The sequence below is a fragment of the Trichomycterus rosablanca genome, chromosome 13 (assembly GCF_030014385.1).
Source record: "Trichomycterus rosablanca isolate fTriRos1 chromosome 13, fTriRos1.hap1, whole genome shotgun sequence".
Lineage (NCBI taxonomy): Eukaryota > Metazoa > Chordata > Actinopteri > Siluriformes > Trichomycteridae > Trichomycterus > Trichomycterus rosablanca.
Window position 1 is genome coordinate 35,200,078 of NC_086000.1, and position 72,089 is coordinate 35,272,166.

At 38.9% G+C, this 72,089-nt stretch overlaps 2 protein-coding genes across 2 annotated transcripts; one reads left to right on the forward strand and one right to left on the reverse strand.

Annotated features, from left to right (window-relative positions):
- Positions 1–11,851: 11,851 nt before the first annotated feature.
- Positions 11,852–29,760, reverse strand: ak7b (adenylate kinase 7b). Its single transcript, XM_063006983.1, has 18 exons — positions 29,673–29,760; positions 27,634–27,822; positions 27,240–27,348; positions 27,064–27,158; positions 26,872–26,982; positions 24,655–24,738; positions 22,478–22,566; positions 21,346–21,436; positions 21,195–21,272; positions 20,583–20,732; positions 20,371–20,499; positions 19,786–19,891; positions 18,163–18,291; positions 17,490–17,555; positions 17,211–17,408; positions 14,572–14,792; positions 12,594–12,752; positions 11,852–12,494 (listed from the first exon to the last, which is right to left on the reverse strand). Exons 1-18 carry the CDS (start codon positions 29,745–29,747, stop codon positions 12,456–12,458), a joined length of 2,118 nt encoding a protein of 705 aa, XP_062863053.1. The 5' UTR covers positions 29,748–29,760; the 3' UTR covers positions 11,852–12,455.
- A 6,549-nt stretch (positions 29,761–36,309) lies between these two features.
- On the forward strand, positions 36,310–55,475 carry galcb (galactosylceramidase b). The gene is made up of 17 exons (XM_063007171.1): positions 36,310–36,402; positions 38,837–38,905; positions 40,553–40,616; positions 40,700–40,813; positions 42,090–42,229; positions 43,248–43,286; positions 44,787–44,917; positions 45,227–45,382; positions 46,510–46,634; positions 46,721–46,848; positions 46,922–47,011; positions 47,098–47,187; positions 48,048–48,192; positions 50,310–50,490; positions 52,492–52,655; positions 54,390–54,466; positions 55,079–55,475. Exons 4-17 carry the CDS (start codon positions 40,720–40,722, stop codon positions 55,220–55,222), a joined length of 1,704 nt encoding a protein of 567 aa, XP_062863241.1. The 5' UTR covers positions 36,310–36,402; positions 38,837–38,905; positions 40,553–40,616; positions 40,700–40,719; the 3' UTR covers positions 55,223–55,475.
- The last annotated feature ends 16,614 nt before the right edge of the window (positions 55,476–72,089 follow it).

Sequence of the window (72,089 nt, forward strand, 5' to 3'; positions counted from 1 at the left end):
ACTGGACTAGTAATCAGAGATTTGCTGGTTCAAACCCCTCCACTGCCAGGTTGCCACTGTTGGGCCCTTGAGCAAGACCCTTAACCCTCAGTTGCTTAGACTGTATACTGTAAGTCACTTTTAAGTAAGTTTGTTTATTAGGATTTTAACGTCATGTTTTACAGAATCAGAATCAGAAATACTTTATTGATCCCAGAGGGAAATTGCAGTTCTTACAGTGGTACCCATTTATGTAGAAGAATAAACACTCTAATAATTTAAAACAAGAAAAAAGAAGAAGAAAATTTGCAAATAGAAAGTTAAAAAGTTATTTTACACATAATTAAAATACTTATATTATTATTATTATTATTATTGCACATATGAAAACGAATATTGCACAGATGATCCATAGTGTCACACATTAAGGGAGGAATTAGAGAGTTTGATGGCCACAGGTAGAAAAGACTTCCTGTGGTGCTCTGTGGTGCATTTTGCTAGAAAATGTAGAACACAGTCATGGACAATTTAGTATCTCCAATTCACCTTACTTGCATGTCTTTGGACTGTGGGAGGAAACCCACACGGAGACGCGGAGAACACGCAAGCTCCACACAAAACGGACCCGGACTGCCCTACCTGGGGATCGAACCCAGGACCTTCTTGCTGTGAGGCGACAGTGCTACCCACTTAGCCACCGTGCCGCCCACTTAAAATGTAAATGTAAACAACTGTAATGACTGAATACAAGGCAAGCATTAAGGAAGGGTTAAGGGAATTGGTCAAAGTAAACAATTTGGTGGGGCTTAAACCAGCACCCTTCTGATCACTGGTCCAGTAAGCATTTTGAAGCACATGTAATTAAATTAATTACAGAAACATGATGGTTTTAATGCTGTGCTCTTTGCAGAATAGGTCACAGGCTTTCAATATTGACTGTAGCCCTGACCATTATGCACAGGCATTTCTCTTGTTTTTTTTAAATAATTTAATAATGTTGTGGACTGTAGGTGGTGAAATACAAACAATTATTGCAGTTATGAGTGGGGAAACATTCCTAAATTGCTGGACTATTAACTTATGCATTTTTCTTATGTGGTGAATCATTAATTATTTATAAAATATATAGAAATAAATCCAAATTCTGAATTTTTTTTAAGTCATGGGTATTTATTATTTTTCTGGTTCTGGGTATTGAAGGCATAAGGTCTATTAACCAAAATCTTACATTTTCACTTTATTCCGGCTTAAAATCCAGACTCCGTGAATCCTCCGACATGGTTTGATTGACAGGTGAGAAGGGTGAAGTGTGTTTAGATGATCCCCCTCCCGATCCCCCCTCCACTTTCTGATGTGATTTGCGTTTTACACAGTAGTACCCCCTCTTGGTTTGTGCCCCTCGGCACAGGGCAGGGGCAGATTGACAGAGCAGCATGGTGCCAGACACCGCTGTGCCAACGTTCCCCACTGCACGAACGCCCACACCCACATTCAAGACGTACCTGATGTTTTTTAACAAAGGCTTCCACGTCTCCGGCTTTAATTCAGCTGCCTTCGAAAGAACAAGAATCAGTAATGCAGACATGGGGGCAACATTAAATATGAGAGAAATAACATTTCAAACATTATTATTTAGACCAGGGAGATGAAACTCTGAATCTCCTCAGCACTGAAGAGACCATGCAATATTCAATACTCCCAGAAGGGAGGATTGAATGCAGAACACCAGGACTCTGTAAAACGTCGATGTTATACCACATAACAAACACAAGTCTTAAGCAAGTCTTAAGATTGCACCTGTATGTTCCACAATAATTATTTTGTGATATAAATTATAAAACAAGCACTAAACCTCACACCCAAACTGTGAAGCATGGTGAAGGGAGCATCATATGGCTGCTCTGTAGCATTGACATTTACATTTTTTGGCATTTAGCAGACACATTTATCCAAGCCGACTTACAGTACAGTGACAGTATACAGTTTGAGCAATTGAGGCAGTCTGAGCAACTGTGCTCAACAGTGACAACCTGGAAGTGGTGGGGATTGAACCAGTGACCTTCTGATTACTACTCCAGTATCTTAACCACTAGGCCATGGCCTGTGCACATTATATTTTTTTTTAGAAAACAGTTGATTAAAATGATGCTTGTATATCAGGGCAGGAATCAGAAATTGGAAACATTGATGTTGCACAACAAAACCAAAAATATGTGGCCTTCAAAATATTTGGTTCATGGCTGTTAGCCACACTTATTGCTCACAGGTTTATAAATATACTAAATTAACTAAAAAATAAAGTATACAAATTATGTATTTCCAGATTTGTGGTAACAATTTGGGGAATGTCCTTTCCTGCTTCATCATGGCAATGGTTTAATGGTCCTACACACACACACACACACACACACACACACACACACCTGAGAAGAGAAGAGAAGAGAAGAGAAGAGAAGAGAAGAGAAGAGAAGAGAAGAGAAGAGAAGAGAAGAGAAGATCCTTTATTAGTCCCACAGTGGGGAAACAAGGAGGTGGTTTAGCCATAACCTTCAAAACACTTAGAAATAAAACACAATTTAACAAAAGCAGTTGGTCAGGATTGAACCATAATTCTGCAAAAACTGTAAATGATCTTGAGCTTGAAAAGCAAACCCCGGACGTGCAACAAAGTACTGATCTTATTAATTTTGTGGTTTCCAGTCAAAATATATTAAATACTTTATTTTAATGCACAGATTCCTCTTTTCCATCTGCTATTAGAGCTACTGATGTCATTATTATGTCTAACTAAAGGTTATTTAAATTGTTATAATTAATTTTGTTGTCATTTGGCTGCATTTAATTTCTTTTTACAAATAAAGTCTAGAACTGAGTTCCTTCCTTTTAACTGCTCTATTTTTAATTACTTCACCATCATGCTGAATGAAGGCCAGGACTTCGAGTTGTGAGTCCTCTACAAATACACAGTTCCAAAAGTGAGAACCAGATGACAATAACAAAGGAAGCCAGGGGTGCCGTAAAGGGGATGAGGATGATTTCGGGGGCCCCGAGTAGACAGGAGGCCGAAACAGCTTCTGGAGCCCAATATGTCCAGGATGAAGTGGAAGTCAGTGGCTTAACCTGTCAGAGAGCCCAACATTTCTCCTGCCGGCCCTGTTCGGGTGTCTGCTCACGACTGATCATGCGCACCATCGTGTTGACAGGAGGAAGGAGGAGAGGCGGGCATGCAGCAGGACTGCTGGGAGCGAATGCCGGAAATTCATCAAACCGGGGAAAACCTCCAAAAAGCCTGCGTCACGCGCACTGTGCTTCTCACGCTGAGTGTTTGGAGAGTAGCTGAGATTTAGCCGTGATTGATGATGGTGTGTAAACAGGTCAGTCCCAACATTACTCATGATTAACTCACCGCACCGGCCTGCCTAATTACTCAACCTCAATGTCAAAATAATAATCATAATAATCATAATAATAAATAATAATAATAATAATAACAACAATAATAATAATAATAAAAGCAGAAATTAAAATATTATAAAAAAGAGAAAATATAAAAAACAACAATAATAACAATATTATTTATAATTTTTTTTTATTATTGTTGTTGTTTTGTTATAATTATTATTATATTATATTATTATGTTGTTTATATATATATATATATATATATATATATATATATGACTATAATTATAATATTATATTTATATATATATATTATGTTGTTTTGTAATTATTATCATAATTATAATAATAGTAATAATAATTATTATTATTATTATATTTATTGTTATTGTTATTATACTTATTATTATTATTATATTTATTATTATTATTGTTATTATGTTTATTCTTATTATTATATTTTTATTATTATTACTTTAATTGTTATACATATTACTTATTATTATTATTATTGTATTTGCTATTATTATTATATTTATTATTGTTGTTGTTGTTGTAATAAATAATACATTTCACAAAAACATAATAGATTGCAAATAAAAAAATCGCAAAATCATTTTTAATTTAATTATTTACTTTATTTACTTTAATTATTTTTCATTTATGTAAACATGTATGAAATGTATTTATCATTGTAATAAATATAATCAACTAACAGTGCAGGACAGTAAGGTTTTGTCCCAAACTCATTTTTTTAAATAAAAACAAATAACAGTTATTATTATTATTATTATTATTGTTATTATTATTATTATTATAATTAATATTTTATTATTATTATTATTATTATTATTATCTTTTTATTATCATTATTATTATTATCATTATTATGATTATGATCTTTTTATTATTATTATTATTATCATTATTAATATTATTATTATTATGAATTACTATTACTCATTATTATATTATTATTATTATTATCTTTTTATTATCATTATTATTATTATTAATTAATATTACTCATTATTATTATTATTATTACTGTAATTGTTATACATATTACTCATTATTATCATTATCATTATTATTATTATTATTATAATTAATATTTTATTATTATTATTATTATTATGATCTTTTTATTATCATTATTATTATTATCATTATTATTATTATGATATTTTTATTATTATTATTATCATTATTAATATTATTAATATTATTAATTACTATTACTCATTATTATTATATTATTATTATTATTATCTTTTTATTATCATTATTATTATTATTACTGTAATTGTTATACATATTACTCATTATTATCATTATTATTATTATTATTATTACATAAGAGATTAAAATCACTGCTCTTTTGCTGCTGTGTTGTGAGTTTGTAGAAAGAATTACGTTCTTCACAAAGATAAATAACAGACCCTTAACAGACAATATTGAAAATGTAATTTTACCCTTTCAGAAGTTTTATTTTGTTTGTTCAGAGGTTTTTCTTTATAAAACTGAGCGATTATTTCGATGTTTTGATACAGTCATCATCATGTGTGCCAGTCTGCGACCTCTGATCAACCAGAGTGTTTTCAGTCCAGCACAGACGGAGCAGCCGATGATAAATATTGGCAGTGTAGGAAAATGTGCTTTCTGTCGATTGAAGACAACATAATGGTATTCACACAAAGACTTCATGCTGAGCAACACACACACACACACACACACTTCTGTTCCTAAGCAACTAAACACACTGTTTCTCTGATGTTTGTTGATTGTTAATGGACAGTAAAGTTCATGTGTAACAAAAGTGCGAAAAGTACAGCGAAATTATGACTTAAGTCACACACACACACACACACACACACACACAATATCTTGCAATACAGTAATCATTTTTAAAATAAAACATTAATACATTTAATGTAATAATACACTGGCATAATACAGGTTGCCAGACCATCACAGGGCAAACACACACACATGTTAACAATATCTTGCAATACAGTAATAATTTGTAATTGTTAATTATTACTAATCATTTTTTATTACTTTACAATAAAACATAATGATAAATTTATGTTTACACATTTTGTCTTCTATTGCTTAAGCCACATTCAGTGCTAATAGGTTTATAAAATCGATTATATAAATTACATTACATGCATCAAACCTCATGACAAGTTTACAAAAGGCAATTTTTTTAATCTGCAAGAAATTTTGGGCCCATGAAAGGATATCACATTGGGCCCCAGCACTCCACGGCATGGCAATGCTCAAACACGTGTAGCAAACCGTGACTCTTAAACCTCGGCCACTCTATACCCATAAAGTTAGCAATAACAAAGCGCACCCATTTAGGAGGACAATACAATTAATCAATTATACTGCCATTTGAAATTCGTCTCAGTCAAATTTCTATTGTTTGCCCCTCTGAAAATCTATAGCTGGATCACCAATCACAACACAACATTCATTCTTGCAACAGCAGAGGGCAACTTCTATTACATAACTCTTCACAGTCCAACTCAGATTGAATAGGCAGGAATGAAGGGTTTATTTGCTTAAATGTGTATTTGTTTAAATGTTTATTGTTAACTTATGAGAACATAAAAATAAAATTACAACAGAGCACTTTATTATTGTACTACATTATTTTTAGAATATCTTAGAAAGCCCTGTTGGCTCTGCTCTGCCTGAAATACAGATGTGGTTTAAGTAGCTTTTTACAAACAGAATGGAGGTCTAAATGATACTATAATATTATTCAGGGATGCTCATTTTTTATTCACTTATTTACATTCTGCATTCTGTAAAATTTGCAGTTATACAGTAGATTACTGCACTAGTAAACATAATGCTGGGGTTGTGTTAAGGTCTCATTAGCTGTTAAAATGGGGTCACTGGCCAAAAAGGTTGAACATTCCTGGTTTAGGGGCTGCTGTGCAAATAATGGCCCTTAAAATGTTGAATAAAGTTTGCGCCTGTTCCAAAAGCTGCCCTATGTTCCCTGCATGTTCTCCCTTTGTCCATGTGGGTTTAATCCGGGTGCTCTGGTTTCCTCCCACAAGTCCAATGACATTCATTGTCTTTCGCCCAGTGAATCAGACCCACCATGATCCTGAGCAGTATAAAGCAGAATGAATGAATGTATAAATTAATGAAGCATTACTTTATGAACACCTGTAATGTTTTTTACAAATCATTTCCACAAATTAGTAATGTCCAACGATTATCTGTCCAAGGATTCGTCTATTAAATCAAGAAGAACTCTAGAAATGTAGGACATAATGTAAAATTTATATTGTGCAGTTATACAGTATTACTTTATTAGAAAAAAGGATGCTGGGGTTGTGTTTAGGTCCCATTAGTTTTTAGCTTTTAAAATGCTGGGCACACTGACCAAAAAGGTTGAAAATCTCTGGTTTAGAGGCTGCTGTGCAAATAATAAAGTGCCTGTTCCAAAAGCTGCTTTTTGTTGACTGCATGTTCTCTTTTTGTCTGTCTGGGTTTTCACCGGGTGCTCCGATTTCCTCCCATAAGTCCAACGACATCCATTGCCTTATACCCAATGAACCAAACACACTGCAATCCTGACCAGGATAAAGCGGTGGTAAAAACAACAATGAATGAATAAATAAATGACTATAATTTACTACTTCTTCTCTGTGACTGTAGATTGAGCTGAAAGCATTCAGACCCATCATGATCCTGACCAGGATAATGCGGTGGTAAAACTGACAATTAATTAATGAATGAATATAATTGACTACTGCCAGTGACTTCTCTGTGCCTGTAGATTGAGCTGAAAGCATTACAATACGAACGCCTATAATATTTTTACATAATTTTTTACAAATCAGTAATGTCCAAAGATTATCTGTCCAAGGAATTCATCTATTGATGCAAAAAGGACAGTACAAATGCAGGAAATGTGCAGTTACACAATAGGTTATGGCACTAGAACTAAAGGGACGTTGGGGTTGAATTATTATCATATTAGTTTTAAGTTGTTAAAATGGGGTTACTAGCCAAAAAAAGGCTGACAATCCCTGGTTTAAAAGCTGCTGTGTAAAGAATAAAACAACTGCTTCAAAATCTGCACTTTGTTGACTGCATGTTCTTCCGTTGTCCGTGTGGGTTTCCACCAGGTGCTCCGGTTTCCTCCCATACGTCCAACAACATTCATTGTCTTTCACAGAATGAATCAGACCCACTAGGACCTGACCAGGATAAAGCGGTGCTAAAACAGACAATAATAAATAAATGATTATAATTTACTAAAATCAGTGACTTCTCTGTGCCTATATGTTGAGCTAAAAACATTACTTTATGAAAGTCTCTTTTTATAAATCAAATAAATCCAAAGATCATCTGTCCAAGGATTTGTCTATTAATGCAGGAGAACAGTAGAAATGTAGTAAATTTGCAGTTATACAGTGGGTTACTTTACTAGAAAGGATGTTGGTGTTTACATTTACATTTTCAGCATTTAGCAGACACTTTTATCCAAAGCGACTTACACAATGAGCAGAATTGAGCAATTGAGGGTTAAGGGCCTTGCTCAGGGACCCAACAGTGGCAACTTGGTGGTGGCGGGGCTTGAACCGGCAATCTTCTGTTTACTAGTCCAGTACCTTAACCACTGAGCTATCACTGGCCCCCACTGGTTCAATTATTATCATAGTAGTTTTGAGTTGTTAAAATGGGGTCACTGGCCAAAAGGTTGAACATCCCTGGTTTAGATGCTACTGTGCAAATAATAAAGTGTCTGCTCCAAATGTGGCCCTTTAAATGCTGAATAAATGTTGTTGTTTATCACATGGACAGGAAAGACAAGGTCAGGATCTTTTCTAGCACTTCAGAGGTCTAAACCCATGGCAGCTAACTCAGCTAATTCAAGTAAACAGCTAACTTCGGTATTTTCCAGATTCAAACGGCGGCATTTTGTAAATATTTGACCAAGACTGTGCCCACATGTACCTAATTTTAGTCAGATCTCTGATCTGGTTTTATAACAAGTTTTTTTTTTTTCCTCACAATGAAATGAAATTCTCGTTCGCGCCAAAAATTGTGATTGCTTTGATTAGACTGCCATCTAGTGTTGAAGAAAACATTCTGAATGCTCAATGTAAAAACTATTCTTATAAATCCTTTATAATCCATTTATAATTGAATATTTAACAAAGCCGGCACAGTGGTACAGCACATAACACAGATGCTGCACAACTCCAGGCATCTGGATTTGAACTTGGCCTTCAGTCATCGTCCGTGAGGAGGTGCAGTCATTCTTAAACCTTTTGACTTCTGTCAACAACATTTACATTTTCGGCATTTAGCAGACGCCTTAACCCAAAGCAGTTTCCAGTACTGTGACCAGTGGCGGCTCCTGCCAAATCTCTCAGGGAGGGGGCAATTGTTGCGATGATGTTCAGGGTGACCCGTTCAATGGGTAAATTAAAGCTTAAATAATTAACTTCTTAAGTCATCTGTCAGTTTGCCCTCACAAATAACTTTGAACATGGAGAGAGAGCGGCTTTACCATTAATCATAAAATTAAAGTAAAGTAAAGCTCTCACTCTAACAATTTAATTCAGTCTTCATCAGCATTTTATTTTAGGTGCTAGCTGCTCCAATTAGGGTTGTCAACTTTCAGAACTGGAAATAAGGAACACCCTGGGCTGATGGGTTGGTGGAAGGCATAGGGTGGGGGGTGGTATGGCGGGTGTTTACCTGAGCGGGAGCGGGGAGTAGGCGGTTAGGGTTGCACCTATAAAAAATATAACGGGTCTTACACATAAAGAACATCATGTTACATTTTTTCTCAATAGTGCAAACAATATTTTTACATAATCCATCTTCACTGTATACATGTGACATGCAGCCCCGGTTCTGGACTGCGTGGCTTAGGGGGCAGTGAGAAAAGTGCCGGACCTGCTTGTGTTACTTTACTTTCGCCCTACACACGGCGTTACTAAGACTAAAAGTGAATACTACTTACAATAATAACCAAACGCTTTCTAATTCTCACGGTAGCAGCAGTTTCCTTCTGTTTCATACACATCGCCCTGTCTCAGTCTAATCTGCTGCATTTCTCTCCCATTGATAAAAATACGGAACATCACGTTTAGTTTCCAAATAAGGAACGATTATGTGTGACGCAGGCACGTAAGTGCGAGCCCCTCTGGAAGTCATTCAAAATGCATTACAGTGCCTGCTGTACGAAAAAAAGAGCTTTAACATGAGAGTCTATGAGAGCGATCTGGGGCGATCTTCAGTTAGACTGCAGTTGCCCCAAAAGGGGCGGTACTGTACGGAACACAGCTTGACGCTGATTGGACTACGATATTCAAAGGCAAGACAGACTCCAGAACAGTCACAGCTAGTTTAACACTGGTTGAATGTGATAGAAAAATTTCTTCCCTTTCGCCGTTTGGTGGTGCACCGCCCGATCGCCCTAATGAACGAGCCGCCCCTGACTGTGACAGTATACAGTCTGAGCAGTTGAAGGTTAAGAGCCCAACAGCAGCTACCTAGCAGTGGTGGGGCTTGAAGCAGTGACCTTCTGATTGCTAGTCCTGTACGTTAACCGCTAGGCTACAACTGCCTCAAAACAACCTTCACACCACTTCAAATCAAATCAGTATGTTAAAGTACCACCCATAAGTCAAAAACAGAGACCATCTAAGTAAAGAAAAGTGAGCCTGTTGGTAATTGTAGTCTCAATTCTGTCTTATGACAATTCCAACTACCGTCCAAAAAAAGTTGGGACGGTAGTAGAAAAAGAAACATAAAAACAGACAGACAGAAAAAAAAAAACATCACATTTCCTCTTAACAATGTTCTGTAATTGTACAGGAGCTAAAAAACAGCTGGCTGTTGTATAAAAAGTTGTTTTATATTTAATTCTTGCTTGATATAAAGCTCGTTGTCACACTTGGAGATGTTATAAAACAGGACAGAACAAGGAACACTAGCAAAAGGTTAATGGGAATAGACGGGCAGGTAGCCATATATGACACACGTATATGAGGCATGTCAGACAGACAGACAAACTAGAGACTGACAAACAGAAACATAATACACAGAGCCGTGTCCCAGGTACACTTTTAAGTTGCCTTCAGGTGTAGTTTACGTCATGTGGGCACATTACACACTTTTCCTAAAATAGTTCATGTTTTATACATTATATGGCCAAAGGTATGTGGACACAATCTTGGTTTTAACATGGTGATGGACCAGAATATATGTCTGACCTTTTAGTGTCATATTCTAGTGCCAGGGCTCTGAGGTCCTCCAGTCAGGGGCTTTTAGTTGTCCCTAGGACAAAGCGGAAATGGACGGGCAGGATGGAATACCCTGCCCTTGGATATTAGACTTGCTGGGTCAAAGGAGATTTTTAAAAGAAGGCTTTGGACATAATTTTATACCTTAGCCTTTGAGAATGGACACTAGATGATGTGTCCTGTTTTATTGTTTATTAGATGGAGCTGCACTGTTTGTATGGTTGTCTGTTTTTATTCCACCCATGCACTTTGTAGCTTGTCTTAGAAAAGTGCTATATAAATAAATGTTTACTTACTTACTTACACAACTGGTAATTACTGAGTTTAGATGCTTCAGCTAACGTGCATAAAAAAGCAATTATATCAAATAAACACCAGTTTATGTTCCAGCATGACTGTGCATTTGTGCTTCTGTACTAGTGGTCAGAAGATTGCTGGTTCAAGACCTACCACTGCCAAGTTGGACTCTTGAGCAAGGCCCTTAGCCCTCAATTACTCATTTGACATTTGTAGTTTGCTAAATGCCCTAAACGTAAATGTGTAAAAAAAAAAAAAAAAAAAAAAAAAAAAAAAAAAAAACTACCAGTGAACTGCACAGTGCCTGACCTTAACTCTACTGAACACCTCTGGGATGAACTGGAACATCCATTTTAAATCAGACCTTTTCATTTTATGTCAGTACCTAATCTCACAAATGCTTATTTAATTAAATGTAAATGGGCACAAATTCCCCCAGATATACTCCAAGAATGCTAAGGCTGTTATAGAGCTTCAAAGGGGTGGAGGGGCAACTCCATCCTAATGCCCATGGTCTTGGAATGTGATGTCCAAGCTCAGGTTTTGATTCATCTTTGGCTGTACAGTGTTTTTTTTTCTCTTTATGCTGCTCCTGTATTTAGGCATCGCCGCAGACTTGGTACAGTTTTTACGTCAGATGCCCTTTCTGACACAACCCTCCTATTTGTATATGGACTTGGGACCAGCACTGAGAGTGCACTGATAAGACTCACTTTGACATTAGCCAATCACGCCCATGCAGAAATCTGACCGGCCGATAGCACAGCTGAGATTCGAACCCTGGATCCCCAGATCTAAGGGGTAGTGGGCTACCTGAGCACCCTTTGGCCATACAGGGTATTCACAAGAATAAAAAAGAAAGCACTCTGTACAATTCGCTGTTTCACACAGTTTATTTTATTGTTTTTTTTTATTTGCAGTAATGATGAAGGCCACGTCTGATAAGAAAAAAAAGTCCATTAAAGTGTTGACTCCAAATAATGAATTTTAAAGATGCATCAACTGTTATTAGTGCACCCAGGGCCGGTAAACGAATGTTCCTAAAACAATGAGGTAAATGAAATGCGCTGGTTCTTCAAATGGAATAATTTTTGTTTACCAAAGAAATTAATTACGTGCACTCGGAGTTGCGTATGAAAATATAATAAAGCCAGTTAATTATCTGCTGTTTGTAACATCTATCCTTCAAAACTGGAAAGCAAATCAAAACAATTACGGCATGACAAGCCTTCATTTTTAGTTATGAAGCACTCCCAAGTACATTATCATTAATTAGTTTTTAATTAGCAGCTGGCTTTTATTGTGTTTCTGGAGCTTTTAAGCACACAGGTACACAAAGAACAAGGTCAAAAACAAGAAACTTCCCAATCATCCTTCACTGACTGTAATAAGCCCACAATTATCTATTAAATGTTATTATTAATAACTGTTAGAACAGCTTTTATATTCCTAAAGACCTGAACAATATGGGGACACGTGCTCTCACTCCGCCTGTGGATTGTTTTGGATGAGATATTCAGCCTGAAACACAACAAAGAGAAAACAAAGTACAGTCCATTATTTTACCCACACACTGTACGTGCTTCTTCACCGCGACGGCTAAAAGATCGATGAGCGTACCAGGAAATCCACCGGATCTTCAGGTCGGAGTCTGCAGCACTCGATCAGACCCTGAGTCAGAGTGGGCATCACGTCCGTCATCAGGTAATGTCTGAGAGGAACAGACTGAGCCTCCAGCAGCTCTTCTTCACGCTGCATCTCCTCTGTCAGACGATGAGTCTAAACGCACAGAAACACGGGCATTCGTACGGGCAAGATGGATGACCTTCAGTGGTACTGACCAGGCTTGGTGTCATTCACACATCACAGTGTGTCTTTACAAGGTGGTTTTATTGGGTTGCATGTGTAAAAAAAAATCACACTGTTACATACAAAAGAAAAGGTGGAATATAAATTAAAATAAACACTAACATTTATTCAAGAATACAGTGGACCCTTGACTTATGAATTTAATTGGTTCTGAAGGGCTGTTCTTAAGTCAAAATGTTCATTAGTTAAACCTGTTTTTCCCATAAGAAATCATGTAAATAGAATTATTCCGTGCCAGACCTCCCAAACCCCCCCTTACCCTAACATCTCTAATGTCTTAAATGCTCTTTTTTTGTTATAAATTAAGTATATTTTCCCTTAAATCTTAAATTACAGAATAGACATTACTGTGATAAACAATAATAAACAACAATACACAGTAATACTGTACATAAAAACACATCGCAAATCAGTACAGTACGTGTGCTGTATCATACACCATAATATATTTCCTGGTAAAATGTATCTACCAGAAACAACAATAACTCTCATATTTCTCTATTATTTCCTTCTTTGTTTCAATAGTGTTGTATTTTGTAGGTGTAATTGCACGAAAGAATAAATTCCTTCTTTTCTCTCACTAACTGTCCCCTCTGTCTGATACACAGTGACACCTACTGGCAGGAGTAATTATACAACAACAAATAGTAATACTAGATTTATTTTCTCACCACTACATTACTTTCTCGGCACCTTATTTGGGGACATTTTAATATTGAATTTTACAAAATATAAAGAAAACACCGGAAAAACACCGTCCGTTGTCTGAATGTTCACTCACTGTATATATTGTGACGTCACGCGTTTTGCGAATTTCGGTTCGTAATCCGAAATTTGTTCGTACGTTAAGTTGAAAAAGAACGCTCGTAATATCACAACTCATTACTACTGTATTTTGACCTTACTGAACCTTCCTACTCGTCCTTTGCCCCTTGTTTCTTAATCCTAGGGCGCATTCACATGAGAAGTGTTTTGCGCTTCGTTCACCACGAGTCTCGGTGCAATTTGCCACTTTGCTCAGCGTTTGGCTTGAGCAGTAAAACGTCATCAAAGTGTGAATATGAGACAAATCTGCATTTGTGTGGAATAACCGTCAAATCCAGTGTTACAGCTCCACATGTATCTGTGTTTATCTGGATTTTCCTCCCTGTTTCACTTTCAAACTTGTGATACAGCTCGAGCTTCTGAAAAATTGTGAGAATCAGAATATTTAACATGCCCATGTCCTGACTTTTCTGGAAACTATTGCAATCAGAAAATATTAAATATAGTTAAATGAATAAATAAAATGTCATTGTACTTGTTTTAAACAAATATCAAATTAAGAATAAAGTGGACTCAGCTATTAAACCTTCAGAAACAGAACGTATTTAAGTTACAGGCAAGCAAAATTAAGGCTAAATTAAGTGGTGGCAGTGGTAGCTCAGTGGTTAAGGTATTAGTAGTAGTCAGAAGGTTGCCAGTTCAAGCTCCTCCATCGCCATGTGGTCACTGTTGGGCCCCTGAGCAGTGCCCCTAACCCTCAATTGCTTGAATAATATATAGATATAATTGTAAGTCGCTTTGAATAAATGCTGTTTGGATAAATGGTCACTAAATGCCACTAATGTAAAAATAACTATTAATTTATTCATTATGGGGGATTTCATATTATCATCATATATGAAAGCAACAGTGTAGCCTGATGTCTCACGTAAATCATGAATGATGGAATAGTGTGTATCCATACCCACTCCTCCCAGCGCTGTGCTCTCTGCTCCTTCTCCTCTTTCTCCTTACGCTGGATCTCAGCCCTGCGTTCCGACTCCTCCTTTACCCTGATCTCCGCCTGCCTCCGCTCCTCCTGCTCCACCTCTTCGATACTGGGTCCATAGTTCCTCACTTTCCCTACAGTGTTCACCACTTTCTCCATCAGCAGCGTGTACTCCACATCGTCACTGCTCATGATCTCTACGATACAAAAAATTATGTATGTGTATTTATATTTGTGTTGCAGTGTTATAGATTTTGGGCAACGTGGTGGTGCTGGGAATAGTGCTGTCGTCTCACAGTCCTGGGCTCGAGTCCCTGGCTGGAAGGCCAGGCTACTTTCTCTGTGGAGTTTGCATGTTCTCCCTGTGTCTGTGTGGATTTCCTTCCCCCTGTCTGGTGTGTTTCCTGCATTTCACCCAGTGAATCAGACCCACCACGGCCTTGACCAGGATAAAGTGATGGTAAAACAAACAATGACAGAATTAATGTTATTGATATAAGTGAATCTTGGGGCTGTCTGACCTCATCTTCAAGCACTAGTAGCTGAGATCAACAAAAAGAATCCTGGCATCTAATGTTTTTGTGTGTACTGATCTTCTGTGTGTTCCTTCCATCATTGTTTGATCATTGTTTGGGCAGTTATGACCTGTCAATGGACATCCCTTAGCATACCTACTTGAGGTAGAATATATTATTAGGAGTAGTAGTAGTAGTAGTATTGTTATTATTACTACTACTACTATTATTATTATTATTATTATTAGTAGTAGTAGTAGTAGTAGTAGTATTGTATTTATTATTATTATTATTATTATTATTATTATTATTAGCTGCAGTAGTAGTGGTATTATTATTATTATTATTATTATTATTATTATTATTATTATTATTATTATTAGCTGCAGTAGTAGTGGTATTGTATTTATTATTATTATTATTATTATTATTATTATTATTATTAGCTGCAGTAGTAGTGGTATTGTATTTATTATTATTATTATTATTATTATTATTATTATTATTATTATTATTATTATTAGCTGCAGTAGTAGTGGTATTGTATTTATTATTATTATTATTATTATTATTATTATTATTATTATTATTATTATTATTATCTGCAGTAGTAGTGGTATTGTATTTATTATTATTATTATTATTATTATTATTATTATTATTATTATTATTTGCTGCAGCAGTAGTGGTCTTGTTTTTATTATTATTATTATTAATATTATTATTATTATTATTATTGTTGTTGTTGTTGTTGTTATTATTATTAGCAGCAGCAGTAGTGGTATTGTTTTTATTATTATTATAATAATAATTATTATTATTATTATTATTAGCTTCAGCAGTAGTGGTATTGTATTTATTATTATTATTATTATTATTATTATTATTATTATTATTATTATTATTATTATTATTATTATTATTAGCTGCAGCAGTAGTGGTATTGTATTTATTATTATTATTATTATTATTATTATTATTATTAGCTGCAGCAGTAGTGGTATTGTATTTATTATTATTATTATTATTATTATTATTATTATTATTAGCTGCAGCAGTAGTGGTATTGTTTTTATTATTATTATTATTATTATTATTATTATTATTATTATTAGCTGCAGCAGTAGTGGTATTATTATTATTATTATTATTATTATTATTATTAGCTGCAGTAGTAGTGGTATTGTATTTATTATTATTATTATTATTAGTAGTAGTAGTAGTAGTACAGTAGTAGTACAGTAGTAGTATTAGCAGCAGTAGTAGTGGTGGTATTGTATTTGTTATTATTATTATTATTATTAGTAGTAGTAGTATTAGCAGCAGTAGTAGTGGTATTGTATTTGTTATTATTATTAGTAGTAGTAGTATTAGCAGTAATAATAGTAGTGGTAGTGTTTTTATATATAGTTTTTATAAATATAGTGTTTTTATTATATTGTTGTAATTACCATACTGTTGTATAATAGTAATTGCATAGCATAGCTAATTTTTTCTATAATTTCCTTATTTTTTATTTTATTTACTCTATTTACTGTACTTACTGTACTGGAGCTGCTGTAACACTCGAATTTCCCCCATGGGGATGGATCAATAAAGGAATCTTATCTTAGTAGTAGTAGTAAATGCACCTACACAGTGTTGACAGTAGATGGGGCTATAACCCAAACTTCTAACATTCCTGGTTGAGAAGGATAGTAAATTATTATGAGTATCTGTTACTGTAGTATTATTGTGTTTATTTTAAGCATTGTTATTATTAGTAGGATTGATGATGATGATTATTATTATTGTTATTATTAGTAGTAGTAGTAGCAGTAGTAGTGGTAGTATTTATTACTATTATTATTATTATTATTAGCAGTAATGGCAGTAGTAGTAGTAGTAGTAGTAGATGTACCTACACAATTTTGACAGTAGATGGGGCACTTCAATTACCCAGACTTCTAACATTCCTGGTTAAGAATTAAAAATAATTATATACAGCTATTATTATTATTTTATTATTGTTATTATGATGTGAAATATTAGTTTATAATAAAAGCTGACAGATTATTGGATCCTGGATGTCGTTATAAACAGTTAATCATTCGGCTGTACCTATACGCTCTGGGTTAACGTCCAGCTCATCGAAGTAGTTGAGTACAGTTTCGTCCTCCATGTTGTTCTCTCTGAATTTGGCCAGTCGCTGAAGAAACTTGTCCTGTTCGTACGACGTTCCGCTCACCACGTTCTCAGGCAAGTTGATCACTCGGTTCTTCAGGAGTGCATCAGTGGCCTCCAGAGAGAACACGAACTCTGTACACAGATGGAACACCGGGGTCAGTCAGTGTGTTATCAGATGTGTACATTACAGTGGGTTTGTGTGAAGCTACAGACCTGGGATGAGCTTCTTATTGTGAGGAGGAATTTTTGTCTGAACGTCTTGAGATTCTTCATCATCGGCTGTACAATAAAGAATTAACAATATTACTGGGTTCAGTATGTTGTTAAACTAGATCATAAGCATAAAATAATAGACATGATTGACTTCATAAGTGAGTTTGAGAGTACATCCGTTAAATGTTACTAATTAATTATAATAATTAATATTTTAATGAATTTTTTCCAGTTTTTCCTCCCAATCTAGTCGTTTATCCAATTATCTGATTGAATTTGAATCCTATACTGCTGCAGACCTCCACTCTTGACCGCCCCCCTCCGACCAGTGCAGTACCGACCAGTTATTTTCACTTGCACCAGGCAGGTTCGTGTGGAGATCCGTATAGTGCACGGAGAGTCACATACTTATCCCTATATAGATACACTTCCACCTGACGTGAACTAATGCTCAACGAGGTGCAGGCGACTGTCAGTTAAGAGAAACTGACACGTCAATCATTTGCACCACATCTGTTGTCCAAATTAGACAAGGCAGAAGGGCATGATTCTCTAACCGAGCCACGCCACCTATCAACATATGGGAGCAGGTTGGCTCACAGGATTAATAAATTACTAAACAATGAACTAAATGAGCAGGTTAAATGAATAATGAATGAAAGGTTTTGCTCACCAGAAAAGAGCTCTTTAGCTTGATCGTAGGTCTTTGGAAAGCCGTCCAACACAAATCCTTGATTTCTGCAGGGTTTTGAATTCAACTTGTCCTTTATGATTTGGATAATATACTGATCGTCCAAACGACCTGAATACAGAGAAGATACAAAACCAGATAAAATCAGTGATGTATCTGATATAATACTTGCTTTGCATACAATAATTACTAAATAATATAATAATTGCTTTGAAGCCCCTAGAGCAAGTCGTTGAGTGAAGAATATTGCTCAAACTGCATAACATAATGGACAACACTTCACACCCCTTGCACCACGACCTACTGGTTAAACAGCAAAGTGTTTTCAGTGGGAGGCGCCACAAACTCGGCTGTAATTTACTGATCGTCCAAACGACGATCAGTAACATTATGACCACCTTCCTAATATTGTGTTGGTCCTCCTTTTGCTGCCAAAACACCCCTGCAAAATGTGATGCTCTGTGTATTCTGACACCTTTCTATCAGAACCAGCATGAACTTCTTCAGCAGTTTGAGCTACAGTAGCTCGTCTGTTGGATCGGACCACACGGGCCAGCCTTCACTCCCCACGTGCTTCAATGAGCCTTGGCCGCCCATGACCCTGTCGCCGGTTTACCACTGTTTTGTTTTTTGGACCACTTTTGATAGATACTGACCACTGCATAGCGGGAACACCCCACAAGACATGTTTTGGAGATGCTCTAACATTTTCCTGCTTCTAACATCAACTCTGAGGATAAAATGTTCACTTGCTGGTCATAATGTTATGCCTAGTCGGTGTACTGTATAATGATTCATACTGGTATAGAGAGAGGAGACAAATCCTTGGATAAATAACAACTTATCAAAAGGTACTATTTGATTTGCACAATGCACAACTGTACAACATACTTTTTTCTATTTATTTTTGCATTTTCTCCCCTTTATCTCCCAATTTTAGTCAATCTGTCTTCTGCTGCTGGGGATCCCTGATTGCATTTGAGGAGGGTATATTTTCTGCTCACGCCTCTTCCAACTCATGCACAGTCCTTAGCGCACTCCTTCTTCTTGCCCGTGCACTTTGCACAAGCTCCTCTATCTGCTAACCAGGGTCCTTACACAGCTTTTGAAGACCCCACCCACATATAGTCCGGTCATCTCTAGTACTTTAGTTTTTATATATTCTTTTATATTTTCATATCCTTTTATTTACATTCATTTACTGTCAGTTTTATCACCGGTTTATCGTATTCAGGAACGCCGTGGGTACGATTCCCTGGGCGAAAGGTAGAAGACACCCTGGACAGGTTGCCAGTTCAACACAGGGCAAACACACACACACAAGGCAATTTTCAGTATCTCCAATTAACCTGACTGCAGGTCTTTGTACTGTGGAAGGAAACCGGAGCTCCCGGATGAAACCCACATGGACATGGAGAGAACATGCAAACTCCACACAGAAAGGACCCGGACCACCCCACCAAGGAATCAAACTCAGAACCTTCTTGCTGTGAGGAGACAGTGCTACCCACCGAGCCACAGTACTGGTCAGGGTACAATGCCTGACCTTGCGTTCTGACCCCAGTTATATTATAAAAGATGCTGTAAAATATTCTACATGATCACCTCCATTTTGTTCCATGTTCTCTTTCAGGGTTTCCAAAAATTCCTGGGCTCCATCTGATTCCTCGTCCTCTTCGTTTTCTACCTCCTCCTTCTGGACACCAGATTCCTGCAGCGATGAGAACGCTCGATATTAACCACTATTCCTGTTTACCAACCGATTTGTCCTGGTCAGTGTCGAACCATCATTCCCTCACTAACACCACAGAGTGATTAGAGCTGCCAATCCACCTTCTGTACTGCACGTTTTGGGGAGGTTAATCTGACCAATACTACCAGCAAATCGTTATTAAAAGCATCCAGCTTGCATATACTTTTATTGGCTACTAAACGACTTACACCTACCATATATGTATGCCAGTTTGCGGGTTTACAGTTACTTACTGGAGCCCACCTGCTGGTCTGTACACATTCTCACCCCCCACTCATTTTATCCATCAATTATAACCCAATAGGACTGTCTGGTGTGACCCCTGAACCCTAATATTACATTACAGTTATTTGGTGTGGTACATATCGGTAGGGTAAAGAAAAGATAGAAGGGCTACATCAGGATGGGCAATCAAACATGTAAATCAATTAACATACCAGATTACCAAGCGTCTCCACGATGGTCTCTTTGAGTCTCACATGGTGCAGTTTGTAATGCCTGCATATCTTCTCGGCTATGGTGCTTTTCCCGACAGCAGGAGGTCCCAGGAGGCATAGACGAAGAGGCTGAGGAGCAGGAGGAGGATGAATTCCTGAGTAAGAGTCCTCTAACAGTGATCACTAACAGCTCTACTTTAACCATGACGTACCAGCAGGTCCCTGGTGAGCTTGTATTCCTCTGCAACTTGTTCGATGTTTTCAACAATGCCCATCTCCGAAACCCAGTGGAAACTGAAGTTCTCCTTCAGATATACGGCTTCCATACGGAGGTCAACAAACAACCCATCGATTTCTTCTTGCTGAAAATGAAGAAAACTAGTGTCACTTTTAGATAGACAGGCAGACAGATAGACTGATAGATAGATTTGTTATTTATGCCAAAGTCTCCAGAAGTTGAGCAAAAAGAAGAGAAAAAAATAACTACTACAGAATGTACATATTTGCATATATAAAATTTGCAAATAAATGCAGATAAATGCAAAAGATGTGCAATTAGTGCATCTGACTAGATCCTTTGGTGGATCCTCCTTTTAGTCCCAATCATGTTACCAATTCACCTGCCAATTGTAGAATGTTTCAGAATTGTGGAACATGTATTCTATCAAATTCTTTGCCCCAACCCAAGTTTTTTTTAAGTATGTTACAGGCATTAAATTTAAAATGTGTTTAAATTTACAAAATACAATCAACTCATCTGCCACAATGTTTGCTCAAATCATTTTAAAATGATTTTAATGCTGATGTTAAAAGGTTCATCTTACTGTCAGTTCCTTTGTGAGATAAACATCCTCTTTAGGGACAGTTTGGGTTTTCCCTGACCCCAGCGTGGACGCTATTGCCTACAACAAAAAAAAGGGTTTAGAAAGCAAGAAAGTATTAAAAATATTTCAACCACAATATTTAGTTGCTCACCTTAACAATGTCAGCAGTGGTGTTTCTGGAATCGTCAACAGCGAGAAAGTATCGTGGCTTCGGTTTGTGATCGATTACATTCTGGACGATGCTTTTGCAGAGACAGAATAAAGAGTAAAAATGGTCAAGAACACTAAAACTGGACAGTTCAAGTCTGTGGCCAGCATGGTGGTGGTGGTGCAAGCGGCGATTAGATTAGATTAGATTAAATTAGATTAGATTCGATTAGATTAAACTTTTTTTACAGTACAGAGTACAGAGCCAGTGCAGTGCAGGTTCATCTTAACAAAAATACAAGATAGAGATTATTTACATATATTACAAATATAGTGCAGGAGTGACCAAGATTAGTGAAATTAAAGATAAATAAATATACACCGACTAGGCATAACATTATGACCAATGACAGGTGAAGTGAATAACACTGATTATCTCTTCATCACGGCACCTGTTAGTAGGTGAGATATATTAGGCAGCAGGTGAACATTTTATCCTCAAAGTTGATGTTAGATGCAGAAAAATGGGCGAGCGTGAGGATATGAGCGAGTTTGACGAGGGCCGAATTGTGATGGCTAGACGACTGGGTCAGAGCATCTCCAAAACTGCAGCTCTTGTGCGGTGTGTCCCGGTCTGCAGTGGTCAGCATCTATCAAAAGTGGTCCAAGGAAGGAACAGTGGTAAACCGGCGACAGGCTCATTGATGCACATGGGGAGCAAAGGCTGGCCTGTGTGGTCCAAACAGACAGACGAGCTACTGTAGATTAAACTTCTGAAGAAGTTAATGCTGGTTCTGATAGAAAGGTGTCAGAATACACAGAGCATCACAGTTGCAGGGCTGTTTTGGCAGCAAAAGGGGCACCAACACAAAATTAGGAAGGTGGTCATAATGTTATGCCTAATCGGTGTATTGCTGATTGTGCAGTGTGTATGACTATGAATAGTATTTATTTACAGGTTAAGTGATGAAAATGACTAAAATAACAGTACAGTATTGTTTGTGCTAGTGTAATAGTGCAATGTGCACATTTAAATAGTATGTGCAGAAAATGCAAAAACAAGGATTCAAGTAGTTGCAGAATAAATTCTAAATGATTAAGTCACAAGTTTTTTTTAAATGTTATGTTTTACCAACCGTGCTAGATCATTGATATGAATAGCAGGAACGATGTTGGAGCCCTCTCCAAATATAGGCACTTTTAAAAGCTCTCCCAGCCACGCTTTCTGAAAGATACATACAACAATCAATTACAAATGTGTACTAATGTCCTTATATTAAGGAAATCACATGCTTCCAACTTTGTAGCAACAGTTTAGGGAAGGAACTTTCCTGTCCCAGTATGACTGTGCCCCTGTGCACAAAGCAAGCTCTATAAAGACAAGCAGAAGAAAAGCTCAGTTTAAAGAAAAGCTCCTCTGACTAAATGGACACAAAATGAGCAAGCCGTAGCCTAGTGGTTAAGGCACAGGACAAGTAAGGTTGCTGGTTCAAGCCCCACCACTGCTAGGTTGCTGCTGTTGGGCCCTTGAGCAAGGCCTTTAACCCTCAGTTGCTCAGACTGTATACTGTAACTGTACTGTAAGTCGCTTTGGATAAAGGCGTCCGCTAAATGGCGAAAATGTAATGTAATGTAAATTTCCACAGACATACTTCAAAGTCTTGTGAGAAGCCTTCTCAGAAGATCAACAAAAGATCACATAAAGGTCACTCTATCTCAATACCATTTGTTTTTGAAATGGGACATCCAACAAGCTCATGGTCAGGGTGTCCAAATACTTTTGGTCACATAGCGTATGTACTATACAGGTGTATCTAATAAAGTGCTCAATAACTGAAAAAAAAAATCAATAAAATAAATAACTGAATGTTGGTACTTTATGTATAAACTAGGAAATCATTGTTTTGCCGCTCAGGTGGTGCAGCGGTAAAACACGCTAGCACACCAGAGCTGGGATTTCGAACTTGCCATCCAGCTGGGCTGGGCGGCTACATGAACAACAATTGGCTGTTGTTCATACAGGGTGGGAAGCCGGATAAGGACCTCATAACTGAGCGAATTACGACCTCTGCTGGGTGATTAATGGTGCCTGCACAGAGTCGAGGAATAATGCTGATCAGGGTGTGGCTCTCCGGACATAAAGCTGATCTGCATATGAACTCGCCTCGTGCAGGTGAAAAGATGCAGTCGGCTACTGCACACGTGTCGGAGGGGGCGTGTGACAGTTTTGCTCTCCTCAATCAGAAGTTGAGGTCAGCATCAGTACAGAGGAAATACTATTGTGTAATGCAATCGGGTAATTGGATACGACTGGATTGGGAGGAAAATTGGGAAAAATGCAAAAAAAAAATCTTTTTTTTTATCCTGGTGAGGGTCACGGTGGGTCCAGTTTCATTAGGTGAGGGACAGGAATACACCTTGGACAAAGTGCCAATCCATCGCTGGGCTTCGGCCTCCCTCAGACACAGCTACTTACATCTGTGTAGATGCCCGACCAGCCAACAGCACTGCTGGAATTCAGACCCTGGATCTCAGTGGTAGTGCGCTAGCTTATTTTACTGCTGTATCACCCGAGCGGCCTTTAGAAATTTTAATACCGCCTAATGCATTATGTGAGTTTTTATATGTTCAGTATATTTGTGATACAGCAGATTTTCAGCATATTATTTAGGACACCTGTATTACACAGAAAGCAAATTAGTACAAATTGAACAAAGATGTGCTCCAGTCATCCAGTCACAGTAAAAAAAAGTCTAAACGTCAACAAGACCAAGGAACTGATTGTTGACTTCAGGAGACGGAGCCACGGTAGAGAGGGTCAGCATCTTCAAGTTCCTCTGGGTTCATATTACAGAGGAACTTATATGGACAGAACACACCACAAGGGTGGTGAAGAAGGCCCAACAGAGCCCCTACTTTCTTAGACAGCTCAAGAGGTTTGGCATGAATCCCCGCAACCTCAGGACATTTTACACGTGCACTGCGGAAAGTGTACTGACAGGTTGCGTCACCACCTGGTATGGGAGCTGCATAGAGGGTCGTACAGAGAGCGGAGAACCTCCTGGATCTGTACACAAGCCGCTGTCTAAGGAAGACCAGGAGGATCCTAAAATACTCCACCTACCCAAGCCACTGCCTCTCTATGTAAGTAAATGTGTGTTTTGTATTTAATGTGTGTTGAAACTGCGAGGGACACACGCACCCAAGACTTTCACTCACCTTTCACACCTGTGTTAATGTGAGGTGACAATAAAAGTGATTTGATTTGATAAAGTGTGACTGAACAAATAAGACAGTACCTACTTATATTTACCTTAAAGAAGTAATGAAACGCTTGCTCTCCCATTCCATACTGCAGTCCTGATGCAATCACATATGTGGAAAACTGAGCCGGATTCTGTAATTCATAAGCAATATTATTAATATAATAATTAGGAAATGTGCATGAGTTATTGTCTGCAGGCATGTGGGAAGATAATTTATAATAATCTCCTTTTCTGCCGCCGAAACCTTGATTCATGCTTTTATTACATCCAGAATTGATTATTGCAATAGCATCCTTTATGGTACATCTAACAAAATCCTAAAAAAACTTCAGTATATCCAGAATTCAGCTGCTCGCCTCCTTACTCATACTCGCTCCCGTGATCATATTACACCTGTTCTACAAAAACTTCATTGGCTTCCCGTTGCTCAACGCATTCAATTCAAAATTCTTCTATTCACTCACAAAGCTCTCCATAATCAGGCCCCATCCTACCTCACCGACCTGCTCCATCATCACATTCCCTCCCGTAGCCTTCGCTCTTCTGAGGCTAACCTACTGTCCATACCCTCTAGGACCAAGCACCGGACCTGGGGTGACAGGGCCTTTTCCATAGCTGCTCCATCTTTATGGAATGCTCTCCCCAAACACCTACGAGATTGTCCTGACCTGTCCAAATTCAAGTCACTTCTCAAAACTCATCTATTCAGAGTGGCATTTAACTTGTAACAACACAAAATAAATGCTTTTATTTTTGCTATTCTTTTTAATAGTTTTTATACTTAGATCACGACAGAAATGTGAAGTCCTAGATCCTAAAACTTGTAAAGTTTTCAGTTTCCTGATTGCATGTGAATCTGTCCTGTTTCTGTCTAATTTTAAGAAATTGTTCTATATTTGTTGTTCTCTCTCATAATTTAGCTAATTTTTAATGAACTGTCTTATGCTGCTCTCTTTGTTTTTATCTTAATTATTCTTGATGTTGATTGATGTACTATTTTGATTTTGTACTATGATTTGTATGGTGTCTGTATTTGTTTTGATTATTTGTCTTATGTAAAGTGTCTTTGAGTATCTTGAAAAGCGCTATATAAATAAAATGTATTATTATTATTATTATAATCTAGGGCAGACAAAATGTCTTTATTTGTCATATACATATAGATACACATGTACAGTACAATGCAAGTGTATCTCAGCTTGTTTGGAAGCTGGGGTCAGAGCTCAGGGTCAGCTATTGTTTGTATTGGCCCTTGAGCCGAGAGGGTTAACTGCCTTTCTCAAGGGCCCAAAAGCGGCTGCGTGGCAGAGCCGGAATGCGAATCAGGGGGACTAAATGAAAAGCCCACCAAGCAATAACTGCAGGGCAGTAATATTACCAACAAAACTTCCTCCTCACTTCAGTTTGATGTTGTGCTGTGATGAGACTTCCGTAAGAATGTTATTGGTTATTGCACTTTCATTACTGTGATGCATGACGACGTGTTTTGTATTATAGTGCTTTTCAGTCACAGCCTGAACCTTCTTCAAACACTGCAGCAAAGTTTGGAATGTCAGAAATCTGGCAACCTTTGGGTTATTTTAAGCATGAATGCCCTTGATTTGCCAATCTTCTTTTTTCAATAATACAGTTTCTCGACATCTATCTAATCAATACATACTAGAAGAAAGAGACGTAGGGAGTGGAATATACAGACTGAAATGTGACGGTCTGAGTAAGAAGATCTACAAACAAAAAAGTCTACAAACAAATCAAATGACATCCTTGAAATGTGGGAGTCACGAATCCAGCCTCTGTGTGCTTCTGCTGGAGCTCCTGTGCTCCTATGTGCCACACCCCTCTCTCTTGGAGCACTCTCAGTCTCCTGCCATGCCCCCTTTCATGATTGGTCCCTTCGGCTAACTAGCCCCAGCTGCCCCTCATCTGAGTGTATTTAAGAGGGGAGCTGGGGAACAGTCTTTAGAGACGATTTTGCTTCTGAACTGTATTTTGATTCAAATTGTTTTGCGCCATGCGCATAGAGAAACAGATGGACTACAGTCAGTAATTGTAGAACTATAAAGTGCTTCTATATGGTAAATGGAGTTGATAAAAGGGACAGTGAGCTGTAATGTTATGGCTGGAAGTACATTATATAACAAAAATTCTTCAAAAAGGAAATTACATACAGTATAACAAACATCCCTGTCTGACATGCCTCAGCTTCATTCAGAAGTATCTACTGAGTACATTTTGCCATTCAGCTACATTTCAGTTAAACTTACAGTTTTTCCCAGTTTAACCACCAGTTTCTCCAAAACTATGTGATCCTTAAAATTGGGATGGGGTTTGCGTCTCCTGTAGTCCTCCTCTGTGAAAGGCATCTCTGGGTCATCCTATATTCAAACAAATGCAAGTAAATATAATTTAATGTTCAACCTTGTCTTTTCTAATTAAAAAATATGATCTATTCTTACTGGATCTACTGGTTTAGTCAGAGCCCACGTCATTACTGATGAGATCAGGATGAACATCTTGGGAGCAGGAAACATATCCATTTTCTTGTGCAGGGCTTTAAAAGAACAGTCAATAACAAAGCTATCAACATATAAAACAAACACAGGATAGATGGTAATCACTGTAATTCAGATACCTGAAACTGCCCACGAGGCTTCCTCTGTCTGATCAGGATTCTGGTTTATGTGGTAAATAATGACGTCCAACTCCATCAGATAGTGAAAAAGCTCATCACGTGGTAAATTCTAGGACAATTGATGGAAATGTCAATGAAAATTATGTAAAAAAAATGTCCGGGTGCTTTCTGCGTGGAGTTTGCATGTTCTCCCTGTGTCCGCGTGGGTTTCCTCCGGGTGCTTCGGTTTCCTCCCACAGTCCAAAGACGTGCAAGTGAGGTGAATTGGAGACACTAAATTGTCCATGACTGATGAACCTTGTGTAATGAGTTACTACAAATAAGTGTAAAACATGACGTTAAAATCCTAATAAACAAACAAACAAACATAAATGAACATTTGAAATATACTCACTGTATATTCTGCTTCCATGAAACTGAAATTCTTCCCCTCGGTTTTACCCGATATTGTTCCAACCATTTGGAAAGTCCCCTCTTTGGATGACTTTTGTAACACTTCATCGTGTGATGGTTCCTCTTCATCGTCTGCCGTGTGATCTACCTCAGAGACGAGAGATGCTCCAACAACACATGAGGATAAAAACTAAGAACATGACAAGAAGAACAAAATTTAAATGTAAACATAAATACCTTTATTAATTTAGTTTCAGTAACTGTTTTATTCTGATCAGGGTCATGATGGGTCTGATGCCTATCATGGACACACTGAACATCAGACTAGTCCATGGAAAAGCAACAGATGCACATTTATGCTTATTACACCTATGGGCAATTTATAGTAGCTAATCCATGTGTGTTCACTTACACTAGAAGTATTAATCATTGATTAGATATGCTTAGTGCATTTGGCCAGTAGTCATATTCCAAGAACACTGTTACAGTAGAAAGTTACTGGATGTGTGCATGGTGTACGTGATAAGAAGTGAGTCAACTGCATTATATCACATCCAAAACCCAGTTCTCGTTGATTTAGACCAGTTCCTACTGTATGTTAACTGTGGAATCTTCTACTGTCCTACAAGGTCACTGACAACATGTTAAAAGATTTAAAAGATTAAAATTTTTCTACTTACAATCCAGTCTTTGAGGTACACTGATCAGCCATAACATTAAAACCACCTCCTTGTTTCTACACTCACTGTCCATTTTATCAGCTCCACTTACCATATAGAAGCACTTTGTAGTTCTACAATTACTGACTGTAGTCCATCTGTTTCTCTGCATACTTTTTTAACCTCCTTTCACCCTGTTCTTCAATGGTCAGGACCCCCACAGGACCACCACAGAGCTGGTATTATTTAGGTGGTGGATCATTCTCAGCACTGCAGTGACACTGACATGGTGGTGGTGTGTTAGTGTGTGTTGTGCTGGTATGAGCTGATCAGACACAGCAGCGCTGCTGGAGTTTTTAAATACCGTGTCCACTCACTGTCCACTCTATTAGACGCTCATACCTAGTTGGTCCACCTTGTAGATGTAAATTCAGAGACGATCGCTCATCTATTGCTGCTGTTTGAGTCGATCATCTTCTAGACCTTCATCAGTGGTCACAGGACGCTGCCCACGGGGCGCTGTTGGCTGGATATTTTTGGTTGGTGGACTATGCTCAGTCCAGCAGTGACAGTGAGGTGTTTAAAAATTCCATCAGCGCTGCTGTGTCTGATCCCCTCATACCAGCACAACACACACTAACACACCACCACCATGTCAGTGTCACTGCAGTGCTGAGAATGATCCACCACCTAAATAATACCTGCTCTGTGGTGGTCCTGTGGGGGTCCTGACCATTGAAGAACAGGGTGAAAGGGGGCTAACAAAGCATGCAGAGAAACAGATGGACTACAGTCAGTAATTGTAGAACTACAAAGTGCTTCTATACGGTAAGTGAAGCCGATAAAATAGACAATGGGGGCAGTTGTAGCCAAGCGGTTAAGGTACTGGACTAGTACGCAGAAGGTCACTGGTTCAAACCCCACTACTGCCACTGTGATAGTGCACTATTAGGGAATACAGTACTGGTCTCAGTTCACACACTATCTGTTTATAATTACAAAATACAATCAAGCTGCTCAACCAAAACATTAAAAGGCATTTTATACTTTTATCAGTTAATTAAAGATTTAAAAGAATTAACCAACAGATTCTTGGCTTTATTTCATATCACAAATGACTCAACTTTTATCTAAGCAAGCTAATCCATAAAGTTCGTTTTGCACACTATATTGTGCTGTTGAATTGATTTTTATTGGTTCATTTATTTATTTATTTTTCATATTTTACCACCGCTTTATCCTGGTCATGGTCGCGGTAGGTCCTGCCTCCCCGGAATCACTAGGCGCAAAACAGTAACACCCCGGACCGGACAGGATGCCAATCTGACTTAACCAATCCTATTTATAGATAAAGAAGAACTTCAGCCATAGATAAACTGACCTTTGCGATGTATTTTGAGCCATAAGTGTCCACATTATTAATGAAAACGCGTTTAGACTGATGTGTAGCAGCCATGCTGAGCTTGTTTATATTCCGTTGCTATGCAACAGCTGCGCTAAAGCGTGGCTGGGTTGCAAGAAATTTGCGCAGTCATTGCGCAGTGTTTAGTTGTATTTATTAATTACGGTTTTAACGTCATGTTTTTCACACTTTGGTTTCATTCATGACAGGACATGTAGTTACTGCTTACACAAGATTCATCAGTTCACGAGTTTAATGTCAAACACAGTCATGGACACTTTTTGTATCTCTAGTTCACCTCACTTGCATGCCTTTGTATTGTGGGAGGAAAACGGAGCTCCCGGAGGAAACCCACACAGACACGGGGAGAACATGCAAACTCCACACAGAAAGGACCCGGACCACCCCACCTGGGAATCGAAACCAGGACCTTCTTGCTGCCTGTGAGGAGACAGTGCTACCCAACGAGCCACCAAACCGTCCCCGCAGTGTTTACTCCATTAAGGAGTCTGTTAAAGTTTTCCAGTTAAATCTTTATTTACCCTTCTAAAGTGTATAGACTTTTATTGTAGCTGAAATATAACAACATTAAACCATGCACATGCAACCAAGTGCAAATTCACTAAACTACACTAAACTACAAATAACTGTTTCAGATATATAAAACATAAATTCAAGATTTGTTAGCTGGTTTAGGTTTCGCTGTGTTGTCTGATAAGCTTGTTTGGGTTTCCATGCATTAAAAATTTGTTTACACGCAATGGTGCAAAAACATCCAGTAAGTGGCAGTTTTGGTGGTGAAAATCTTTTTTTTTTTTCTTTTTAAAAAAAAGCTTTTAAATCTTTTTCTTTTCATGCATTATGATTTTATCTTTAGCATATAGAAAAGCGATTTTAATGTATATATACTTATGTGGGCAGTATGTAATATGCAGTATACACTTGGTCAGTAAGTGTTATAAAGTATATACTTAGCTAAACAATACATTGTTTCTTCTCATAATGTAGCTAAAATAAGAGAGCTTCAGTTTGGTTATTTGGGCTTTGAGTGAGAGGTTTGATTTGGTCAAGGCTTCATTTGTTAGTCTTCTTTGCCGTCCAAGGAACACAAATTCTTCACAGGCATCAATATTCTTCCTGTCTCTCTTTTTACTGTCCAGCTTTCATCAATTAAGAACCATAGAGAAGACCACAGTGTGGACACATATTTTCCAGGTTCTTAATTCTTGTCCCACCAGGTGTTAGTCTGTGTCGTATTTCCTGACTGCTGGATCCTTTGCTGTTAGTAACTGATTCAAGTAGACAAAAGTTTTCCACCACTTTGACAACTTTTGCATTAATCAGGAAAGTTAGTGGTCTTTCCTTTCATACTGAGCTGAAGTCCTATCTTTTCACATTGTTTAGTCCTCTGTATAGGGGCCATCATGGTGTATATAAAGGTGGTGTCATGGTGGCTCGTTGGGTAGCACTGTCACCTCACAGCAAGGAGGTCCTGGGTTCGATTCCCAGGTGGGGCGGTCCGGGTCCTTTCTGTGTGGGTTTCCTCCGGGAGCTCCGGTTTCCTCCCACAGTCCAAAGACATGCAAGTGAGGTGAACTGGAGATACAAAATTGTCCATTACTGTCCCAGCTAACAAAATTACGTTCTGAGAACGTTCCCCAAACGTTCCATTTTGGTCGTGGGAACGCTGCATTGGTTATTTAGGTAACATTCATAGAACGTTACCTAAACCTCATTTGCAACCATAATTCAACGTTCTGGGAACGTTGTCTTGAAATGTTCTAAGAACATTTAAAATAAGGTCCTCTGAACGTTCCCTTAACGTTCCATTTTGGTTGTATGAATGTTTTATTAGAACGTTCCTTCAACGTTATTTTGTCAGTTTTTTGTCAGTTTTCTTAATATTCTCAAGACATTTAATACAAGTTAAAGAACATACCAAAACATTTTTAAATGTTTGAAATGTTACTTTAACATACTTTTAACATAACTACAAATAATGTTAATCCAATACAATGTTAATCCCTCTGTCTCTGTGATATATTGGATGAAGGCGATTGCAGGCAGAGAGAGAGAATCCGTTTAACTCCATTTATTCTCAACACACACACACACACACACACACACACACACACGCATTCATGCTTCCAACCCGTTACATGTGCATTCACTTAGTAATTCTACCCTCATTATCTTATATAGTCATTTACTAAGTATTTACTGCCACCTTCTAACCGTAGACTAACTTACAGTTACTGTATATATCACCAAATACAATTCTAATATACTACAGTCTTGACCCCCCCCCCCAACCCCCCCAACCCCCTCAGACATTACATTCATTAAAAAAAATATCGGAATCACTCTGATAACATTTGCTATGATGGTCTAATTCAAACAATTCATGTGATAATACTGACATAAACGGAGGCAAAATCAATGCAAACATATTTTTTTTAAAACATGTTTTATCATCATCAATCAAAATCAATTGAATGAACAAAAAATGAAAAAAGAACAATCCCTCAATTTTTCTATCCATTATAAACTGAGAAAAAAACAGTTAGAATATCTTGTATTTATTTATTTATTTATTTATTATTGTATTTATTATATTAATTTAAATTAATCAATGGAAAATGGAAAAAATATACATAAATTCTAATGTAAATGAATAAATGGAAAATGGGGGAAAAAACAAATAAAGTTAGGTAGTAATTCAGGGCGTCTCCGCATTCTCCACCTGCAAAGTAAACAAAGAGGTTTTTTAAGTATTTCTGCATATTTATCAGTACATATAAAACATTTTACACTGTAACCAAGTCATTATGGGCAGCTAAAATACAAAGCTTCCTTGAAGCTTCTTTAATTTAATTTAAGTCTTTATTGTGCAAGAGGTGTCTGTGGCTCTTTTTTAATGGTTGAATTACTCGTATGTGTGATTTTACAGTGAAAATCATGAAATAGCATTATTTCATGAGGTACATGGCAGTATTTAATATGCCATAAAATAATTAAACAGCCAGCTTGATTAAACAAAATTAAGTAAGGAAATCATACTAGTGTTGTGGATGTTTTAATATTTATTTAAATATAGTTTTTTTTTTTGTAAATATTGTTTCTGTTTTTGTATTTTAAATAATCCAACTAGGCAATTAATTGTATGTAGGTTACACTTGATAAAATACAACTTGTTTTGGAGCAATTTGATGAATATTTTAAATGCTATTAAAGTTATGAATAAAAATCAGTTTTTTATTATGTAATAAAAGTGTCAGTATAAGAGTTGTAGTATGTAATGTGGGTTACACTTGATAAAATACAACTTGTTTTAGAGCAATTTCTTAAATATTTTAAAAGTTATTGAAGTTATTAATATGCTGAATACTTTTATTGCTATTGAAGTTATTTATATGCTAAATACTTTAAATGCTATTAAAGTTATGAATAAAAATCCGTTTTTTATTATGTAATAAAGGTTAAAAGTGTCAGTATATGAGTTGTTGTATGTAATGTGGGTTACACTTGATAAAATACAACTTGATTTGGAGTAATTTGATCAATGTTTTAAAAGCTATTAAAGTTATGAATAAAAATCAGTTTTATTATTATGTAATAAAGGGTAAAAGTGTCAGTATAAGAGTTGTAGTATATAATGTGGATTTTACTTAATAAAACATAACTTAATTTGGAGTAATTTGATCAATGTTTTAAAAGCTATTAAAGTTATGAATAAAAATCCCTTTTTTATTATGTAATAAAGGGTAAAAGTGTCAGTATAAGAGTTGTAGTATGTAATGTGGGTTACACTTGATAAAATACAACTTGTTTTGGAGCAATTTGATGCATATTTAAAAAGCTATTGAAGTTATTAATATGCTGAATAATTTAAATGCTATTGAAGTCATGAATAAAAATCTGTTTTTTACTGTGTAATAAATGGTAAAAGCTCACCCCAAAGGTTTTCAATTGGGTTGAGGTCTGGGGACTGAGATGGCCATGGGAGAAGCTTGATTTTGTGTCTAATGAACCATTTTTGTGTAGATTTGGCCACATGTTTAGGGTCATTATCTTGCTGAAAGACGACCCATCTTCAGCTTTCGGGCAGAGGCCACCAGATTTTGATTTAAAATGTCCTGGTATTTCAAAGAGTTGCCATGCCATGCACCCTAACAAGGTTCCCGGGGCCTTTGGAAGAGAAACAGGCCCACAGCATCACCGATCCTCCCCCATACTTCACAGTGGGCATGAGGTGCTTTTCCGCATACTCATCTTGTGTGTTACGCCAGACCCACTTAGAGTGTTTGTTGACAAAAAGCTCTATCTTGGTCTCATCTGACCAAAGCACACGGTCCCAGTTGAAGTCCCAGTACCGCTTAGCGAACTCCAGACGTTTACGTTTATGCTTGTAAGTGAGAAAAGGCTTTTTCCGTGCATGCCTCCCAAACAGCTTGTTGGCATGTAGATGGCGCCTGATGGTTGTTATGGAGACTTTGTGACCATGCTACTCTTTGATGCAATTCTCTAACAGTGAGCTCTGGAGAACTTTTTACTTCTCTTACCATCCTCTTCACTTTGCGTGGTGGCAAGATAAACTTGCGTCCTCGTCCAGGCTTGTTTGCCACTGTTCCAGTTGTTTTAAACTTCTTAATGATTCCTCTGACTGTATATATGGGCAGGTGTAGGCGAGTGGCTATTTTCTTGTAGCCATTGCCTGACTTATGAAGGTCGACACACATCTGCCTTACTTGAATGGTGTGTTCTCTTGTCTTTCCCATGTTAAAGAGTGGATAAGAGACATAGGCCTCTGTGTCAAGTCATATGTATACCCCAGGGAAACAGGAAGTGATGAATTACTAATTAAAGATTCCTAGATACTGTGATCAACTTTATGAATTACAGTAGAAATGACAGAAATGCTTCAATTACATTTATTTTCTAGGAATTGTTAGGGGTGCCAATAATTGTGGAACAGGTGATTTTAACCCTTGAGTTAAGGGTTACATTTTCCTACAATTTTCCATGTGAGATTATGCTTCTGCAATAAATGTTAAATTTATTTTAAGGCATCTAAAGAATATCACACACATACTCCTTTAAATTTTTGTTTAAACAAAAGACGTTAAAAGAACGTTCATATAACGTTACACATTGAACAGAATATTTATCAAGGTCACGTAGCGTTTATAGAACGTTCTATTAACGTTATTGTGAGAACGTTTGCTCATAACATTAGGAGAACTTTATATAACATTAGTGAAAGTTGTGGTAACGTTCCCTGTTAGCTGGGGTAGCACTGTCACCTCACAGCAAGGAGGTCCTGGGTTCGATTCCTAGGTGAAGCGGTCTGGGTCCTTTCTGTGTGGAGTCTGCATGTTCTCCCGCGTCTGTGTGGGTTTCCTCCGGGAGCTCCGGTTTCCTCCCACAGTCCACGTGCAAGTGAGGTGAACTGGAGATACCATAGAGTTCATGACTGTGTTCAACATTAAAAACTTGAACTGATGAATCTTGTGTAGTAGTAACTACCTGTCCTGTCGTGAATGTAACTAAATATGTGTAAAACATGATATTAAAATCATAATAAACTAAATAAAACTAAAGGGCCTTTAAGGTTTCATGATGAGGGCCAGTGATAGCTCAGTGGTTAAGGTACTGGACTAGTAAACAGAAGGTTGCCGGTTCAAGCCCCGCCACCACCAAGTTGCCACTGTTGGGTCCCTGAGCAAGGCCCTTAACCCTCAATTGCTCATCGTGTTCCACTCACTGTGTAATTCGCTTTGGATAAAAGCGTCTGATAAATGCTGAAGATGTAAGATTAACTGTGGAATAATAATAATAATAATGTGGAGTAGTAATAATAATAATAGATAATTGGGGAGTGTTTAGTATGCAGTATACACTTTAGATGTATGTAGTATACACTATAAGTCTTTAATATCAGCATTATTATTACTTAATATGCAATGTTTTTCCTGTTAAGTTCGACTATTTAGCCAGTTAACAAACATTAGCAACACACTAACTCTGGTAAAACTACAAAGCGGGTGTTTATGGGAACTGTAGTTTTCGGCTGTTTGTGCAAACGTAAACAGAAAATAACCCACTATTAAAACGTTAATTATTGCTCTTGTTGGGGTTTTAAAACACACAGTAACTAATACATCTATCATGGATCGCTAATAATACTTTGAATGTGTGTGTAATACAATTTAAGAACTTCATTTGGACACAGTTTCTGCTTGTTTTTATTATTTATCCAATAGCGAAGAGTGGACTGTTGCTGCGTCTTAAATCAAACCATATTTACTACATAGTGCACTAGATTGAAGAGTTTAGAAGACAATTGATCGCGTTTTAGACATCATATATGTTCACCTAAGAAATAATACAATACACAATTCAAAATTATTTAATTGATGTACATAGGTTATTTGCTAAAGCTATAATTTGTTATGTAGTCTGTAGGGAGTAGTGATCGAAACACGTTTGGAACACAGCCTGTATCCACTGCAGCCCTTTGCGGAAGCAGCATGTGGATCAGGTGATTTGTTTGTAATGGTGAGATGACAGAATGACCAGGGAAACTGTCGGTGTGTTTTTATTCATTTTAGTTTGTACATTCAGCTGTTCAGGAGGAGATTATTTTATAGATGATAGTGGAGGACTGGTACGGAGGTTTGATGGTATCGGTGGGTTGAGTGGTGGAGGGGTAAGTTATTAAGAACTAAACGAAACTAGTTTGCATCTGTACAGTACAGGTGCACTTTCTATTTCACTGCAGATGTTTCTTTATTATAGACACTTTTGCTTAAAGTCGACCTGTTAAATTAATGCAAATGATTCCATAACAAAGATACACTGATTAATAATGTATTCCTACTTTTAAACACAATGTGGATGTATCTGGGGAACACAATGAAACAAAACTGCTGTGTGTGCAAATCAGATGTAAACAAGTTCAGCACTTCATTCACAGTTCATATGGGGGATGATGGAATATAAGTATAAGTCACTTTGACCATGACATGACTGTGGTGCCAGATTAGCTCGTTTGAGTTTCTCAGAAACTGTTCATCCTCTGGGACTTTCATGCATTGAAATATCTAGTGTTTACAAGCAATGGTGCAAAAAACATCCAGTAAGTGGCAGTTCTGCTGGTGGAAATGCTTTATTTGTGAGAGAGGAGAATGGTCAGACTGGTATGGGCTGACAGGACAGCTACATTAAATAACCGATTTAAAAATTCCACGATTCAAATCGATTTGGCATGTAAAATGAATCGATATTCTCTTTAAACAGCAGAGGGCACTGGCGATTTACACCTCGCCTAGTTAACGTCACTGGCGCTATACGCCTGGTTGCCCGATTCGGGGTTTTTCAGCCAAATTGGGCTTAATTTAAAATTGTTTTGCATTGTTTGTACCTACCTGAGAAATAAAAGGGAATTCATTATTTAGATAAATAAAAGATAAGCACAAATACAATATTTTATTTTATTTTTTTAAGAGAAATAATAAAAGGAAACTTTGTCATAATTTGTCTTTCATTTCAGTTTAAAAAATCGGATTTAATTGCATCATTAGAGTGTATTGTTACATCCCTAATAACAACCATAATAAGCAGAGGCAGTTAAGCTGCAACAGCAGGAGACCACATCAGGCTCCACTTGTGGTAGTCAAGAATTGCAGTCCGAAAGGGCGGCACGGTGGCTCGGTGGGTAGGACTGTCGCCTCACAGCAAAAAGGTCCTGGGTTTGATTCCCAGGTTGAGCGGTCCGGGGTCCTTTCTATGTGGGTTTCCTCCGGGAGCACCGGTTTCCTTCCACAGTACAAAGACGTGCAGGTGAAGTGAATTGAAGATACAGAAATGTCCATGAATGTGTTTAACATTAAACTTGTAAAACATGACATTAAAATCCTAATAAATAAATAACTGTTGTCTAAAGCTGCAGTGCACAGATGGTAGATCTGACTTGAATAGAGAAATCATGGTATGTCGTATAATGAGAGATTCAAGACATGAATTAGTGGCTGATACATCTGCAGCAACATCTGAGTGCCCTCATTTCAACATGCTTCAAAATCTCAGCAAATGTTCACATGCCACAAAGAATTTAGGTTTAATAATTTCTACATCTGTCTTTATTACTGTGACTGAATTATTCTTCTTTGTGTATATGTTTATTGTGTAGTAAATCATACTACTTTAAAATATTAAGTTTATGAAAGCTATTTAGAAATCTTTTTTCCAGCTTTATTTACATATTTTGTCTTACAGCATTAAAGTGACAAGAAAAAGTTGTAGTATTTAAATACCTAAACTACAAACCTGCCTATTATTACAGAAATATGCAAATTGTACAACTGTCCTTAAAACCATCTACAGATTTAAGTCTGGACAACTATTGACATAGACTCTCCCATCCAGTAGCCACCGTACTGTACCATCAGGACGACATGGTCATTCAGGGCGACATGGTGGCTAAGTGGGTAGCACTGTCGGTCCGGGTCCTTTCTGTGTGGTTTGCATGTTCTCCCAGTGCCCACGCGGGTTTCCTCCGGGTGCTCCGGTTTCCTCCCACATGCCAGTGAGGTGAATTGGAGACACTAAATTGTCCATGACTGTGTTTGATATAACCTTGGGAACTGATGAATCTTGTGTAATGAGTAACTACCGGTCCTGTCATGAATGTAACCAAAGTGTAAAACATGACGTTAAAATCCTAATAAATAAACAAACAAACAGGAGGTTTATTCTTGGATGTAGTTGTGTGTTCCATCAGTTTTGGAATGGCTACATCTAAAGAATATGAGCCAGAAAACCAAAGATTTAGTAAAACTCTATTCTAAGTTATAGAGCGTTCAAAGATCATCAATGTTGTACCAGAAGCTTGTTAATAGCTTTTAAAAGTAGCTGATTATTTGCTCCCCTTCTATTTTTGTACAATTTTCATCTACAAATACAAGGTATTCTATGCTTTAGTTAAACAACTTTTTCCCCTTTTTTGTATGAATCCAAATTTAAATTTCGTGTCTGCAAAAAAATAAAATTTTATGTAGGACAAACTTGTTTGCTTTAAATTATTGTTTGTTTAGATATTAAGCTAAGTTATTAGTAAATATTTCTGTTCATATTGTTTTTAGGCAACATCTCGCCTGCTAGTCAGCTATGCTGAACCCTACAGGAGCCAGATTCTGGATTACCTCTTTAAGGTAAAATTCAAAGCAAAACACCCTCAGTGGTCACACTATAAGGAACACCATATAACATAGGACCACATTTTCCTTCTTTCTTTGTAGCATGGAAAGAAATCCACATTGTGTTGATAAAACTCCTTTAGGATTCACGTCCAAGCTTCAGGTTTTATTATGTAATTGTGCTGTGAATCTGTGTTAAACCACATCTCAAAACTGCTCGGTTGGATTCAGATCTGATGACCAGGGAGGCAGCTGAAGTCCACTGAACTCACTGTCATGTTCATGGACCCAGTTTAAAATGCCTTGTGCTTTGGGACATGGTGCACTACTAAGCTGGAAGTCTTCATTATTAGGTGGAAAACTGTGCCCATATAATGTGGTCAAAAGATACACATAGTCAGCAGTAATGCTCTGATAGGCTATGGCATTTAAAATGCTTGTTTGGAAGTAAGGGGTGGCAAGGTGTACCAAGTAAAACATTTCAGACCCCATTACAAAACCACCAGCAGTTGAACTGTTGGCATGAAGCAGGTTGGTGCCATAGATTCTTGTTTTTACACCCAATTCTAACCCAATACCTGCATGTTGTAGCAGGACTCGGAATGCATCAGACCAGTCAGTGTTTCCCTGTGCCCACTGAATGAAGTAAAAGCCCATTTCCTTGCTTTTGTCGTCCATCTGCCTCAATCTGTGTCCAGCAATTTCTGTCAGGTCCAGTCCAGTCCAGCTTGTTGGTAGGGCTGGGCGATTTTGCAAAAAAATTATTAATCGATTATTTTAATATTATTACCGATTGTCGATTACGATTTCGATTTTTTTGTTCTTGTATAATGCAATTGAAAAAAGACTCAAATTCCTTTTTTTTTTTTTTTTTTTGCATTTTAATTTAAAAGTCTGCAGAAGTGAAAATAGTAACAGCACCACCGATAATTATAATTTCAAGAGACTCAAACTTGATAACGATAACGATATAACAATAATTAAAACAAAATAGAAATCTTAATTAGCTATATCCTTTATAAGAATAGCTCACAAACAACCCTTACTTTAAATATTGTGCAGCAGAACCTCCTTACATTAGGAAAAGTAAAAAAAACTACAAAAAGTTCTTTACAGGTTTCTTAAAAGGAACACGAGCCTGTGAAGTGAGTCTGTATCAGTATCTAGGCTGGGGGGGCGGGCATCAAGTAATCACTCTGCTCAGCTTTGATTTTGTCCTCTTGTGACTCTGGGGGGTGGATGGAGGGGGCAAGTTCTGCTTCTAACAATATAGACTACAATTCCCATGCTCCCGCGGACTGTCACGTGACTAGCACAGTCAGTCAGTTTGTCAGTTTCTGCCTCGTGACATGTTAGTATTTTAATAAAAAGATAAAGTATGTAAACAATCGCGATTGTCACATTTCTAACATCGGTTGAAAACGTTCATGCAAATTAACCGAATTAATTGTGAAAATCGCCCAGTCCTACTTGTTAGTTGTGATAATTTCTGATTTCATTATGCTTTTATGCACTGATCTGCTGTTACATGATTGGCTGATTGATGTACACGTTCCTAATAAAGTGGCCAGTTCGTGAATGCCAGTATCAGCCTCTAAAAAAAGATGCTGAAACACGTCACAAATGTCATGATGACTGTTTTTATAATTTTTACCTGTTTAGCCAAATTTCGGAGCTTCTTTACAAATCCTGAAGGTTGAAATCGGAGGCGACGCTCAAACAACAGGTGCGTTTGCGAACATTGTAAATTACGGATTACAATTCTGCACATGAATTTCTGAGGAAGATGTGTTGCTATTTCTTCTCCAGATGGTACCGAACCGTCTCACATGCACTACCCCAACGATGAGAATTATTTCAGGGGGTACGAGTGGTGGTTGATGAAAGAGGCCAAGAAAAGGAACCCAAACATCACACTTGTAGGTGGGTTAGACTTCGATTCTTGATTACAAATGTGACCGTAAAGGTTTGTGTGTCCATAAGTGTAGATCCAGTATTCCAGTGTTCACTTTTATGTTACAACACTGTCCTCATAATAATAATTATATTATTATAACATGTAATGTCCTCAGTGTTTAAGTTAATGGACTAGTAATTTATTTATTGTATTTCATTTTGGTTACATTCATGACAGGGCAGGTAGTTACTGCTTACACAGATTCAGTTCAAGTTTAATATTAAACACAGTCATGGACAATTTTGTATCTCCAGTTCACCTCACTAACGCGTCTTTGGACTGTGGGAGGAAACCCTTGCAGACATGGAGAGAACATGCCAACTCCACAAAGAAAGGACCAGGACCTCCCCACCTGGGGATCGAACCCAGGACCTTCTTGCTGTGAGGCGGCAGTGCTACCCACTGAGCCACCCTGCTGCCCTAATGGACTAGTAATCAAAAGGTTGCCAGATTAATCCCAGACATTGCACCGTTGCCTCTTTTGGGCCCCTGAGCAAGGCCCTCAGTTTCTACTTGTGTTTAGTCATAATTGTTCCTGGCTGCATCCAACCAACTACATCACATGTGCTACATAGTGTGTGAATAAGGCAGTTGTAGCCTAGCGGTTAAGATACTGGACTAGTAATTGAAAGGTCGCTGGTTTAAGCCTCACCACTGCCAGGTTGCCACTGTTGGGCCCTTGAGCAAGGCCCTTAACCTTTAATTGCTTAGACAGTATATTGTCACAGTACTGTTAGTCGCTTTGGATAAAAGTTTCTGCTAAATGCTGAAAATGTAAATGTAATAAACCATTTGAAGTGCATAAATTATGATTAATAATAATCTAGGGCAGATGGAACAATGAAAATACTTTTTCCGCATATCAGAGTCCATGGTTCAGCACCCCTGAAGTCCAGAGAGTTAATAGCCTTGCTTGGGGGCCCAATAGTGGTGGGGTGGGGCTTGAACCAACAACCCTCTGATCACTAGTCCACAGCCATGTTATCATGCGGCGATGTGTAGCCCTGTTGCCTCATAGTGAGAAGGTCCTGGGTTCGATTCCCGGGTGGAATGGTCCAGGTTCTTTCTGTGTGGAGTTTAGATGTTCTCATCATGTCTGTGTTTCCTTTTGGGTGTTTTTGAGTAGGATGCTGTCCCCTTAGTCCTGACCTAATCCTAAAGTTAGCTTGATGTCCCAGTAGATTAAAGTCAAACAGATGTTTAAATGTAGTTAAACTAAATGTTGTTATTAATTATTTGCAGCTTTGCCTTGGGCGTTTCCTGGATGGGTGGGTCAAGGTGAAAACTGGCCCTATGACTTCCCTGATGTTACGGCGTATTATGTTGTGTCCTGGATCATCGGAGCTAAGCAACATCACAACCTGGACATCGATTATGTGGGGGTAATAATAATGCTGTCATAATAAAAATAATAACCATTTATCATATTTATAAGTACACTGGTATGTTGAAACTCTACGTCAGTTGGTTCTGGGAGTGGCATTGAGTTTTAAAGACGTTGAGTTTCAAGGTATTTTTTCCCATAAGGATGTTTGAGAAACCTGTTAATGCGTCCATGCTCTGGTGGAACTGCATATATTTTTGACTAATGTAAAATAATAAGGTTGTTTTTGACACTTATACATTGAAAATAACACAAATATAATATAAATAACATCTGCATACATATAATAATACAATAAAAGCTGCACTTTAGTTTTACTTCTTTATTGTTTCCTTATGCTTCTTAATCGTGGAGATGCTTGATCTTGGAATACTGTATTCCGTTCAGTACCGACGCATTCACATGAGAAGTGACAGAACCAATTTGCGCTGCTGTGCTGTTATTTCCTATGAAGTGTGGTGGCGGTGCACAAAACTTAACGTGACTTATTGTAGTAAAACGGCGAGTGAGGAATGTGATTAGTGGAGGAACTTATGAGCAGTAATAATGAAGAGAAGTTTAGTGCTCCTGTCTCCTTCTTTTACTACATTAAACCACGTTAAGCTTTATTTTCAACCAGAAGCGTTTTAGACTCTGGGAGAAGCTGATTCTGATTCTCACCATTTCTCAGAAGCTGGAGCTGTAACACAAGTTTAAAAGTGAAACAGGGAGGAAAATCCAGATAAACACAGATACATGTGGAGCTGTAACACTGGATCTGACGCTTATTCCACACTAATGCAGATTTATCTCATATTCACACTTTGATGACGTTTTACCGCATCGATCAAGCCGAGCGCTGAACAAAGAAGCAGTCGCACACACGTTGAGTTTAAGGTTACACATTTCTTGACAAAAGGCATTGAGTTTCAAAGATTTTGAGTTACCATTGGTAGGTACCACTGTAGTAATATTTTGGAATGGTAATTTATTGTTGTATTAGTGTTATTGTCAACAGTTTTGTTCTTTTTACACAGATTTGGAATGAAAGGAGTTTTACTAGCAAGTATATAAAGGTAAGCTGTTTATTTCAATAGTAAGAGATCCACAGTTTCATGTAAAGTTTGGACACCCTGATCATATTGCACGTTTTAGTGATTTTTAAATGAAAAATACACAGATTAGGCATAACATTATGACCACTGACAGGTGAAGTGAATAACACTGATTATCTGGGTGGGATATATTAGGCAGCAAGTGAACATTTTATCCTCTAAGTTGATGTTAGAAGCAGGAAAAATGGACGAGCGTGAGGATCTGAGTGAGTCTGACGAGGACCAAATTGTGATGGCTAGACGACTGGGTCAGAGCATCTCCAAAACTGCAGCTCTTGTGGGGTGTTCCCGGTCTGCAGTGGTCAGTATCTATCAAAAGTGGTCCAAGGAAGGAACAGTGGTATACCAGAGACGGGGTCATGGGCGGCCAAGACTCATAGATTTACGTGGGGAGCGAAGGCTGGCCCGTGTGGTCCGATCCAACAGACGAGCTACTGTAGCTCAAACTGCTGAAGAATTTAATGCTGGTTCTGATAGAAATGTGTCAGAATACACAGAGCAGCACAGTTTGTTGTGTATGGGGCAGCAAAAGGGAGAACAACACAATATTAAGAAGGTGGTCATAATGTTATGCCTAATCGGTGTATGTTAAGTCACAGCAAACACACTTAAATATGACATTTACCTGCACATGTACAGTATGTGATGGATTAAATCCAAATAGTCGTTTTCTAACTGAGGGTTCAGCTCAAAGTAATAATGACGACTGAAAACGGCTGTGTTTCAAATCTCTCTCTTTCACACACACACACACACACACACACAGTATTAAATAATACCATACTGTACTTACACACGTGTAACACTACGGAACAGTTGTGGCCTAGTGGTTAAGGTACTGGACTAGTAATCCAAAGGTTGCTGGTTCAAACCCCACTTCTGCCAGCTTAGACAGTATACTGTCACAGTACTGTAAGTTGCTTTGGATAAAAGCATCTGCTAATGCTGTAAATGTAAACACAGGATGTGGTTTTGGGACACGGCCATAAAAACACCAAAAACATTTACCTGTGTTGTGTAAACAATGCACACGTTAGTGATTGAATCCTAGCTTTGCTACACTGCTGCAATGATTGGCCTTGTCTGAGGGAGGGAGGACTGCAGGAATTCCTCATAGCTGCTGCAATTACGACCTCTGCTGGCTGATCGATGCATGACTCTCCATGTGTGATACTTATCATTATATAAACCTGCCTTCTGCACATGAGAAGCATTTGGTTACTGTTATTTACGGCCCTTATTGGTCAGGATTGGAGGCCTGCAGCAGTACACAGCAGTAAATACAAATCAAGTAGTGCACTGTTCCGTAGCTTTAATACAGTTTTGGTGAGTAAATGAAATAAAATACCGTATATATCAGATTTCCAGGCGTCTACATGCTTTTGGTCATACAGTTTATCTATATTTATTTTGAGTAATGATTTAAAATGCTGTCTGCTCTCCTGTGCTGTGTGTTACCAGATCCTGCGCTATACTCTGGATAAGAGCGGTTTGGAGAGGGTTAAAATCATTGCCAGTGATAACCTGTGGGAGCCCATAACTCTTTTCGTTCACCTGGACCGTGAGCTCAGAGATGTAGTGGATGTGTTGGGGTACGACGCACACACTCGAGAATATATTTTTTGTTGTTTTCTTTTTTTTGGGTGCACACATGCCTATGAAGCAAGTATCACAACTTTAGATTATTAGTCATAATTACAGCAGTTACAAGGAATCCCTACGGCTCTTCCTCCCTCAGATGAGCCATTAATCATCCGAGTTGTTTAGCATTTTTGTTTACACACTCCTTATACAATTGGCCCGGAAGTCATTTTTCTTACTTTTTGGCTTGTACAGGATCCATATGTGATACAGTTCTATATGTGTAAAACAGAATGTAACAATGCAGATCTGTTTTTCAGTGCTCATTACCCAGGAACCACCACGGTTCCTGCAGCTCTGCTCCTGGACAAGCAGCTGTGGGCTTCTGAAGATTACAGCTCCTTTAACGATGATGTAGGAGGAGGCTGCTGGGCACGAATCCTCAACCAGAACTACGTCAATGGAAAGATGTCAGCGTGAGTCTGATGTCCTGTGTTTACACATTATCTCCCTAATGCTGCCACAGCATCACTCCACTGCTGCCACATAATCTCCCTAATGCTGCCACAGCATCACTTCACTGCTGCCACATAATCTCCCTAATGCTGCCACATCATCACCCACTGCTGCCACATCATCACCCCACTGCTGCCACACCATCTTCCTACTGCCACACTGTCACCCCACTACTGCCATATCACCCCACTTCTTCCACACCATCATCTCACTGCTGCCACATCACCCCACTGCTGCCACATCATCACCCCACTTCTTCCACACCATCATCTCACTGCTGCCATATCACCCCACTGCTGCCACATCATCACCCAACTACTGCCATATCACCCCACTGCATCCACACCATCACCCAACTACTGCCATATCACCCCACTACTGCCATATCACCCCACTTCTTCCACACCATCATCTCACTGCTGCCACACCATCACCCCACTGCATCCACACCATCACCCAACTACTGCCATATCACCCCACTGCTGCAACACCATCACCCCACTTCTTCCACATCATCACCCCACTTCTTCCACATCATCACCCCACTTCTTCCACATCATCACCCCACTGCTGCCACATCATCACCCCACTGTTGCCACATTATCACCCCACTGCTGCCACACTATCACTTCACTGCTGCCACAGCATCACTTCACTGTTGCCACATTATCACCCCACTGCTGCTACACTATCACTTCACTGCTGCCACACTATCACTTCACTGCTGCCACACCATCACTTCACTGTTGCCACATCACCCCACTGCTGCCACACCATCACCCCACTGCTGCTTTTTTTTTACACTGGCTTCCTGTAGCAGCCCAGATTCAGTTCATAACAGTGATGCTTGCCTAATGATGTTTGGTGTCCCGTCCGGTGTGTCTTACTGCATTGCACCCAGTGATTCCTGGGAAACTGTACCTACAGCGTCCCTGACCAGGACGGTAAACATGAAAATGAAATGACATTGAAACCTTAAATAAATACTATAAGCATTAATTGCAGAAATTAAATGTTCATGTGGATTCTACAGTCTAGAACAAACAGATTTGTAAGTAATGATGTTAAAACTGTTTGTGTGTTTTAGCACGATTTCCTGGAACCTGGTGGCCAGTTACTATCAGGATCTTCCGTTCGGAAGAGATGGGCTGATGACCGCTCAGGAGCCGTGGAGCGGACATTATGTCGTGGAGTCGCCCATTTGGATCTCTGGTACTTTACTCTACAATTAAAAGGCAATCTGAAACAATCTAAACAGCAAGTACGCCGATGTTAACAGAACGTGAATTATTTTCTAGCGCACACCACACAGTTCACTCAGCCCGGGTGGAAGTACCTGCAGACTGTTGGACACCTGAAACACGGTGGGAGTTACGTAGCTCTGACCGACCAGAACGGAAATCTAACCATCGTAGTAGAGACCATGGTAAGATTTTCCTTTTAGTTCAGCAACAGTGCGGCATTTCGGACTCGCCTCAAACACTTTGCTTCTTCTTCAGACTCACGATCACTCTGAGTGTATCCGACCCCCTTTGCTGCCCTATAACGTCACAGCGCAGACGGCTACGTTTTCTCTGAAAGGATCGTTCGTGAGTATAACTGAGATCCAGAATCATTTAATAGCAGGAGGATAAAGACACGTCTTTTTTACACTGAATGTCCTCCTTTGCTACAGGCTTCCATCAGTGAGCTGCAAGTGTGGCACTCAAAGCTTGATTTCAAGATGAATAAGTCAGTCCTGTTCCAACAGCTCAAAGCAATAAAGGTACGGTACGTTAATGCCAAAAAATAGCTGGTAAATTACTTCTATTATGATCACAATCACACAATCACAGTTGTAGTCTAGCGTTATGGACTAGTAATTGAAAGGTCGCTGGTTTAAGCTTCACCACTGCCAGGTTGTCACTGTTGGACCCTTGAGCAAGACCCTTAACCCTCAATTGCTAAGACAATATACTGTCACAGTACTGTAAGTTACTTTGGATAAAAGTGTCTGCTAGTGCTTGAATTCAGTCATAATTGTAAGCCATTCATGTAAATAAATAAATAGAAAATATAATAATTTTGTTAAGGTACAGCACTACTAAGCAGAAGGTCACTGGTTCAAACCCCACCACTGCCAGGTTGCCACTGTTCGGCCCTTGAGCATGGCCCTCAGCCCTCAAGTGCTTAGACTGTAAGTCGTTTTGGATTAAAGCGTCTGCTAAATGCCAAAAATGTATATGTATATGTAAATATTAATCAAGTCTCAGTTGATGTTCCAATTCATTCCAGACTCGTTCAGGGGTGCTGATGTCAGGGCTTTGTGCAGGACACTGGAGTTTCTTTAAACTGAGCTTTTCTTCATGTCTTTATAGAACTTATAGAACTTGCCTTCCCTAAATTGTTGCTGCAAAATTGGAATAATATTATTTCCTTTATATAAATGACCTGCAATTATTGTGGCTGAAACACATGAATACAAAATTAGAAGGGGCAATACTTTTGTCCATACAGTGCATTAATCTAATGTGAATGTGAATTTCACATTTGTTGTAATTTCTTATGATTTTTTTCACAAATATTTATATCGTCTCAGTATTTTTCAGTATAAATCGTACATTAAAACGTGGAATTTTCTGACAGGTCTCAAACGGCTCCTTTAGCTTGAACCTCGACCTGGATGAAGTCTACACCATAACCACCATAACGACCGGACATAAAGGGAATCACACTGAACCTCCTCCCTCTGCTCCCTTCCCTAAAATATATAAAGATGATTTTGATGTCAGTAAGTATCTTATGCAAGCTTTTTGTAGTAATAAGCCTTTCCAACTGTATTTATGTCATCAGTTGGTGCATCGGTCCAGTTTAGTAGCACACCATTGCAGATAGTACTGTTTAACTTGCTACGTTGTAAGTAAGGGCGGAATTGGAAGTCAGCGCCATGACACGGCAATAGTGACTCCTACTGTCTGGTTGAGAAGCTGGCACAAGAAGTATAGTAGGATACAAAACACCTGTAGCCCTCCACAGTCGGTCTGCTGCTTGCCCCGGGTTTGGTTTTGCAATGAAAACAAAGCATTAGCAATGTCGATTTTGATACAAATACGGCTGTACTATATTGGTCCAGGTTTTTCTGGATTTTTCTTTACAGTTGGTTATGAAGAACAGTATTTGGCTGCCTCTGACGGTAAAGGAAGGCCAGGCTTTGTGTTCCTTATTGCATGTTCCAGTGCCAGTCAAGGGTGTTATTTCCCATTAGGCCTTCCCTCCCTTAGACATGCCCAATTTTGTCTGTTAAGTACCTGACCAGGCCAATAACATTACCAAGATTCAAACATGGATATCTGTTGGTGGGCTAGCATGTTGGACCGCTGCGCCACCCAAACACCCCCATGGACTTATTAGTTTAGGCCACTAAACCACTAAACACTACAATTTTTTGTTTAAGTTCTCAGATGACACTGCCATTCTAAGTTTAATGCAGAAGAATGACAGTGTTAATGACTGCTTTGCTGAGGTACAGAGATTTGTGGAATGTTGTGACATTAATTTCCTCAAATTTAATATTAAGAAGACATAAGAGATTGTCTTTGATCACAAAAGAATTGGTGACCACAGTCCAGTGGTTATTTATAACAACTCTATATCTCAGGTGTCTTCTTACAAGTATCTGGGGGTTTATATTGACAGTTCACTTGGATGGCTAACCCATGTAGAGTATCTCTGTGCCAGACTGCAACAGAGACTGTACTTTCTGAGGAGACTTCGTAGCTTTGGAGTGGACCAAAGGATTATGACTCTGTTTTATAAGACCATATTAGAGAGCATTGCAAGTTACTGTATTTCTGTCTGGTTTGGTGGCCTTTCAACCCAACTAACGAATAAGTTAGCTAGTGTTGTCAAAAATGCCTGGAAAATTATTGGGGGCAATCAGTACTCCTCACTGGGTGCAGTCTATGAGCGGTCTGTGCTGAGGCTGGCAGGGAATATTACTTCTGACCCTGATCATGTTATGTTCTCAGAATACCGACTTCTCCCCTCGGTAAGAAGATTCAGAATGCCATTGTGTAGATTTAATAGGTTTAAAAACTCTTTTGTACCAATTTCTATTACTATTCTTAATTCCAATAGGTGAGCAGAGTAGTGGAGGTATTTCAATGTATTTTAATGTGTGTTGTTTGATGTTCGATGTTTGCATTGTATAGTATGTTGTTGTATGTTTGTATATACGATATGTAGCCCGTGGTGGCCCAAGTAAAATTTCCCCTAGTGGGACAATAAAGTAAATCAAATCAAATCACTATGTTGATTTATAGGGGGTTAAGCCTGATACGTAATTGGTCCAGTTTGTTTTGGATTTTTCCTACAAATGTTTGTGCAAAATGAATGAACGTTTTAGGCTTCTTGCATGGAAAAAGAAAAGGACGCTTGGGTGGCACAAAAACACGCTAGCTCACCGGTGCTGACATCTCAAGCTCGTAGGTTTGAATCTCTAGCTCTACGGGCGCTTACACGGACAATAATTGGCTGGTCTGAAAGAGGGTAAGCCGTAGGGATTCCTTATAACTGCTGCAATTATGACCTCTGCTGGCTGATCGATAATTTTTTGCTCGTACAAAGACGGGGAATAATAAATGATCAGTACATGACTCTCCGTGTGTGATATGGATCTCCAAAGGAACCTGCTTCACAGGGTTGAAAAGAAGCGGTTGGTACTGCACACGTGTCGGAGGTGGTGTATGTTAGTTATGGCACTTCTCGGTCAGTGGTGTGGAGTGGAGGTCTGCAGCAGTAGAAATGAAATATGATTGAGTAGTTAGATATGACTAAATTGGGAGGAACATTTGGGGGGGTGCATTAAAAAAGAAGACTTTCATGACTGTATTTTTTTTTTTTTTGAAGAATCCCCCAACTTCTCGGAGGCTCCTTATTTCGCTGATCAGACGGGGGTGTTCGAGTACTTCGTGAACCTGACGAGCGGCGGCGCTCATGCTCACACGCTGCGTCAGGTGCTCACTCAGCGCCCGGTCACCTGGGTAGCAGATGCTGATCAAACCATCAGCGTGATTGGGGATTATAACTGGTGTGTATCAGAGTCTTTTATTCCTTTTATTTTCCATTTTCTTAAAACATCCTGTTTATGTTCAAGCCAGATTATTTTCTCCAATCATAGAGCGGAGGCCAAAAGTTTACATACACTTCTGAGGGATACTTTGTCATGGCATTTAGTCTTGGGATTTGATAAAAAATTCTATTTCAAAAAAATATATCGTACTAAGAAAGTATCTAGGTGCTCAGGTCAGGTGGCAGAGCAATACAACATGTTAGTCCACCAGAGCTGATGTCTGAAACATGTGAGTTCAAATCTCAGCTTTGCTACTGGCAGGCTGGGCGCCTATACGGACGATGATTGGCCTGTCCGAAGGGTCGTAGTGCCGTCAGGATTTGTCTGATTGGCTGGTGCATGCCGCCTTCACAGAGCCAGGGGATAATGGAGATTAGTGCATGACTTTTCGTACGTGATGCGGATCTCCACGGACCACACACGTTGGAGGGAGCGTGTGTTGGTGTGACCCTCCTCAGTCAGGAGTGGAGATCAGCAGCAGTAGAAGAAGCAAAAGGCGACTGATATTGGGGGGAAAATGGGGAAAGATGCAAAAATAGAACAAAGACTTACAGACTTCTTGACTTTTTTCACACTTTGTGCTGTGAATTTGATTTTGAATAGATAATAACTGCTATTTTTTACCCATCAAGCTACATTTAATCAGCTTGATTGGTAAAAATGCTGTTTAATAATGATGCAAAACAATGACACAGTTTTTCGAAAGTTGATTGAAAATCCAAAACTGATTTTTAAACCCTTTTGTTTATTTATTTTATTAGAATTTTAACGTTATGTTGTACACACTTTGTACACCCTTATCTTCATCACTACATGCACTGAACTTCACTGCCAACACCAGTGACAGTGATTTGTAACTGTAGTCCAGTTTTATATTATAAATTATAAATTATACCTTTTTTAAACTGATCCATATCAGGCACTTGTGTGCCGCAGCGGAACTTGCGTGTTCAAATCTCTGTCGAAGGGAGCGTGTGTCAGGCGAATAGACCCTTCTTAGACACAATCAGGGTCCACAGAAGCAGAAGACTAGGGGAGTAGGGAAGAAAATGCATAAATAAAATAAAAACAATGAATTAATCAAGTGAGCAAAAATCATGCACATGACTTTATTTATTTTAAAATGCAGAGTATATCTGCGAGGGATCTTCAGAAAGTTTCTTCACACACACACTGTTCACCAGAGCTGGGATCTCGAATACATCGTATCGAATCTCGGCTCTGCCTTGCCGGCTGAGGCTGAGCGGCTACATGAACAACGATTGGCCTGTTGTTCAGATAGGGGCGGGATTAAGCCGGATGCGGACTCTCTCTCAGACTAGTGCGATTACGACCTTTGCTGGCTGGTTGGTGGCGCCTGCACGGAGATGGGAAAGGAGTGCGGTAGAGGGTGTGGCCCTCCGTGCACAGCGCTGTACCGCAACTGCACTTGTCAAGTGTAGGTGATAAGATGTTCGATTGCTGTGCACGTGTCGGAGGGGGCATGGGGTGGCCTCGTCCTCTCCAATCAGGAGCAGAGATCAGCGTTAATGAGAGGATGATTGACGGGTAGAAATTGGATGTGCTAAAGTGGAAGAAAAAGGGGTAAAAATAATAAAATATAAAAAAAAAACTGAGAGACGCTTATAGTCCGGATTTAGCTCCATCTGATTTCCACCTTTTTGGACGCTCAAAGAAGCTTTAAGGGGAAGAAGATTCTCATGTGATGATAATGTGAAAGCAGCGGCGCATCAGTGGCTACACGCTTAACCAAAAGCATTTTGTGCTGATGGCATTAAAACGTTGGTACGACGCTGGAAAAATGCATCTGAATGTGAACATGTAGAAAAGTGATGTGGTTTGTTTTTGAGTTTAAAAAGGTGAGGAAACTTTTTGAAGAACCCTCGTATTCGCTCATATTTAGCGGCTGAAAGTTTTTCTACTGTGCTTGACATAAATGGCGCCGTGTCCTTGTTACAGGGAGAATGTGAGCGTGTCGTGTGATGTGTACATGGAGGAGGAACGTACCGGCGGGGTGTTCGTGGCTGTCAGAGTGGATAAAGGAGGAGGATCGGTCAGGAGTGCCAGGGGGATTTTCTTCTGGGTGTTCGCCGACGGGACGTACAAAGTCACCAACGATCTCAGTCAGTATTTTAAAATAAAATAAAATAAAACTGTAGATGAACTGTAGATAAAACCACGACTATGTTAGGATTAATAATTAATGAATAAATAAATAAGTGTCCACTTATAACAGTGTAGAGGATTAAGATCAAATAAAACAGCTCTAGTCTCTAGTCCCCAGTTCTAACAGTATGTGTTTGGGACAGTTGTAGCCTTGTGGTTAAGGTACTGGACTAGTAATCCAAAGGTTGCTGGTTCAAGCTACTGCCAGGTTGCCACTGTTGGGCCATTGATCAAGGCCCTCAACCCTCAATTGCTTAGACAGTATACTGTTAGTCGCTTTGGATAAAAGCGTCTGCTAAAGGCCGAAAATGTAAATGTGTTTCTAATAAAGAGACCAGTAGGATTAAACCATATTTAAAAATCCCAACAACACTGCTGTACCTGATACACTCATACCAGCACAACACCGTGTCATTGCAGTGCTGAGAATGATCCACCACCCAGATATCATCTGGTCAGTGACTTTCCTATCGGTGTATCTTTTGATTGATAAATGTGGTACAAGGATAACAGTGTACAGAGCAAGAGATGGGCTACAATCAGTAATTGTATACCCACAAAGTACATGTATGCATGTAGGGGCTAAATAATTGTGACATGGTAGTATTACCAAATATCCTGCTACTCTAAAATATCACATCATTTATTGTTCTTGATCCTTTGCAGCGTTGTTTAACTTATAAAGATGTCATTTAAAGCAGAATCCACATTTTTTAGAGGAGTTTTACATCCGTATTTTCTCAGGCGGGTTAATTATGTTTGGTGGACATGATGTACCACAGTACAACATATTTAAAACATATTTAAAAGCGTTTTTCCTTTGTTCATAATTCTAGTTTGGATACAAGAAATTGCTTAGTTCACTCTGGTGACCTCTGCTGGCTGAGACGCAGGATAGCAAGCTTATTTAAAACGGTCTGCCCAGCACTCTTCCCTGACGGTGAGAAGGCACTGGGTTCGATTCCCTGGTCTCTTCTGTGTGAAGTTTGCACGTTCTCCCTGTGTCTGGGTGTCCTCCGGAAGCTTCAGTTTACACCTACAAGTACAATATCGATATATATGAACTACCTGTATTGTCATAAATGGAACCAAATTTGAAACATCACCTTTGTTTGTTTATTAGTATTTTAACGTCATGTTTTACACTTTGGTTACATTCATGACAGGAACGGTAGTTACTCATTACACACAAGATTCATCAGTTCCCAAGGTTATATCAAACACAGTCATGGACAATTTAGTGTCTCCAATTCACCTCACTTGCACGTCTTTGGACTGTGGGAGGAAACCGGAGCACCCGGAGGAAACCCACATGGGCACAGGGAGAACATGCAAACTCCACACAGAAGGGACCCGGAGTGTCCCACCTGGGGATCGAACCCATGACCTTCTTGCTGTGAGGCGACAGTACTACCCACCTAGCTACCGTGCCTCCCAAACATCACCTTAAAATCCGAATAAACAAACAAACAAACAAAACCACCTGTTTAAATTATAAAAGGTTTGAATTAAACCTAGAAATATTTTCATCACAAGGTGTGAATCTCATTAAAACGACTCAGCAGGAATAATAAATACAGATCACATTTAGTTTGTTGCATAAAGTCATAATAAAACTGGCTGTAGTTTTAAAATACACTGAATAATTTGACCTAATTTTATTTCTTTATTCTTAATTTTTTATCCAAAAGGTGGGGAGACCGTCCTGGCTGAGGGGCTGTCTGGCACCAGAGCTCATGCCTGGCACACTTTGACTCTTTCTGTTCAGGTTTGTTGAATAGATTCTCATTTAAAAATCGGGTCCGGATTCACCAAGATCCCAACTAGAGAGTTTTTGCAGTCTATGAATGTGCTGAAGTATTTGGACACACAATAAATTCACGTGTTTCAGCCACAACAGTTGCTAACAAAGAACCGGATGTGGGTCTCTCTCTGTCAGAATGCGATTACGTTCTCTGCCGGCTGATTAGAGGCGCCTGCACAAGAGATGAGGGAGGGTGCCCTTAGGGTGTGTCTCTCCGCATGCAACGCTAGGTGGCGCCAAAACTCATCAATGTGTGGGTGGCAAAGATGCATCTGGCTGCTGCTCGTGTTTCAGAGGGGATATGGGTTAGCTTCGATCTCCTGGGTCAGGGCAGGGTTCGATGCTAATTGAACAATTGGATGCGCTAAAGGGGGAGAAAAAAGGAAAAAAAAAAAAATCCTAATAAATAAATAAATTACTAATGCTGTGATTATACCTAAGGTTCGGTTCTCTCGGTTTAAACAGAAAATGTTAGATTTTAGTCCTGGTACACATTTTTGTCCACCTTTAGTAAAACGCAGCTCATGTTTGTTAATCGTGACTAACTTTGTCTCACTTCATTCCTCTGTATTTCAGGGGTATTTTGCATCTGGAGAACTCAACGGCTACGTGCTTTGGAAGGACGCCGTGGTTCTGGGGCCTAAGAACGGATGGGCGGCTATAGGCACAAACTCATTTGAACTGGCGCAGTTTGATAACTTTGTTGTTCAGGCGAAGTAACGTCACCCCCCTGATACCTGCTTATTTTTTAGCTTTAATGGAACATTTTGGGTTGTAAATATTGAGACATCTTACAAGGTGCTTTGACTGATTTTGGGTTTAAATAGGTCTGATAGTATTTAATAATTTAATACAGAAAGATTTGTTTGGTTTCTGATGCTTTCACCTTGAATTTGCACTGAAATTGTAAAGTTTGTACAAATAAAATCACTTCCATTTTTATAAATGCAAACAAATGTGTGGATTTAAAAGCATTGCCAAATAAAATATTATTATTATTTTTTCCAGGACATACTGTCATTTGTTTGGGTAGCTTTTATTAATGGCTTGTTCATTGTACACATCCATCTTGTTGCTGGCTGTCTTCTTTTTACCTTCATTTTTTTCCAAGTGAAAAGATATATATTCAGTTCTCCTAACCTTAAAATGTATTATGGTTATATGAACATATACAGTGGTGTTCAAAAAAATAGCAGTCCAACATCATTAACCTGATAAATCACTGCAAAAAATTTACCTGAAAGTGTAGTAGAGTAATGAAAACAAAACAAACCTAACAATTAGGACATGCATCCCACTCATTCTGAGTAATCGAAGCATTGATTGAAAGGGGCTTGTTCAAAATAATAGCAGTGAGGAGTTCAATTGGTGAAGTCGTTCATTCTGCAGAAGAACAGGTGTCAATTTTGGCCCTTATTTAAGGTAGGAGGGGGGCAAATGTTGCACAGGTTGGTCATAGCGCATTTCCTTCTGAAATACTGGGTAAAATGGGTTGTTCCAGACATTGTTCTGATGAACAGCGTACTTTGATTAAAAAGTTGATTGTAGAGGGAAAAAACATACAAAGAAGTGCAGCAAATTATAGCCTGCTCAGCTAAAATGATCTCAAATGCCTTGAAGTGACAACCAAAACCTGAAAGATGCAGAAGGAAGCGTGGAACTACTGTTCAAATGGATCGAAGAATAGCCAGAATGGCAAATACTCAGCCAGTGATCACCTCCAGAAAGATCAAGGAACATCTGAAGTTACCAGTGAGTACAGAAGATGATTAAGTGAAGCCAATTTACCAGCAAGAACTCCTTGCAAAGTCCCGTTGTTAAGAAAAAGACGTTTCCTGAATGGGTTAACATTTGCCAAGGAACACTGGCCCACTCTTTGACTGGCCCAAAGAGAAATGATTTAACATTTTGTGGACTGATGAAAGCAAAATTGTTCTTTTTGGGTCTAGTGGCCGTAGACAGTATGTCAGACGACCCTCGAGCACTGAATTCAAGCCAAAGTTCACTGTGAAGACAGTAAAGCATGGTGGTACAAAATGATGACATGGGGATGTTTTTCATACCATGGTGTTACGCCTGTTTATCTCATACGAGGGATCATGGATCAGTTTAAATATATCAGAATACTTGAGGAGATCATGTTGCCCTATGTCGAAGAAGAAATGTCCTTAAAATGGGTGTTTCAACATGACAATGACCCAAAACATCTTGGTTACAGACAAACAAGATTGAGGTAATAGAGTGACCAGCACAATCCCCTGACTTCAGTCCCAGAGAGAACTTGCAGAAGAACTGTGGAATGTCGTCTAATCATCCTGGACTGGATACCTGTTCAGAGGAGCCAGAAGTTGGTCGACTCCATGCAACACAGATCTCGGAAACAATTGTTATGCCACTAAATATTAGTTCAGTAATTTAAAGTAAAGTGAAACCTCAAAAAAATTTTTCAGTTTATAGATAATTTTTTTGAGTTTTTAAAGAAAAATGCTTCACTGCAATTTTTTTGAACAGCCTAATATTTATTTTTCTTAATTCTTTGTAAAGGTTTAACACAAACTGGCTAAATTTTGTTAATGTTTTGATTTAGAATTGAAAGTGTAGTATTTTCAGTGCATTTGCATTTATGGAAATAAAAGTTATTATAATGATTTTGTGCTTTATTCACTTTTTTAAAATCCCTGCTATTTTTTTGAACACCTCTGTACAACAGTAAGTCTCAGAAAACAGAGAATATTTTATACATATATACAGTATATATATATATATATATATACCAGCAAGTTTGACAGTAAAAGTGGACATAACTTTGAGGCATTCCTTCTTAAAATACCTCAGTATTACCATGAATCCATGATGCCAGCAGAAAAACGTCCCACATCATCACTGACCACCTCTATGCTGGACTGGGGGGATCATCATCATCATTACAGTGATCTCCATAGACAATCCACACCATACACACCCCATACAACCCATTCTGCACTCTGCACTTTACTCACTTGAACTATATCCACCACACCTGCACACACACCATGTATAATTAAGGCCAGCTGTAGCCTAGTGGTTAAGGTACTGGACCAGTGATCAGAGGGTCACTGGTTCAAGCCCCACCACTGCCAGGTTGCTGTCGTTGGGCCCTTGAGCAAGGCCCTTAACCCTCAATTGCTCAGACTGTATACTGTAACTGTAATGTAAGTCGCTTTGGATAAAGGTGTCTGCTAAATGCTAAAAATTTAAATATAATTCATATCCTGTACAATACCTGCACATCTGGACTTTATAATAATTATTCCAAATCTTATGTTCTCCCCGTTCTTCCCTTATTTATCATTCCCATTTCCCATCTGTACATTAATAGTCTTTAAACAATATCCTGCATATATATCGAACAGATGGTGCTAGTGTATGTAAGTTAATGTGTATTTTCACTCACCTTTCACACCTGTGTTAATGTGACGTGACAATTAAGTGATTTGATTTGATTTCATCTATTCGGTATTCTTTTGGTCATAAGCCAAAAGAAACCGCTGATCCATGTGGATAAACAGTTCTGGGTATGATTTATCACTCTATAGAACTGACTCCCAAAATTCTGCAGGCCTGTACAAATTCCCTCTGGTGTGTTCCAGTCAACCATTCCCAGTTGTTCTTGGTTGTTAAGTGATCTTCTCATGATTGCCACATTTTGTCCCAGACTGTATCAGGTCATCATACAAGTCCAGTAAATAGTTTTGGCCTCTGAATGACATTTTGGACTTTCTCCTACAGCCAGGCAGGTTTCTTGCTGCACCACAAGTCTGAAACTTCTGGTTGGTGTTCTGGAGCCTATCCCAACTTTTCAACACAGTAACACCCTGGACGGGGCACCAGTTCATCTCAGGGCACACACACACAGGGCAATTCAGTCTCTCCAGTTAACATAAATGCATGTCTTTGGACTGTGGGAGGAAACCGGAGCTCCTGGAGGAAACCCACACAGACACGGGGAGAACATGCAAACTCTGCACAGAAAGGACCCGGACCACCCCGCCTGGGGATCGAACCCAGGACCTTCTTGCTGTGAGGCGACAGTGCTACCCACTTAGCCACTGTGCCATCCTGGTTATTAAGTGCCAATGGTTTAATCATGTTGTGACCCAACTTTAGGTCCTACAGACTAGCAGCAGGTTTTAAGATCAGGTCAATTTAAGATCGGGTCGATTGTTAAAATAAAGGGTGATATAACACTGAACTAACTGTTTTGATACATTTTGTAGGTATTATGTTTGAAATGAGTGTATGTAAAAAAAGAAATGAATTAATAAATTAAAAATTGTGGTTTGTAAAGGCTAATTTATTATTAAAACACTTACTGACACTCAAGACTCTAAGTGTAAAGGTATTTTTGAGATCACATTGGATTTTGCAACGTTTGAGCATTAGGTTACCCAGGTTCACTTGATCAGCCAAAGTCTGTCCTCTGATACACTATATGTAACAAATTTATTATATAAAATAAATGGTATTATTTTTACTTTGCAACAACAGTTAGGGGAAGGCCAGTTTCTGTTCCATTTATGGCATTTGGCAGACACTTTTATCCAAAGCGACTTACAATTATCACTATATACAATTCAAGCAATTAAGGTTCTTGCTCAGGGGCCCATGAGGGACAACTTGGCAACGGTGGGGCTAAAACCAGAAACCTTATGATTACTAGTCCAGTACCTTAACCTCCGAGTTACCACTGCTCATGTTCCAGTATGACTGTGTCCCTGTACACAATTCAAGCTCAACAACTTTGGTATGAATTGGAACATCAATTGAGGCGTTCTTGACTGACGTCAGTATCCAGGCATGCAAATGCTTTTTTTGTACTACTGATTGGGCACATATTCCAACAGACACACTTCAAAGTCTTGTGAGAAGCCGTCTCAGAAAAGTGGCTCTTGTTATAGCTGAACAGCTCAAATAGAGGTCACTCTACTTTAATCTGTCTATTTTCTCGGCTGCTCTCATTAGGGGTCGCCGGCGGATCGTGATCCGCATTATTGATTTGGCACAGTTTTTACGCTGGATGCCCTTCCTGACACGACCCTCCATATTTATCCGGGCTTGGGACCGGCACTACAATGCACTGGTTTATGCATCTTAGCGGCTGGGTACCTATAGGACAATTCAGTGTCTCCACTGAATGTTTTTGGATTGTGGGAGGAGACCGGAGCTCCCGGAGGAAACCCACACAGACACGGGGAGAACATGCAAACTCCACACAGAAAGGACCCGGACCGCCCCACGTGGGGATCGAACCCATGACCTTCTTGCTGTGAGGCGACAGTGCTACCCACTTAGCCACCGTGCAGCCCGTCACTCTACTTTAATACCATTTGTTTTTGAAATGGAACGTCAAACAAGCTCATGTCGGGTGTCCAAATACTTTTGGCCCTAGAGGTGTTTAGTTCAGATCGAAATCCGTACCAGGATTTTCTTTTAACCAGCTGATTTTATAAATGAGCTGGAGCCAAACGACAGAAGTTTTGCACCTTTGTGTTTGTCCCAGCATGATGATGAAGATTAGAAAGAAGGTAAGACATGATGTTTATTTTATTTGCTGGCTGGTTGATAGTAGCAGAAGTTAAAGACAAACAGTTTGTGCAGAAGGTATTGTAGGTGAGGCCTGAATGTTCTTATGCTTTATGGTTCTACCACATATATGACTGGGGTCAGAGCTCATACATTTGTTTTGTTCTTTTAAAACCAGTATGAAATGTTATTAGTTGTTAATTACTGCATGTTTTTGACCAGAGTGTAGTAGTGAGTGTAGTGGGTTTGCTTGAGGCCCTGTTGTAGAAAGATTTAACTGAAGTGACTCTTATAACCACTTGGTGGCAGAAAAGACTCATAGTTGTGCAGAACTGCGTCTGTAAGATGAGCCTGGAATCATAAATCACTTGCTCATCATGAATAAAACACAATCAGTCCAAGACAAATATATTTCTACATAAGATGATTACAGGTCTGATTTTATTATACATTAAATGGTTAAAAGTAGGGTGGCACGTGGCATGGCATGTTCTCCCCGTGTCTGCATGGGTTTCCTCCGGGAGCTCCGGTTTCCTCCCACAGTCCAAAAACATGCAGTCAGGTTAATTAGAGACACTGAATTGCCCTATAGGTGAATGTGTGTGTGTGTGTGTGTGTGTGTGTGTGTGTGTGTGTGTGCCTTGCACCCGTTGAAAAGCTGGGATAGGCTCCAGCACCCCCCGCGACTCTGATTGGATAAGCGGTTAAGAAAGTGAGTGAGTGAGAGGTTAAAAATATGTGGATACCACTTTCTAATGAATAAATTCAAGCATTTTAGTCACACACATTGCCAAAATGCTATAAAATCAGTTATATGTATTATAAATACATGACTGTTATCATGTGCCCGAATGTGTAAGGAAATTCCAATGGCCTTCAGCCCCATTAAACACCTTTGGAATTAATTTGGAACATTGATTGTGAGCCAGGCCATCATCAGTGCCAAATTGACTGGACACAAGTCCATATTAATGGACATGCTTTTGTGGTCAGGCGTCCACCTATTAACGGCCATGTAATGTAGGCTGGAGCAATCAACTCATCAAACCATGTTCTGTAAAGTGCACGTTTATTTATTGTTAAAGTGAAATGATTGTATTTTTATTATTTAATACAATCATAAAATAATTTATTATTTGGAGTAAATTGGTTGCGTTAAACTCAGTCCAGAAAGTAGTTCTCAGGCTTTTGGTCCATCTAAATTGCTTTTCCTATTTAGCTAGTCGACAGGTTGAATTAATTTGTTAATCAATTTTGTAGTAGAACATCAGGATTTTAATTATTTAATTACTTTTTTGAAAGCTGGAACATTCTTAAAGATAAGACACTTTATTTATCGATTAATGCTGGCTGGTTGATTATGGCTAAATCAAGAATGTTTGTTTAGAGGCTAAACGTTGATGTGAGGCTGAAATGCATTCACACAAAGTTCTTTATGGTCATATGCACAAAAGTACGATGAAATGATCTGACCATTTTGGTATAAGGAACATCCAGTGGTCTTCAACCCCATTCAACACCTTTGGAATGAATTGGAACATTGATTGTGAGCCAGGCCATCATCAGTGCCAAATGATCTTTTGATGGACTGGGCACAACTCTATATTACTGGCCATGGTTTAGTGGTCAGGCGTCCACTTATTAATGACTACATAGTGTATGTTGGAGCAATTAACTCGTCAAACTGTGCTGAGCTCTGACCCTACAGTACTGGGATTTGGAAACCATGTTCTGTAAAGTGCATGTTTATTGTTAAAGTGAAATGATTGTATTTTTATTATTTGGTTGCATATTTGGTTGTGTAAATTGTAGGGATGTAACGATGCACCACAAGAGAGTTAAAAATCGATTCACATGTGCAGGGGCGATTTAAAGCACGGGCTTACCTGCGCTTCAGCCCAGGGGCCCCGGATTGGCTGTTTTATTTTTTATTTATTTTGTTAGTTATTTTGGTTAATAAGAATGGGGAAGCTTACAAACCAAAGATTTTCATATTTCTGACTGTTGATTGGCCAGATAAACTCTAACGAGCTGCTGTAATTCTGATTGGTGGTTTCAGTTAAGCAACGTGAACGTTTGAGCTAGTATGTGAGTGACATTCAGCTCAGCCAATCATAATGCAGCACCAGGTTTATACACGTGCGTTCGGACGTTCTGCAGTTAGTTTTGTATATGAGTCTCGCCTTATGGTCCCAGCATTGAAGTTCGGGTTCTGAAGCTAGGCGATCTAAAGTGCTGTAACGCTCATTGAAGTCCTGACTAAACAGTTAAAGTGACTCTACCCTGTCGTGTGCCTTTATTCCCACACCTCCACCACCGCACAGCAAAAGACCCATGCATCCCCGCCGGACAGCGGCTAGGTGAGCCGACCCTCTACAGTAGCAAGTGGCTAATGCTAGCGGTAAAGTGCTGCGATAGCGAAAGTAAAAACACGACAATATTTTCGTTAAGTAAAATATAAAAATAACTAAAAGACAATAAAATATCAGAATGCATGTAATCACAATACACAGTGAGTGCACAGCAAGCGATTTTGGGAATCTGTGTAACCTGCTTAACGTTACTAGACCTATATATAGGGCCCAAAATTATTTTTTGCACTGAGGCCCATGAGCCCTTAGTTACGCCACTGAACTCTGTTGTCTTGCGTTGTGTACTGATTTTATGAAAACTATACGTGGGGGCCCACAAGCAGCTGTAGCCCCTGGGCCCACAGGCAGGTTAAATCGCCTCTGCACATGTGTAACGATTAAAATGGGTTTACATGTATAATGAATCGATATTCACTTTAAACAGCAGAGGGCGCTGGCGCTATTCACCTCGCCTGGTTGACGTCACTACAGGGTTGCCAGTTTTGGAATTTTCCGGCCAAATTTATTTATGTGAGGATACTTTATTTATTTGTATTATTTATTTATTTATTTAATGTGGGATTTATTTCATTTCAGTTTTTTTTACACAAAAAGGGAAATGTGCAGCATTGTTTTGCATAGTTTGTACCTACCTCAGAAATAAAAGGGCATTCATTATTTAGATAAATAAAAGATAAGCACAAATACAGTATTTTATTTTCTTTTTTTTTTTAAAGAGAAGTAATAAAAGGAAACTTTGTCATAATTTGTCTTCAATTTAATTTTGTTTAAAAAATTGGGAAAAAATCGTATTGTAAACCCAGTAACGTGAATCGCATCGCACCGCATCGTGGATAGAGTGTATCTTTACATCCTAATAAATTGGTTGTGTTAAACTCAGTCCAGAAAGTAGTTCTCAGGCTTTTGGTCCATCTAAATTGCTTTTCCTATTTAGCTTAAGTCGATAGGTAGAATTAATTTGTGAATCAATTCTGTGGTAGAACATCAGGATTTTAATTATTTAATTATTTTTTTAAAGCTTGAACATTCTCAAAGGTAAGACACGTTATTTATTGATTAATGCTGACTGGTTGATTATGACTTAATTAAGAATGTTTGAAAGGCTGCTTGCTTGTGCAAAGGCAAGACAAGGCAGGTTTATTTGTATAGCACCTTTCATACACAGTGCCAGTTTAAAGTGCTTTACATAAAAGCATTAAAACATTCCTGAGATCTAAAACCTCAGAAAGGCTTTTTGCAAATGTAGTTACAATTAAAGGAACATGAAATAAAACCAGAGAGATAAAATGCTTTACATAAAGAAACTAAAAATACAATATAAGTAAGTGAAAATAAGTAAAACAGTAAGTATAAGTAAATTAGCTAATAAAAAGGCAGTCTGTTCCAGTTACAGTATATGCCAGTGATAGCTCAGTGGTTAAGGTACTGGACTAGTAGACAGAAGGTTGCCGGTTCAAGCCCCGCCACCACCAAGTTGCCACTGTTGGGTCCCTGAGCAAGGCCCTTAACCCTCAATTGCTCATAGTGTTCAGCTCATTGTGTAAGTCGCTTTGGATAAAAGCGTCTGCTAAATGCTGAAAATGTAAATGTAAATATGCAGCGTAACAGATAAATGCTGCTTCACCATGTTTAGTTTGGACTTGACTAGCTGACCCGAGTCCATGGATCTAAGAGATCTACTGGGTTTATATTCTCCAAACATATCTGAGATATATTCTATTTATAGTATTTTATAGACCAGTAGCAGCACTTTTAGAGCAGAGATTTTAGAACTGGACTGATGTTCTCTGTTCTCTTCGTCTTGGTTTAAACTCTAGCAGCAGCGTTCTGAAGGAGCTGTAACTGTTTAAAGACTAAACGCTGATGTGAGGCTGAAATGCAATGTTGATGTGAGGCTGAAATGCAATGTTGATGTGAGGCTGAAATGCAATGTTGATGTGTGGGTTGAAATGCGAGTTCCTAATTGTCCTATGCACAAAAGTACGATGAAACAGGCTAACAGAACACACCATTAAAATAAAAGACATGCATGACTGTGTCTAAATTAGCATTTAAACTAGTGTGAGTGAGGTAAGATGTCGAAGTGATCAGATGTACGGCGTCTATAAACCGTCAGTGCTTATTGTTTATGTGGAAAGGGGTGTCATGGTAGCTTGGTGGGTAGCACTGTCGCCTCACAGCAAGAAGGTCCTGGGTTTGATCCCTAGGTGGGGCGGTCCGGGTCCTTTCTGTGTGGAGTTTACATGTTCTCCCCGTGTCTGCCTGGGTTTCCTCCCACAGTCCAAAGACATGCAAGTAAGGTGAATTGGAGGTGAGTGGCTAAATCCTAATGAATAAATAAATACATAAGTAACAAAACACACCCTTAAACATACATGAAAGCATCTAAACTAGCATTTATATGTGGAGTACATTCAGTATTTATTCATATGGTAGCCCTAAAGTGTGAGTGAGGTAAGATGTCGAAATGATCAGATGTCTGGTGTCTATAAAGCGTCAGTGCTTATTGTTTATGTGGAAAGGGGGCGGCATGGTGGCTCAGTGGGTAGCTCTGCCGCCTCACAGAAAGAAGGTACTGGGTTCGATCCCCAGGTGGGGCGGTCCGGGTCCCTTCTGTGTGGAGTTTGCATGTTCTCCCCATGTCTGCCTGGGTTTCTTCCGGGAGCTCCCGTTTCCTCCCACAGTCCAAAGACGTGCGAGTGATGTGAATTAGAGGCGAGTGGCTACCTGTTCTGTCATGAATGTAACCAAAGTGTTTAAAATATGACGTTAAAATCCTAATAAATAAATGAATAACAAAATATACCATTTAAAAACATACATTTAGGCGCCCAGGTGGCTCAGCGGAATATTCCGCTAGCACACCAGTGCCGAGATTCTGAACTCCTCGGTTTGAAATTCGGCATTGCCACCGGTTGGCTGGGCGCAATCTAACGGGCATAATTGGCAGTGCCTGCAGCAGACACGGTTCTTCTAGGGCAGGATGACTGTGTGGGTGGGGTCTTCAAACGCTGTGTATTCAGACGCTGATTGGCAGATAGAGAGGCGCCTGTGCAGAGTGCATGGGTGAAAAAGGGTTCCGCTAAGGCTGCAGGTGGGTCGGAGGAGGCGTGAGCAGCAATATACCCTCCTCGACTGCAATCAGGGATCCCCCAGCAGCGGAGGACAGATTGACTACACTAAATTGGGAGAAAATGGGGGAAAATGCAGAAATAAAATAGAAAATATAAAGCTTTATTGTTTATGTGGAAGGGAAAACATTGTTTGTTAGTGCATGACGATCATCCTAATAGCTTGGGGTTGAAGACTTTAGTCTGTATGGTCTTCCAGTAGGTAAAAGAAAGAGAACTGACTAATGTTCTTCGAGAGCCTGGTTGCTCCTGAAGTGTTTGGTTCTCTCTGGTAATGTGATTTGGATTAGAGATCAGATAGACATCGAAGTTGGTCCTAAATCAGTGTGGATCTATTTATTGCTTGCTGCTGCTTGATTATTTGACTAGTTTTGTTCAGTATTTGTTTGGTGTCGCGGTCGAGTCCCAGTTGAAATGTGATAACAGTTGCAGTGACTCGTTACATCCGCTTGGTGGCAGAAAAGACTCGCAGATCAAAACGACTTCGTGTCTGTCAGGCTGAGGGTTTATTTATCGTTAAAATCATATATACCATATACTGTATATAGTATATACCATATATATACCATATATATACCTACCTATACACACACACTATATATATATATTTCATTCAATTAGTAAACCCGTCTCTCAATCCAGCTAGTTCTTCTACGTTAAATGATTACAAATTAGATTAGACTTGAGTTTAATCTATGTGTCTGGAATCTAGTGGAGTTAAATGACTTTGGCTTCCCCCCCTAAAAATGCTGATAGGTGGATTGGCGTGTATATTACTTTATACATGAGTAAGGGATTGGATGATGCACTGTAATGCAGGGTTTTTATGCAGGCTTAAGGTTTATTTATTGTTAATATATATATATATATATATATATATATATATATATATAATCATTAAATTAGTAAACCCATCTCTCAATTCAGCTAGTTCAACGTTAAAGGATTACAAATTAGATTAGCTTTATGGATATTTATGGAGATTTATGGATAATTACGAGATCATGGGTTTAGCTAGACTAATTCTTAGGTAAAAATTGAGATGTCAGCCAAATGAGCTGAATTATGGTTTTAAAACAGCAAATGGTGGTGACTGAGCTCCAAATTTTAGTGGTGTGCGATACTGCAAAATTTGGTATCGATCCAATACCAAGCAAATACAGAGCCGGTATCGCCAATACAGATACTTTTTAATAATTAAGGTAGATGCATCATCAAATTGCTAAATCTGAATGAATTTTCATGACATTAAAGTGTATTATTGTAATACATACATTGTTAGTAAGTAGCTGCTCTCAGTAGGGTTGTAATTATATTCAGTTGTTTAAAGCGGTCCGAGTTCTTGTTTCTGGTGTTTACTTTCTCACAACGTTCCCATCATGGTGTATCACCACAAAGCTGCTAACGCATAGTTGTGTTTGCTGGGTGAAAACATTTGTATTTTTTAATAGTCACCGAATACATGTGTCCTTGTTAATTTAAAATAAAAATCGATGCTATTCTGTTTACATTTATAAGCACAAAGTCAAAAGAAAAGAGCTCTCATTCACCAAAACACTGAATAAGAGCCTCACTGTGCATGCTCCGATTCATGAGCATAAGGTGCTTCTGTACTTTAAGTACGTATAGTTTACATTATTATTTAAAATCGCCCCTATTTCTGTATCTGCAAAGCAAAGTATTCAAAAACGTACAATCTCCTAAATGCCTACCAACGTACTGATGTCTGTTAGGATTTGAACAACAGAACAACGTGACGGTACCACAACAAAACCCAGCAGAGCAGGATTGGAGGAGCGAAGTGAGCATGTAAGATGTGAGAGGAGCGTCTGTACAGACATGATCTTTACTTTCTGATGAAACGGGAGAAACGTGCAAAATGTAGCGGAGAAAAAGTAAAACTAACTACCAACGTCGGTATCGATAATATTGATATTTGATGTCTAAACATATTTTTAACATACCACTGCCCAGAGGGCTAACAAGTGGCAGCTTGGTGATGATCAGGGCTCGAACTTGTCTGTAGGCATATTGTAGATGTGGCTGATAAAACATTACGTCTATTAGCATATCATGTAGATATTTACCCTTCATTTTACCCACCATTGGTACTGCTGAGTCCTGATCTTAGCTAAAATTTGGAGATGGCAGCATGAAATCCGCCACAGTAACACTCCTGATATGTGTAACCTTTCTGTTTGCATTTAAAGTCATTATATGGGGTGGCGCAGCTGGTAGAATGGGCACCGCATTGCAATATAAGCCCTGAGGACTTGGTTTTGATTCTTGGCTTTGTTCACTGTTTCCCATGGCATTTCCAAGCTTGGCTTCCCTCCACCTTCCAAAACATTCTGGTAGGTAATTTGGCAACCCTGAAATGGCCTGTGAAGGTTAGGGTTTGTCCAGGCTGTAGTCCTGGACCTTGTACCTGGTGTTCCTGAGACATATCTATACTATCGCATGGACCTTGGTGACTGACGTTTAGAAAATGAAAGGGAATGGGGGCAGCTACCCGGCTGGGTGGCACAGTGGTGCACAGCTTTTGAGTTTTATGGACTTGAGTGTAATCTGTGTCTGGAGTCTAGTGGAATGATTGGTCTTTGGTTTTCTTTCCCAAAAATCTGCTGATAGGTGGATTGGCTTGTATAAATTACTCCACGCATGAGTAAGGGATTGGACAGTGCACTGTAATGCACAGTTAAAAAAAATGGGTAGCAGAAAAAATAGACTATATAAAGAAATAAACTAATTTTAAAACCGGTCGGCTGGGCACCATCTGGAGGGCATAACTGGCAGTGCCTGCAGCAGGAACTAATTGGCCACCGTATCTGCAGGGTGGGGGCCGCACTATGTGTGGGTGGGGTCTTCATACGCTGTTTAAGGACCCTAAATGGCAGAAGAGACGCCTGTGCAGAGTGCAGGGGCGAGAAGAGGAGGGCTGTACACGTGTCGGAAGAGGCATGTACAGCGACGTGCTCTCCTTGGATGCAATCTGGTATCTCTCAGCAGCGGAAGACACAAATTGACTGCACTAAATAGGGAGAAAATGCTTAAAAATAAAAATAAATAAATAAAAGGTTTAAATAAACTTGTACACAAATGCCCCCTTGTGGAGGCTTTACATTACATCTTGTAAACCACAGTGGGACCAGATTGCCACAATTTTTATTAATTAACTAAACGTCATTTTGTGTTTCGTATTGATGCATTATTTGTGTTGCCTGGGTTGCGGTAAAAATAATGAAAAAGTTTTTAACTCAAAAAAAAAGTTTGAAAATTCTTGCTGTAATGGACTGGTGCTTTTAATAGGATTCTTTGGATTTTGCTGCTCTGAACAGGTTTATCCTGAAGAGTTACAGAAGATAAACCCTGATTGTTTGATTGGGGTTGGAAGAGCTGCATGAGGATTCTTTCTACTGTATAGCTGAGGTCCCAGCACAAGTGAGCTCTTCCTTTATATTGTTTTATCCTGTATTACCCACTATAAAACCAACACACTTTTATAACACTTCACCAGTCTTTGTTCACCAGACCTTTGTAGTCCCCCCCTCTATTCCCATTTTATTTGCCCTTAATTCCTCCCCTCTTTTCTAGATAAAGTCTTACCACAATATGTCTAGATTAGATTCTGTTGGCATTCTAAGCTGTGCCCGTACGTCTGTATGTGTTTAATAAATCTGTACCTGAAGACCCGGTCTCCTGACTCATGTATGCTGGATTTCTAACAGCACCCAGCCGACCGGTGGCAACGGCGAGTTTTGAACTGAGTAGTTCAGAATCTCGGCGCTGGTGTGCTAGTGGAAAATCCTATAGGTATTTATAATGCTGTTGTCCAGAGGTGGGCAAACCTTTCAGCTCAAGGGCCACACTGGGTTTTAAAAATTTGACAGACGGGCCGGGTGGGTGCGGGGGTGGGGGTTTGGAACTAATTTATCTTTGTGATAAAAGGATGAATTTTTGAATATAAATGAAACGCCAGATTCATCCCATTATGTGCACGTTTACACATGCGTGAATGTGATTTTTTTTTTTATGTATTTTTTATTATTTTTATCTTTGTTTCTACTTGGTGTATCGCCGTCTAAACAAAACCAATTCAGCGTTTAAAGCAGAACTTTCGACATAAGTTAAAGGTTTATGTGTGACGTTTTAAACCAGCCAAGTGGTTAGATCATGCTGGCATGATAGACGACTCCAGATAGACTCAGTGCGATGGCAAATGTGCCGAATGAAATCTGTGTGTAGACCAGATAGACTCGGCTTTGGCAAAGATCGGTAGTGTTTGGCGTGCGCCATCAAGTGGAATCAATTGAAACGCAGGGTATTGCAAGAAAAAGGTGAAATTAATGCGGTTTTAGGACAATTTTTGTAAATACTCAGCTGGCCTGATTAAACAGCCTAATTAAACAGGTATGTGGCCCGCCGGCCAAAGTTTGCCCACCCCTGCTGTAGTCTGTCAGTGTTCCCATCAGTTGCTGATGGAACATTTATTATCGTAACACTACCACCAGCTCTTTGCTTCATCTTTGTTTTCGTCTTTAACTTTGTCTTTATAATTGCCCTGACTTGCATGAAAAGGTAACGTTGATGTCAGGATGTCATTTGTATTTTGTGCTGGAACTATTTATTCCAGTGATTTGGGCCAATATCGGACCGATACCGATACAGAGTGTCGGATCAGTGCAAGCCCTAATTTTTTATTAATTAAATAAACTTTATTTTGTGTTTCGTATTGATGCATTGTTTGTGTTGCCTGGGTCACGGTAAAAATAATGGACTAAATGTGGGACGCTTAAAGTTTGAAAATCCTTGCTGTAATGGACTGGTGCTTTTAATAGGATTCTTTGGATTTTGCTGCTCTGAGTGGGTTTATCCTGATGAGTTACAGAAGATAAATCCTAATTGTTTGATTTGGGTTGGAAAAGCTGCATGAGGATTCCTTCCACTGTATAGCTGAGCCTTTCCTTTATAGGTTGCTTTTGAAATTTGGTTTGAAAGCAGCGAGTAGTTCTGATGTTGTACAGCTCTTGAAACCCGGTTTGATCATCAGGGCATCTGCTTTAAAAATCTGCACTGGTTTTCCTTGTAAAATGTTGGGATCTTCATTGGGGAATTCATTATGCTGGATGCTGCGTGTGCTAGTCTGCATGGATGTGGTGAATGTAGTAGAAAGAAATGCATAGGAAATGGAAAATGACTAAATGAGAAGTATTAAATAAATAAGGATAGGGATATTTGACAAAGACGCTGCTGTGTTCTGTTCAAAAGGAATATATCTTTGTAAAAATAACAGTAGGTGCAAATACAGCTGTACAAAAGTTAATGAGCAAGTCTTTTTCACACATCTTGTTTTCTGACCTTTTTTAAGTGTTTTATTATTAGTAAGTGCCTGTATGTGTTTTTAAAGCATATCAGACTAATTGCAGTGCAGCATTTTAATTTTTTTGTACAGCAGGTGTGATTTTCCCACACATGCCAGCTTGTGTTTTGCATTAGATGCATAATTCAGGAGATCTAGAGTTTGGTGTGTACGGCTTGAGTGGAAGCACTGGCCGCTGAACACATTACACAAGCGTAAAAATGAGCTTTTCTGTTATAGGTTGCTTTTGAAAATGGTTTTGAAAGGAGGAGGTGGTATTGATCAAGCCTGTTATCACACCCATCCATTATTCAGAAATGGTCAAAATGTCTCTCTCAATATACCAATGTTAAACAATATACACTGATCAGCCATAACATTAAAACCACCTCCTTGTTTCTACACTAACTGTCTATTTTATCAGCTCCACCTACCATATAGAAGCACTTTGTAGTTCTACAATTACTGACTGTAGTCCATCTGTTTCTCTGCATGCTTTGTTAGCCCCCTTTAGGTGGTGGATCATTCTCAACACTGCAGTGACACTGAGATGGTGGTGGTGTGTTAGTGTGTGTTGTGCTGGTATGAGTGGATCAGACACAGCAGCGCTGCTGGAGTTTTTAAATATCGTGTCCACTCACTGTCCACTCTATTAGACACTCCTACCTAGTTGGTCCACCTTGTAGATGTAAAGTCAGAGACGATCGGTCATCTTCTAGACCTTCATCAGTGGTCACAGGACGCTGCCCACGGGGAGCTGTTGGCTGGATATTTTTTGTTGGTGGACTATTCTCAGTCCAGCAGTGACGGTGAGGTGTTTAAAAACTCCAGCAGCGCTGCTGTGTCTGATCCACTCATACCAGCACAACACACACTAACACACCACCACCATGTCAGTGTCACTGCAGTGCTGAGAATGATCCACCACCTAAATAATACCTGCTCTGTGGTGGTCCTGTGGGGGTCCTGACCATTGAAGAACAGGGTGAAAGTGGGGTAACAAAGCATGTAGAGAAACAGATGGACTACAGTCAGTAATTGTAGAACTACAAAGTGCTTCTATATGGTAAGTGAAGCTGATAAAATGGACAGTGAGTGTAGAAACAAGGAGGCAGTTTTAATGTTATGGCTGATCAGTGTAAAGAAACCTATTTTAGTACAAA

Excerpts from the sequence above, each read along its gene's own strand:
- galcb (XM_063007171.1), top strand. The coding sequence starts at position 40,720 with ATGCACTACCCCAACGATGAGAATTATTTCAGGGGGTACGAGTGGTGG. Across the intron at positions 43,287-44,786 it reads TTACTAGCAAGTATATAAAG|ATCCTGCGCTATACTCTGGA; the intron begins GTAAGCTGTTTA and ends GTGTGTTACCAG. Across the intron at positions 47,012-47,097 it reads TTTCTCTGAAAGGATCGTTC|GCTTCCATCAGTGAGCTGCA; the intron begins GTGAGTATAACT and ends CCTTTGCTACAG.
- ak7b (XM_063006983.1), bottom strand. The coding sequence starts at position 29,747 with ATGGCTGCTACACATCAGTCTAAACGCGTTTTCATTAATAATGTGGAC. Across the intron at positions 27,823-29,672 it reads GCTCAAAATACATCGCAAAG|TTTTTATCCTCATGTGTTGT; the intron begins GTCAGTTTATCT and ends TCATGTTCTTAG. Across the intron at positions 12,495-12,593 it reads AAGATCCGGTGGATTTCCTG|GCTGAATATCTCATCCAAAA; the intron begins GTACGCTCATCG and ends GTTGTGTTTCAG.